The sequence below is a fragment of the Lottia gigantea genome, assembly GCF_000327385.1.
Source record: "Lottia gigantea unplaced genomic scaffold LOTGIsca_66, whole genome shotgun sequence".
In the NCBI taxonomy this organism is placed as follows: domain Eukaryota; kingdom Metazoa; phylum Mollusca; class Gastropoda; family Lottiidae; genus Lottia; species Lottia gigantea.
The window spans coordinates 893,875-965,963 of record NW_008710245.1 but is presented as its reverse complement, the minus strand read 5'-3'; the positions used below and the strand labels follow the sequence as shown (position 1 = coordinate 965,963).

Sequence of the window (72,089 nt, the reverse complement as noted above, 5' to 3'; positions counted from 1 at the left end):
AGTAATACACAGAATACAAAACCAAATATCCAATGATGTATTTCAATCATACTGCCTAGATATATTCCATCCTTTGAAACTTTATTCAGTGCAAAATATGACCACCCATTCATCGTCAGAATTTTCAGTCAACATCAGAAGAAGAGGACAGATGTTAATCAAGAACTATGAAAATTTGTTCTTCCTTTCAGAGCTGATTGATGAAAAACAGAAGAAAATGGAGTCAGAAATTGAAGAGATGATGACCAGAGAAAGTCAACGTGAAGAGCGAATCAGATCTCGTATAGCAGAGAGAGCTAGACATGCTAGTGGTGATATGGAAGATCATGATGATGAAGATGATGATGACCATGAGGATGACCAGGAGACTGACCAACAGGCTATAGATAAACATAAAGCGTCTATGAGGGAGGACAAGGAAAATGAGGTGGTGGTAAAGAGTGAACCAATGTCTGATTTTAATGTTTCAGGTATCAAACAGGAAAAGGATGCAGACGGTGAAGGGGAGGGGGATGACAGTGACGTAGAAATGGGGGAGGAGGAAGATGCTGACGGACAAGCTATTGTAAAGGATGAAAGCAGCAAGCGTCCTAAGAATGAGGAGGGTGACAAGGACAAGGGTAAGGATGGGGGTCTTCATGAAAATCAAGATGCTGAAATGCAAGACGGGGGTATGGTCAATACTGTAGGTGGGGCAGCCAAAGAAGCACAAGACAAGGACAGCAGTAAACATTCAAGACGTAAATCTGATTCCAAAAGGACTGATAAACATAGAGACTCAAGAGAAGAGGAGGGTAGGGAAAGACATAGGACTAAGTCAGGGCAAAATGAAACTAGTTCACGCTCAGAACGCGAAAAACGCAGAAGCTCAGACCACCATGAACGGGAGAAAAGACGCTCAAGAAGTAGGGATCGTAAAGATAGACACAAACACTCCAGACATCATAAGGATGAGAAACGTAAACGCACACGTCATGATACTGATGACGAGGACAACATGGATACTTCAACATCTGCTAAACAAAAAAGAGACAATCAAGATGAACGCATACCACAACCCGAATCTGAAAGCACAGTTCAAACTGAAAGCACATCAGCTTCTTTGCCTAAAGACGCTAAACCATCAGAAAAACTGTCCAAGGAAGAATTCTTTGAAGCCATGGTGTCTGAAGACTTATCTAAATCTGATCCATCTCGGGGAAGTCACACTGATAGGGAAAGCCATGCTGATCAGGAAAGCCAAGCTGAACGGGAAAGCCACGCTGAGCGAGAAAGAAAAATTGTCATGGCTGAAGATGGAGAAGACAATATGGAGGATGAACCAGCTGATGAATGATAATAAACATTGTCTTATTTCTGTTCAATAATTGTGAATTGTGTTTATAGCCTAGATTATATTACTTTATTCATTCTTTCTCAGGTTCAGATATATTTGCGACTAGTGTCTGACTGTGTTTGATTCCATTTCCAGAAAACAAATACATGCAGCAGTAGAGGTAAAGGGTTTTAATAAAAATGAACATGATTTGAAATACTTTGGTTACACAACGCAATTGTACTCTTAACAAATTCTTGGTATTTGATGTTTACATATTATTCTATTAAACACCTGATTTCACTTGGTGAATGAGTTATTCAGCATCAATCTGGAAAATATATACTCAAATTGATTTTAGAATTCATCCATTTTCCTAGAAAAATAACGTTACACTTTGAGCTTTCAACCATAAATTATTCTTAGCTTAATCTCTAAGTTTAATGTTAAATAGACTTTAACGGGATTTGTTCTAAAATATCTGTTTTCTTGAGAAAGAATGAATTAATCCAAATTTCATACTAATATTTCATTTTTTTTAGATTTTTTCAGGCCAGGTAAGTATTCTCTGTCATTTTCTTTAGATTAGACTTAATGAAATATAGGTGTTTGTTAGGCACAAATGGAAATAATCATTTAGGCTGGGCTATGAAAAGATCACATGGCTTTTTATGTTGATTTACTTTTATTTCATCATTTTCCAGTGATTTTACTCAATTAATAATTGGAATAATGCAATATCATGATTTATCAGCTTGAACTGTTAACAGTATATATTTATGTTTGCATGTCAGTCAGAAAGTAAATAAAAATTAAAGAAATTCTTACTTTACCAGAATAGTCTGACAAGGCAGTTAGTGCACGCACAGCCAATATTTAAGACATAAACAAGAGCAGTCTGTTTTGTGTTGAGGAAGAAAAAATAGTTGAAATTATGTAGTCCAGATTTATGCTACCCAAAAACAAGGTGAATTGTTCGTGCTTATGGACCTTTTTCGTTTTGATTGTGTCCTGATATGCACAAATATCTATCCTAAACTCAGAAACTCGGAAAATGAACTAGGTAATATGATTTGCTTCCAAAGTGTAGATTGTTTTGCCAAATTTATCATTGAACATGCAAATTGTCGTAGATGATGGTAAATGGTAAACTAAGTGTTGATAATTTAAACTTTTGATGGCTATGTTTTTTTGAAAAACTGGATAAAAAAGTGCACTATTAGTAAATAATATTTGCTCTTCCAGTTTTTAAGGGATCTCATTTGGCGTGAAACAAAATGAAGATTTGTTTGTGCATTAAAGAAATTCATAATTTTTGCATAATTTATACTTTGTTAAATGTAATTAAGATATTTGTTTGTCATCAAGTCAAATCGATTTTTATTTACCATCAAAATTAAAACATTATTAAATATATAACTTGGTGTTTTTTGGGATGTATTGAAATAACACAATATAGGTAAGGTATACTTTCCAACACATTGTTATTACAACTGGGGCACCTCTTGCAACCTTTCACAGATTGTAATTCTATGGGTTGACCTTAAGACTCCTGAGACTGGGTGTAAAAATAGGGGGCAGATTGACTCATGGGGGGACAACTGTCGAGGTCCGATTTAGACCGTCTGAGCTTAAAATGGTTCTCACAAGAAATTTTTCCCAAAATTGATCTTTACCTGTACCCCCACTGGTGTCGCTAGGCTACTCATATAAACATGACTATTAAATAAGGAATATTTATTGGTAAGACCAAAGCATATCAAAATAAGTAACATTGTCAGCATTATAAAATATACAATGATACAAGTAATTCATTGTTGGGAATAACTTTATCACAAGATCTGCTCTATGGTTAATAATGACCTCTCATTCAAGGACTGACCAATAAAGTTATTGACAAAAAAACTTTCAAATTTTTCGGTTTTGATTTAATTCAATTCTATTTTTTGCAAAACTCAGCTAAATATGTACATCAATATACTGGGGGGGGGTTGGTATAATAAGCTTAAGCATTGTAGGTGCACAAGCCATTATACTCAATTGCTGAACTACTTTGAACTAGGATGTATGTAACATATATTTATAATATCAGAATGTAGAATCAAGGGTTTGATGTAGAGGCTTGTGCACCTTTGACACATCAAGAGGAGTAAGAGGAATGCCAAGCTTCATTCTTTATCTATTGGTAGATGACACGTTAATGTTTGCTGTTAGCTAATGCTGATATCGCAAACTCACTAGTTGATAGTAGTTGGTTCAAATTGGATGATTCTGTTGCTGTTGGTTTGGTAGCTGATTTACTGGTTCCGGCATTTTGGGACCTCATATTCCAATACAAGACCTAATCCAATGTGTACACTATAGTATAATGTTTTGAAAAGATTTTCATTAAAAATTTTGGATATTACTCCAATCTTTTATGAAAAAAAGGATTGAAGCTTGGTTATGGAAATTATGGAATGGGCTAAATGAAACAGATGGAATGCTAAATACATTCTATCTTTACAATAAATTTTGGCAGAATTTGCCAGATGTTCGATTTATATTCGAGGGTATATATAAGGGTAGCTGAAAAAAAGATTAATCAACTGGTAAATGTAGATGAACATATCCTTTTGAGACTTCATAATTAATTTGAATAGATATAACCTATAAGTGAAATGAAGGTATAAAGATATGAAATGGCATATCAAGGACATACACAAATACCAGAGAGTGGTTCATTTTGATTATTCAATACATTGTCTTTGATTATCCAAAAAATAAAACCTATTACATACTTCTTACTATTGTTTCTAAATAAATTTTATTTCGCTCACACCATAGTCGTCACCAGTTGCAAATAAGAACAGCGTTTGAAAGTTTCAAACACTTTTATGCAACTGAGTTGTTATCGGAACACACTTACATTATTCGCAACTGGTAATCAATATGGTGTGAGAGGACCTTTACTTTGATGTGAATATCAAAAGCAGCTTCTAAATCATGATGGTCTTATAACTTTTGTGTTGACAAAATTGAAAACATCAACACATATGCAAATTTTCAGAAAAAAATTTAGGTCATTTCTGCATGGAATTTTCTATTTTCTATTTTCAACAGAAATATGTTTATTTCAAAAGTAACATTTACCCTTTCAACCCTAGCAACCAGTTTACCGGCCACACACTAATGCAATATATACCTGAGCAGCCGGTAGTGATGTCATACAACATTAGCATCATACGCTTTTACTTTTATTACTTGGAGTTCAGGGTATATGACGTTATATTTCATTTACGCTCTGGGTTCAAAGAGTAATGTATGTTTCCGTCAATACAAAGTATAATTAAAAATGTGATAAAATTCGATGTAGGCAAAAATGTAAAATAAGAGTACCGGTTCAGTATCAATAAATCGGTGGAAATTCATTTGCAAAAAAAATTTCAGTTAGCTTTTTTAATTAGTCCAACAACTTTTCCACACAATCCAGCAGTAATTCCACCAGTTGGAATCACATATTCACTGTCATTACGCTCAGGACCTATCTCTCGAAGGTTGGCATTACTGTCTAATAAGTCATTTAGAAACCAATATCCTGTATATTTACTTTTTCCTTGATGTCCATAAACTAATATACTTCTTGTAGCTTTAATAAGCTCCTCCTCACAAACTTTAATATTGTCTATATCTGTACAGTGATAGAGATTTCGATGTGTTGTGTCAGCAGTAAAATTTGATTTTAAGGTTTTTAAATGTGTCATATCCATCATCAAGAAGAAGCCTGGAACACACAAAAAAGTTATTTAATTTTATAGGTCAATTTTAAGGATAATCATCTCCACAATGTCAAGATATTATGAACTTGGTCTTATATCTTGACCTTTCTTGTATCATGGATTGCAACTATTTGATTGGATTGTATTGTATACCGGCAAATAATAGCCCTTGTTTAAAGACTTTCTATCTGAATTCTGATTGGCTGTATTCTGTAACTTACAATCCAATCAAATCTGTGATGCAAGAAAGGTGGCAGTCAAGGTATAAGACACAGTTTGTAATACATTGACATTGTGGAGATTTGGATAAACTCAAGATCCTTTGCATGAATGATTTTGAGACAAAACAAGCTCTTAAAATTGGTCATTCATCAGAAAAGCAAACTCCTAATCAAAGCATGTAAATGATGTCAGAAAAAAAAGGCCCTAAAATCTATTTGACAATGTTCAGACAAATTTTGCTACAAAAGATATCTGCATCATCGAATTTCTCTATATCACGTGATCAAGATGATGTACAAAATATTTTTATAGCAATGAAATGACATCCCACAAATGTCCTACAAAGGAACTTGTTATGTAGAAGTGAGGAAGTAACAAACTAAATACTACCTGAAATTAAGGCCCAATGTGCTTTATGTCCTTTCTTTTTACATGGACCATGATTTCTATCAGCATCATATCTATACACAGGTTAAGAAAAAACAATAGAAGTCAACTAAGAATATTAATAGAAGTCTTGTTGATATGAGTTTTTACATCTTAAAAAAGTTAAAATAGCTTAGAAAAGGCAACATACATCATGTTATAAGCACCAAAATCAAATGAAAACTGCAGCCTTTCCCGCAATAATTCAACACAATGATGTTTGCATGTTTTATCATGTCAAGGGCAATAATCCCAAAACTGTTTTATCAAATTATAACTGACCATTGTATAAAATATAGACTCTATAAACAAACAGCACTTTATGTACATTTTCTTGCAAGTCTTTTTCACATTAGATGACAATCTATTAAATTATAGTACAATTAATATTTTATATTCTTTTCAAATTATTATTTTCATATCATATAATAATCTGTCACACAATTCATATTTTCAATAGTTGATGTGCTTTTAAAAGGATACGGAACCAATAAGACTGAACCTCTCAATAATTGTTGTAATATACCTTTCTTTCCATTGACCATTTCCACTACCTCGGAATGACAGTTTAACACTTGATGTGCCAATCTGGATATATATTCAGCTGTAATGAAAGTTAAGGCACAATTTGAACAAAATATTTGAAGGAAACAGCCCAAGTTAAGGATAAGCAGTCAGCAAGAGTTCTTTCAGATACACATACAGCAATTTGAGGATATCTGCTGAACACATTGATACAATTTATCTTTAATTCAACTCTTGTTCAGTGAATTTGCTTATTTCGCTCATTATAAGCATGTTCTCATTGATGTCCAACACAGCTGGTTTGTCGGTCATGTCCAGAGAATACAGACAAATCAACAGCCCTGTGCTCATACCCTTAAGTAATGATTGAGAAAGTTAACCCTATTTCCAGATAAAATCCTGATGATGATTTTGTATCTGAAACATGTGTGGGCAACATATGATGGTATCTTATCAAATCAACAGTATGCAAGAAATTCTGTGAGGGTCATAAGTTCTTTGGGAAAATTTGACATTTTAATATTTTTGAATTGTTTTTGACCTACCAGAGAAAATTTCTCCTTGTTTGGTAAAATTCTTCATTTTTGCTGTAATAAATATTTTCTCAGCACTGACTTCAGGCTTGTTCATTAATTGGGCAGCCATTGCTAAAGCTACCATACCACACCTAGACAATACAATTACCAAAGTTGGATCAACTTTTGTGAAAGAAATGAAAAATTAAGTCAAAGTTGTTCTCCACTGTTTGATGGAGTTAAAACAATATGACAATTCTACTAGTAATGATACAGAATAACTACTTTATAGGCAAGTTTGACTGTCGTCTGCTAAGTCAAAAGGTGTTGTATGTTTGATTCCCCTTGAACTTCTTTTCAATCTCTTGAGGCAACAGCTAAGACATCTCTATCAACCAACTAAGTTATATTTAATAAAATGTAAAATTAACTTACTGTGGACCTTTCTGTATAATAGGTTTAACTGTTTGACCAAAAGATAAATAACAATTTTCTTCTCTTCCTCTACCTCGTCTAAAATACATAGAAAAAATGTTGTCAGTAGGGACACAGACTGTAATGAGATCAGTTGTCTGAAGATCGCATAGCCTAAAATTCTGAGCAACAACATGATTCATGTCGGTTTTAATATTTCTAACAACACTTTTGGAGATACTGCAGTCTACAACAGATGTCTGCAGTTAAATGCATTTTCATCTGAAAGATGGATAGCCCCTGCTCAAAACCATAATGACATGACCAGAGAGTCTCTTGTTCTAATCTTCTTTTAGGAACTTTGTTATTGTTGTTGATGTCAAGTTGACAAGTTTATAAGCTAATATATTTGTACTCAATAGACACCTCAGAAATCAAGAGCCTATACAAAGGTATAGTCTAAATAGAAGTAGACCAGAATACTAAGCATCACCATGGTTACATAATGGTTCTGGAATCATGATTTCCTTTTTAAGACCTACCTGTCTAAGAATTCTTTAAAGAATTTGTAGCCTTCTTGTCCTAGTTCGATAGGTGTTTCAAGATGAAAATTATCTAACCCAGCTTCTATCAGATCCTCTATAATATATTCTGTAGTTTGTTGTAGTTTTGGTGGGGGAGGGGGTGGGGCTGGTGGGAGTAACATGGCTGACATATTCATCTTGAACCCTATCTTAGAAATCTGAAATAGAAAATACAGATTTGTTAATCCATAAAATAACTTTATGTTATTTTGATATTTTATGAGGATAACAACTTAAGTTCACAATTAAGGATCAATTCTACCAGCTGGTCGTTGGCCAAACTCTTGGCATTGATCTTTCCGGATTATTCGTAGCCATTTACAGCTGGGCCAACTGGAATAATGAGTCTTCAGAAGTAATAGAAAAGTATAATATCGCATAATACCTTCAACATACCACAAACTATGAATTTTACTTGCTATTTCTATTTATATCTATCTATCTATCTATACATGTGTTATAACTTTTTAAACGCAGATATGTGGACACACATGATGGATTTGAAAGCTCAAATTTCGATGGTGAGCTGTGGACACTGATTGCTTAGTACAAAATTCCTGTTTCTGAGACTAAGGTCTGATCTGGTCGAATGGATCCCTTTAAAATTTAAACTACCTGTGTTCATTTATGCTTATCACACATACCCCATAGTCAATGATAAAATATATTACATTACATCTAGAGATATGATAAGGAGAAGTAAGGAAAGGTAATCTAATCATAACATAATTAGTTCTAGTGATAAAATACATCTGGTTTATTAATATCAAACAACATTAAACATTACAAACTGTTAAATACATGGTTTATATCAAATACACCTTGAACATTATTCATAATAAATACAGCAGACCTTGTTCAGATATACAGTTGGCTAATTTCAGAAATGTTAGAAAATCTGATTTTAGAAACAATATCATCATTTTGGATAATTGGGAAGTTAAAAGCTTGTATTTCATTGTAATATCACACATAATAATTTAAGAGTGAAAACATGAAAATTTTGCTAAAGGTATTAATCAATCCTTTTTTTTTGACTGGTAACCATCAGAGGGGCATACCTAGAAAATGCCTGAGGTAGTGGCAAAAATTAGAGGCATCTCTCTGAGATGAGGCATGTCTGAGGCTCTTTGAAGCCAACAAATTTCAGATGGCCTGAGAAGAATTTTGGGCATGTAAAGGGCTAAATTTTCACTTCAAAATGCGACATTTCAGAGGCATGAGGCAGAGGCCATGGCCCAATGGCCCACCCTGTAAATACACCTTTACATACACAGTCAAAGACTTATTCCTGAATTGAAGAAGATTTTCATAATGGATAGTTAATGAGCAACAGACACTGGGAGATGCATCATTAATATAACAATAAAACTTTTCTATACTGTTTTCTGCACCCAAAACATAAAATCTTTCTAATAATTGAAAATAAATGAAAAAAAAAAAGCAATGTTATAAGAATTAGAAATGATGGAATCAACAGAGAGAATTCTCATCAATGGCTTAATTAACAAGGAAAACTAAGGTATGCCATTACTATGGTAAAAACTGTTGATAGAAATACCTTACATCTGGCAGATTTCTTCACTCTTGGTTTAGTGTTATATGCCTAGTATTACTCAGTTAATGATATTCCCTGTGAGATAATTTTCAAATGAATAACCTTCAAATAACTATTACGCAATATTTGTGATGAAAATTTGAAAGGTTTCCTGTTGAAATTTCATGCTATTATTCACTCGGAATATCAAAAAATATATAAAATTTCTCATTTTTCTCACAGAATTTTATTTTAGCACCAATCATAGAAATCTTTCAATTCAATTTCTTTATATATTGACTAATATTTAGATGAAAAATATAAAGAATTTGTGATGACTAAAACCACAAAACTTTAGTAATGACTAAAAATCACAAAGATTTTGTGATGACTAAAAATCATAAAGATTTTGTAATGACAAATCCATAAAACGTTTGCGATGACTAAAACCACAAAATTCACCTATCACTGTTGTATGCACATTATGAAACAACAGCAGTGTGCAATGAGAAAAACTTTGACAGAACAGCGAAACCAACAACACTTAATTTCCAACTGCCTAAGGATCTTTCACCTGCACGGCTAGTAGAAAATGGGGCCTAGTTAATTGTCCCAAACCTTGGACCTTTAAGTAAATGAGCAATCATCTTATTTACTGAGCCACCATGACCTCCTGATAAAATTTGAGCATAAATAAAACCTAACGATGAAAAGTCATAAACCACAAAGCTTTCAATGCTTACATAGGTATCTTTCAGTATAAGCTTTGCACATATTAGTAATGATTAAGTTGGTAAAAGAAAAAAAATGTGTTATACCAGTACTTATTGTTATGATTAGATAATAATGAATACCAGAACTCTGTATACTACTTGTCAATAGATAAATAATGGACATGGCCCAAGAAAACTTGATGAAAAAAACATCATTTAATAACCATACAGTCAATGTCAAAAGGTTAATTTCTTTGATGATAAAAGTAACAAAATAACATTTATTCTGAAGTGATAGTATTACCAGGCAAGATAGGAGTAGGTCCAGCTTTCAGGAATTTTAATGGAATTCTCAGGTAATGGATCTTTGTTTTTGTTAGATAAAGAAATTTATTAATGTGGTGATATTATTGTTCATATCAATGAACTTCTGATGTAAGTGACAATAAGTTCAAAGTAACTCTGTTAGTAGAACTATGAAAAATAAGTTCAAAACATTTCTGATGTAAGCATCAGCATGAACATTAAGTACAAGGTAACTGAGTTTAAAGCAGCCCAGTAGTAAGCAACAGCATGGAAAATCTGTTCAAAGAGCCACTTAAGTGAAAATCTGAAAGCAACATCATGAAAAATAAGTATGGAGCAACTCAGATTTAAAGCAATTCTGATGATTGAAACAACATGAACAAGATGTTCAAACCAACTATGATATAAGCACCACAATGAACAATAAGTTTAAAACAACTCTGATATGAGGAAACAACATGAACAAGATGTTCCAAACAACTCTGATATAAGCAGTAACATGAACAAGAAGTTCTGAACAACTCTGATATAATCAACAACATGAACAAGAAGTTATAAACAACTCTGATATAATCAACAACATGAACAAGAAGTTCTAAACAACTCTGATATAATCAACAACATGAACACAAAGTTCTAAACATCTCTGATTTAATCAACAACATGAACAAGAAGTTCTGAACAACTCTGTTCTAATCAATAACACGAACAAGAAGTTCTAAACAACTCTGATATAGTCAACAACATGAACAAGAAGTTCTAAACAACTCTGATATAATCAACAACATGAACAAGAAGTTCTAAACAACTCTGATATAAGCAATAACACAAACAAGAAGTTCTGAACAACTCTGATATAAGCAATAACACGAACAAGAAGTTCTGAACAACTCTGATATAATCAACAACATGAACAAGAAGTTCTAAACAACTCTGATATAATCAACAACATGAACAAGAAGTTCTAAACAACTCTGATATAATCAACAACATGAACAAGAAGTTCTAAACAACTCTGATATAATCAACAACATGAACAAGAAGTTCTAAACAACTCTGATATAAGCAATAACACGAACAAGAAGTTCTGAACAACTCTGATATAAGCAATAACACGAACAAGAAGTTCTGAACAACTCTGATATAAGCAATAACACGAACAAAAAGTTCTGAACAACTCTGATATAAGCAATAACACGAACAAGAAGTTCTGAACAACTCTGATATAAACAATAACACGAACAAGAAGTTCTGAACAACTCTGATATAATCAACAACATGAACAAGAAGTTCTAAACAACTCTGATATAAGCAATAACATGAACAAGAAGTTCTAAACAACTCTGATATAAGCAATAACACGAACAAGAAGTTCTGAACAACTCTGATATAAGGAGACTACATGAACAAGAAGTTCTAAACAACTCTGATATAATCAACAACATGAACAAGAAGTTCTAAACAACTCTGATATAAGGAGACAACACACACATTACATTCAAAGCATTGTAATTTTATGTGAACATAAAGATAATCAAAACATCACTATGAACAATTTGAACTGTAAACAACAATGTGAACAAGGTGACAGTTCCCAGGAATTTTTGGAAAAAAATTGTGCAAGAATTTAAGATTATTCTGGTAAATAAGATATTATTTATAGAAAATAAGACAATAAATTCCAGATGAAACATTGATCTTAGTGAATTCTCTCTAGAACATCATATCTTTCAAATACTGACAGATCAAACAGAAGTTTAACACATGTTATTGTTTGTTACTATCTTTTATATCATCAATATGTCAAATTACTATTCCACCCCAAAATAATACTATATACATGTATCTGAATAGCACATATTGGGTAGGTGATTTTATCCAGAGACTGTGATATGCATACAAATAGTGTTAACCCAGTAAGTCCAAACCACAAACTCCAACTAAAATCCAACAATTTTCAATATTGAAACATGAAAATTCATGATAATGCTCTAAACCAATGTAAAATTTCAAAATCACATTTTAAACTATAGTAAAAGGAAGTTGATAAGGCTGATCAAATAGTAATTGCAACTTTTTCCCGAATAAAAAAGTTTCCAACTTCCTGAGTCTGTCGCAACATTCTTCGATTTTGACTATTGAGCTATAGATAAAAGTATTCTTACCTACGTTACTAAATGTCTTGTTCCTAGCTCGTCAGAGATTGTCTGAAGGACTCAGAAATACACAAGTATACATCTGTTAATCTCCCATCTTGGAGGTAGAAATGGCTAACGTCTTGTCATGTCATCTTTTACTTTATGCTTTATTGATAAAAACTGTACATAAAGATTGTGAGATAGAGTCTGATATATCTTCATTCTGAGAATTGATCTTTGTAACACATTCTTACATTTTAGAATGGTATGCCAGTTAGTTGCTGTGTGCAATTAAGGAAACTTAGACAAGATAGCAGCATTGGAGCACTCTTTGATGATTTCAATGTCAATGGATCCTAAACAGTCTGTAGAAGAAGGCACTGTGGTGTATTGTCCCATTGGAATGACAAGAAGCTTTTCTATGTCAACGTACAGCAAAACCGTCCTGCATCATTTACAAATCCAGAGGAATTCCCAAAGTCAAATGGTGCACTGCACCTGGAAAGGACAGCTAAACAATGTTGTAGGTAGTGATGCAAGATAAAACAGAAAAAGAAGGTACCAACATCAAGATAGCTAGATAACTATATTTGGTAATGGGAGTCCAAGTACGCATGCAGTCACATTGTCCACAAGCCCTGTTAAGTCCACCTGGAAAACACAGCTAAACAATGTTGTAGGTAGAGATGCAAGATAAAACAGTAAAAGATGGTACCAACATCAAGATAGCCAGATAACTATATTTTGTAATGGGATATAGTAATGAGAAAACAATAGTTCACATATTTGACTAATGAGTCTGTTCAGTTTCTTCACCTTGGCAAGACCTGTATAATGGTTATGAGGTTTAGAGTTATATGACAGTGATATCTACATATCAACAACATGTACTGGTCATATATCATTCTTCCTAGTATTATTCATAATAAGCAAAAACATTGGGCTGTTTGCCAGAAACTCTTTGGAAATTACAAGAATTTAAAAAATTTGATTGTTTTTTTAAATGACTAATCATGAATTCATCAGTATTGAAAGACATATACAAAGTAAACAATATTAGTTATGTTGAATTTCAAAAAAGGGTTCTAAGTGGACAGTTGCACGGTGGCATCAAGAGTTGAGGAAGAGTGTGTAACTTGCTCTACCTCGCTAGCAACACCCTACAGTGCTTGATTTACTGAATCTCAAATTCAATAAAGTCTTTGGACTTAAAGCAATAGGTTGAAGAATGACCACAAGGACAATATTGTCCACCAGGAGAGCCTTTGGTGTATTGCTGATACACTATTATAAATAATACCAAAATTAGACATGTGGGCTTCCCATGTGGGCTGCAGAGTTGACAAACCAAACCTTAAGCTATCTTTAATTCAAGAAATTGTATTGGTTTAAATACTAACTGCACCACATAGACAGATTGTTATTATGGTGTAAAGGACACCAAGGCCTGAACCTATTTAAGTTTCCTAAATATTCAAACTTTAAATTTTCTTATAGTCAAGCAATGATTTTTGTCTAAAACAAGAAGAGGTCCTGTCAAATCTTAAAACAAATTTGCATCAGCTTTAAACCTTTGAAACAACATAACACCTTTCTAAAGACATTGAAATAATATCTACCCATTTTTTCATACATTCATATACCATATATATGGGTTTCTGAATAAAATTTACTTACTTATATACTGAACAATTCTAAGCTTTAGATCCTATTATTGACTGTTTCTCATCAAAATCAGCTTCGACTAAATTTGAAACCTCATATACAAATAAAAATATATTACCACTATCTAAAAACATTGTTATCAATTGATTGCTAATCTTCAAAGATTCCACTAACATTTCCTAAATAACTTAATTAATTCAATTACAAGACGTAACTTTCTAAAATAAATTCTTATCACAATAACAAAATATTCCAACAAAATCATTAGCTTCATTACTTTTAGTTAAAATTTGACTCTTTGTTGATCTGTTTATGTTGAGAACTTGGAAAGGAAAGCTTGATGTAATGGTGGAAAATCAAAATCAAATTGTATTTGCACATTACAAAGTGAAGGTAAGCTTTTAGTTTGTAAATGCAACCTAGATAACACTAGCCATCTCTTATAGTTTGTAAATGCAACCTAGATAACACTAGCCATCTCTAATAGTTTGTAAATGCAACCTAGATAACACTATGCCATCGCTTTTAGTTTGTAAATGCAACCTAGATAACACTAGCCATCTCTTATAGTTTGTAAATGCAACCTAGATAACACTAGCCATCTCTAATAGTTTGTAAATGCAACCTAGATAACACTAGCCATCTCTAATAGTTTGTAAATGCAACCTAGATAACACTATGCCATCGCTTTTAGTTTGTAAATGCAACCTAGATAACACTAGCCATCTCTTATAGTTTGTAAATGCAACCTAGATAACACTAGCCATCTCTAATAGTTTGTAAATGCAACCTAGATAACACTAGCCATCTCTAATAGTTTGTAAATGCAACCTAGATAACACTATGCCATCTCTAATAGTTTGTAAATGAAACCTAGATAACACTATGCCATCTCTAATAGTTTGTAAATTCAACCTAGATAACACTATGCCATCTCTAATAGTTTGTAAATGCAACCTAGATAACACTAGCCATCTCTTTTAGTTTGTAAATTCAACCTAGATAACACTATGCCATCGCTTGTAGTTTGTAAATGCAACCAAGATAACACTATGCCATCGCTTATAGTTTGTAAAATGCAACCTAGATAACACTATGCCATCGCTTATAGTTTGTAAATGCAACCTAGATAACACTATGCCATCGCTTATAGTTTGTAAATGCAACCTAGACAACACTAGCCATCTCTTATAGTTTGTTAACTTGTCATCTACCTACCTACCTTATAGTTTGTAAATGCACCAAGACAACACTCATAAACAAATTCAGACAAAGATCCAATCAATGCATCAACATAAGACATCAATCAAATGAAAACTTGTAAATGCACCCAGATAACAATATATTTCTTTGGATAATTTGTATATGCATTCAGATACCACCGTTATCATTTGAATATTGTAAATGCATGCAGACAATAAATTTCTTTGGATAATTTGAAAGCACACTCAGTAAACTGTGTTTGTTATTCAAAAATTTGTAGATGCACCCAGATAATAATATTTTCTTTAAAAACCCAGATAACACTGTTATATGTGAAAAATTTGTAAATGCACTCAGATAACACAGTGTTAAGTAGTTGAAAATTAAGTCGATAAAATTAAAAGTCACCTTGATACTGTGAGTAATATACCACACCTATATTATTGTCTGTTCTTGTATTTTACCTGTACTAAACATACGGTGCTAAACATTCTAAATGTTAGAACCAGATTAACTCATCTCAATTATATAATACTTAAGAATTACAGGAATTAAAAACTTAAGGAATTTGAAAGAATTGCTGCAGAATGATACATATTGGTATTAGAAATTACTATTGAAAAATACAAGTACCAGTATTCTACGTTTGCAAACACTAAAGGATACTGATATTGGAAACAGTATCTCTCCCATATCCTAAATGAAAAGCTTAAATTTCCTGACATTAAAGCAATGTTTTACACTCTGACTGTATATAATTTATTGAAGATCTCAATGTTTTTTCCCAAAGTTGTGGAACTATTTATAATCTGACAGCTGTGGTACATGTATTTACAATAACATGTCATATTGTTACACCTGATGATCCTCTTCTTTTAATACACTGTACATCTTCTATTTGATGCAAATGTACAGCGCCCTACAAGGGATTAAGGGGCAGAAATTTTTTTAACCGATTCTGTTGTAAAAGCAATTCAGATGAGTCTTCTGCACTCTTTCTCATGAGCAACCATTCAGCTTTTAGTTCTTGAGGGGTTACATAAACAAAATTATTATACTAGGAAAACACTTAATGGGTCCAAATAGGTTTACTAGTTATTGCTAATAAGTATTTTTAATATCTAATCTGAAATGTTTTTTGTATATGTTTTATATTTTAAAATCTATTCATTCATCCAAAACTGTATCGCGTATCTACAGAGCAAAACAAAATCAGTATTTTTCAAGCAGATTTCAGGCAAGCTGCTAATGCGTTGCCTAGAACTGACTTTGTTGGATTTCACGTCCATCACTTGACTCACTGTTTACATGAATAACCCTGACATTTCTAACAGCTAAAACCAAACTAAATTGACCTATTCTAGCACTCACCGAATTCTACCAATGATTGCATGGGAAATAACGAAACCTGAGCCCTTATCAACAACATTTCTAACTAAAAATTCATAGATATTCACGTGGGCCAGCCACACTCCAAAATAAACAGTTACAACCCTGTGAGATTCCAGCAAAAACCAAATATTATCCGTAGCTCAACCATCTGGTATTATTTACTGAACTGGTATAAAATATAATTTGTTATAAAGGAAATCATGTAAATTGTAAACATAAACAGTACAACAGAGAACACTTATCATTGAAGAATATACCTGCATATGTTTATGTAAAGATTTCTTCACAAGAGTGTGCTATATTTTTCAAGTGCTATGTGATACAAAATCATCGTGTATGCAATGTCATTTTCAGCAATCTTTAGTCCCTTTCACACCAGGCCACAATAAAGGGTTCCATTCTCGGTCCGGACCAGGCAATGATAAAATGTACCCATTTACATTATAGGAAACTCAAGTGATCTGAGAACGATTCTTCAGCTATAGAGTAAATGAGACACATTCTCTGCAGGGTTATCCGTGGAACTCTTCTTGAAGAAGTTGATTTAATCCTTGTAGTCACACTGATGTAATCAAAGACATCTGGATGTAATCAACAATTGCAATGTATAATAACGAAATTCTGCAGGAAAAGGTATAGATCGCTTATGAGGCATGCACAGTAAAGCGATCTCGGAACAGAACATTACACCAATTTATATAATCCCTTTCTGAGAGCTGTTCTGGGATCACCTCTGTGAGGGTGGCTAGAATTGGAACGGTTCAGAGAACGCTTGCCTAGCCTGTTTACATTACACAATATTCATCTGTTCCATTCTGAGAACTGTTCTGAGAACAGATAAATTTTGACTTGTTCAAGGTCATATTTGTACACATTGATCAACACAAGAAGAACCCATACGACATATTTTCACGTATCTTAATAACTAAGCAAATGACATTATTAAACTCAAACAATAAAAGCTTTTGAGCCACATTTTATACAGACACATATACATGCAATTATACAATCATTGTAATGTAAACATAACCTTTCATAAAAAAAAGAAATGTCATAAAATCTAGAACTAGAACCTTTCAGATCAAAAAGGCAACATACCTTTATTGAAGTTAATCTTCAAACAAATGATACAAGTAAAACCTTGTGTAATCTTCAAATAGTTTCACCTCCCAACATGTGTACAAGGCTAGTAAGAAATCAGTTATATCAGTAAGCCACACTGTATCAAACCAATATATCACACCTTGATAACACTATACTAGATATCCAGTGCCAATCAGGTACTGGCAACACTGCATGAAACTCTTTGACTGATAACTGAGTGGTCAGATTCTGGCACCTGTCAATCAAACTTATATCACACAATCAATGATCTTTTTTAAGAGTTCATTTAGTCAAGACGGTAATAAATGGAATCAATGTTATGGATAACAATTACTGAACACAATGTTATGGATTACATTAACAACTTACTTATGGATAACAATTCCTTATGAAAGAGGTAACAATTTCTTACAATAGACATAACAATTCCTTACAATAGACATTAAAAGCAATTGGAATACAATTTCTAATACTAACAAATGGATAACAATTCTTAAACTTGTGATTTGATAACAATTCCTTCAAATAGCAACTTGATAACAATTCATAACACTTGCAAATGGATAACATACAACCAGATAACAATTGCTTAACTTACAACTCAAATCCTTTCAATAACAAATAGATAACAATTCTATGAATTATAACTGGAGAAAAATAATTACAACTTACAATATTCAATTATCAATTTCCAATATTTATCCAATAGTATGATTTGCTACTTTTCTTGCAACAATTTATCTTTACAGGCATCAATTGACACCTTGGGATGGCTTCAACTTGATGAAAAAAATAATATCACTTTAACCTGTCCTCAGCTTTTAACTCAACATCTCACAACTATTAAAGAGGGTTGTATTATGTTGAATTAACACTTTGAACTTGGGAATGTCAGAAATGCAATGGTACCAAATGTTCCTGAAGCTGTAAATGGGAAGCATGAAATTTCAGACAACTGAATCATAAATCTTTCACCACATGATCTTGTAAACTAATGCTGGACACAAAATTGGCACCTGTTTTATTGGTGTTTACCTCATACGCCCTAAGATACACTACTCATTGAGTGAGTTCCAAACCAGCGTTGGCGTTTCCTGGCAGTTTCTAAAAGATACCATTTGTCTTAATGTTATCTAACCTCATTATATAAAATAATTCACATACTTGGCTTAATGACTCACAATAAAGATTACAACATTGTTTATCAACAAGGTTAAATTTTTAACAACTGAATAGTTTTAATTTACCTCTATCTAAAATAGTTTTAATTTATCTAAAATAGTTTTCATTTATCTAAAATAGTTTTATCTAAAATAGTTTTAATTCATTCATCTAAAATAGTTTTATTTCATTCATCTAAAATAGTTATTAAACAATAACTGAAATACACCAACCAAAATAAAAGCCATATTAAAAGAATCACATAAACCTGTTAAATATTTTTTACCATATTATTTAAAAGGCCATGATGGACCATTTCGTAGGTTAATTATATGTAAATAACCTTCAGAAGTACCAGAACAGTACAAAAATCATATGATCCCTTCAAAAACATCAATCTAGGCATTTAGACATATTACTTCTATTTTTTTTTCGTTATATTATTCTCTGCCTGAAAACTTGGGTATCCAAAAATTATAATAGGAAATACTTTGCTTTGATTATCCAGTCCTTAACCTAGCTTAACTATTCCTGTTTCTGAGGCCATAATTGACCTCTGAAAATGGTGAACCAGTCTTTAACTGCCCCTTTAATAATAACAAGAGATCTAAAAATCTTACCTCTAACTTGTTAGAATCTCAAGACAAGTCTTTCAAAATGTATGATGATTCTGCTGTATAAATTCTTTCTCATCATTCAGACTGCTGTATTCTGACTTTTATCATCTATAAATAATACAAATAGATATCATTGTAACAAATTATGTTAATAGAAGACAACTATTTAGCTAATTATAAGAAGAATTATTATTTATTGCTATATTTTTTGTGTGATGTTTACTGTGATGCTATACAATGTGGTGTGGTGGTATTTTGTTTACCGTGATGCTATACAATGTGGTATGATAGTATGATCCACCCCTAAATATGCCACTAAGAATCTCCACTCGTATCTTACTGACATGCTTTGAAAGAAGGATTGTATCAACTGACAGATCAGAAAAAGAAATATAATATGTTATAGTTTTAATGCCTACACAAAATAGAGAATAGCTAATAATGTGCACCTTTGATAACACACCCTTAGCAACAAACCCAATTCAAATTGTTTATAATAGACTACTTAATCCAGAAAAAATTACACTGGTTTTAAATTATAAGAAATCAATTCAAGATGGATTTCCCTCAAATTTGTTTGCTGCTTTCTTTCGGAGTGAATATGGTTGTTTGCTGTGTTGCCAACAGTTTGTGACTTTTTCTGTCTTAACAAACTTGGTTACCAGACATTCCCATGTTACAAGAAATGATTGATTCAAGTCAACATGCAGGTGTACTAATTTAAAGTCATCAGTATTGCATGCCTCATGATTTTTGGGAGAAATTGGGATATAAAAAAGGAGATTGGCAATGAAGGTCATCTTTGGTAATGGAGGCGGTCGCTTAATTATGTTAAAAAGGTGGTCATGTGAGCAGAATTCACTATACTTTCATTAAACAACAGTATGCAGCTATTCATGGAGGTATCTAAGAACTTCAAACAAGAAGGATTCAATGCTGCTATGCCACATAAACACTAGCATGTCTCATCCAATCATACAATCAATTGCATTGTCCAGTGTTTACCTTGATCATTGTGATAGCCTTAGGCCACCTAATATCATGTATATGTATGGTCACTTGTACTATAGCATATCCATGCAAATTCTACATACAACCAAATGTTTTACAACCAAATGATCAGTGATCACACAATAATCAGATCCTATTTCACAACCAAATGATCACACAATAATCAGATCCTATTTCACATCCAAATAATCAAACAATAATAAAATTCAGCTTCACAACCAAATGATCAAACAATAATGAGATTCTGCTTCACAACCAAATGATCAAACAATAATGAGATTCTGCTTCACAACCAAATGATCAAACAATAATGAGATTCTGCTTCACAACCAAATGATCAAACAATAATGAGATTCTGCTTTACAACCAAATGATCAAACAATAATGAGATTCTGCTTCACAACCAAATGATCAAACAATAATGAGATTCTGCTTTACAACCAAATGATCAAACAATAATGAGATTCTGATGTGAAAAGGCTTCAGTAACACACCCTTAGAACTAACACTATTGAAATTGTTTTTAATACACAATAATTAGATTATTTTACGTGATTATGTAATGATTTAAGATAGATTGTCCATGAATTGTTTAATTCAATAACACTTCCTTGGAGACCAACACAATTTTAATGGCTTTGTCAATAAAAGACTGTATAACTAGGCTAAGTTTATATGACTATATGACTGGATTAAAGATTAAAGATGGATTTCCATGAAATTGAATTTTGAGGGCTAATCCATTACTAACTCGTTATAAGTCAATGATCGAATGATTGGTGACTTAATAAAGATTATCAAATTGAAAATTTCAATGGTTATATTTCCAAAATAGGGAAAATGACAATGTTTTTTTATTATCTAAATACATAGTGTTTTTTTAATCACATTATTTCTAACTTACAAATATGTCTTTTAAACATGATTTGGCTAATATCTAATGTGGCTAGATTATCACAATCTATTTTAGTTGGTGAGTAAACAAAGAATCTATTTTTAACTTTTTCACTCCCCCCTGATTTTCCATGCTTCTCAACATCCCAACACAATCTTCAAACTAAAGACTTTATTCATTAGAAACATTAATTAATCAAACAATTAGTATGATTTTACCAAGAAAAATAATATACTCATCTTTAATAAGCTATACCAATAAATTCATCCTAAAACAACCATAATTGAGTGATTTCAAATTTAAGTGCAACATATTAAGTATACTATAATGCATATATAGCAGATAAAAGTGACCCATGAATCAAATATCCATATATATCAGGTTTGCAACGATTCACCAATGCATCGATGAACCGTGATTCTTTCCTTATCTATGCATAGCATTGGATAAAAATAATCTTGATGTATCGGCACGACTAATTCTTAGCCTCCTTTAATAACAAATAACAGAGAATCCTTGTGTGTATAACAAATTGTGTCATGTTTTCATTTTCCAAGTATGATTTTCACTTCAAAATTAGAAAAAATTATTTCTGTCTTTAAAAATTGAGATTTTTTTCACAATTCCTTATTCTAAATTTTCTCAAGTGCTTAATAGTGACAAACTTGTTAGTAATTTTACAAATTTCTATTATTTTTTCTCTTGCAGTCCTATTATATATATATTACAAACCGATATCAAATTTGTGGAAGCACCCCTTTAACTAATTGTCATTTAAACAAAAAGATATAAATAGAATTCCTATAAATATATCTATTAAGAGAAATGACTTTCAGAATGAAAATAGTAATTACTAGGAATAGATGACATTCAACTATAACAATGACAATAACTTGACAATGTTACGTTATCATGTTATATATATAGCTTATATTGTTTATTTTATAAGTTATGTAAAATATGATAACATCTATATAGTTTGTGCAACTAAATACATGTTATAATACGAGAGTTGGAAAAAAGGTAAGTTTAAGTTACTTCTTTTTCTTCTTAGATACTTTAGAAACACCTGATGCCACTCTGTTAGTTGGTTTGTCAATGAGGTTTCAAAAGTTATGTAACAATTGATATCAACTATACAAGAATGTACAACTAAATACATAATACAAGTTGCAATATAGTTGGCAAAAAGTAAGTTTAAAAATTCTATGTCATCTAATATCTCAAATATATCCCTTATTGCACACTGCCCACTCTTTATAAGTCAAGTTTCAGAAAAAAATAGAATTTCATTTTCATGGTTTTTAGTTTAAAAATACGGAGCCAAAATAATTTTCTTAATTATATACAGAAAATTACATAACTTTTACATTACCTGTTGTAAATATATACTTGTAATTTATTCACTCAACTGAGGCTTACATACTGTACTCACAATTAGAGTTAACATACTTTAAAACTAGAGAAAAAACTTTTACCATCATGATTGAATAGACAGTGGAAAAAAAAATGTACCTCTTTAATCAAATAAAGGAGAGAGCATCTTTAACCAGTGACATTTTTTATGCTACATGGATGAAGTATTTTATATGGGTCATCATGTTTTGTCAATAGTAAATTGTGTTGTTCCAGAGTTTAGTTAAAGGATACTAAACAGTATTTGGTGATTCACAATACGGTGTTTAAACAACCAGGGAGTACACATTCCACAGGTTTTGTGCAGTTATTGGACCTGGTTTAGACCATAATATCACATATATTGTACACTAGTAATTATGGATATATAATTTTCGATAAGATAAAGCACCTTTACTGAGTAAGTTGCTTTAATGTATTTTATATACAGTAATAATTTTATGCATATCTTATTTCGTATTCATGAGGTTGACAACACAGGTGTTAGGTGTTGCTTTAGGGTTTAAGTTTAAATTTTAGGGAGTGACTGTTATTTGGAGGTCTATTATGTAAGATAACGTTTATCGGAAAGTTAAAAGATTACAAAATGTATGTAGTATTCTCTTCAATTTAATTTTTCCTTTTATTTCATTTCATTTTTATACGCCCACATCTCTCTATGTGGACGTATATTGTCGGCACCCCTGTCCCTAGATTTTTTGATGGAATCAAATGAAATTTGTTATGTGTATACATATTCATAAAACGAAGATCAAGTTCGAATTTGAGCTATTTTCGACCGTTAGAAGATAATCTTGAATATGCTATTACTCTTCAACCGATTTTGAAGATACTTAAAATGGATGTTATTGGACCTAAATCGAAAGGTTTGAGAAAGTTTAGTTTACTTCTGATTAAATTCAAGGCTTTTTCAATATTTAGGCCTCTTACGTCAGTTTGAGGAGTTATCACTTTAACCTCTATACAGTAAGTGCTTCTATCAACATCAATTGCTCGTAAACACTCCGTCCGTCCGTCCGTCAGTCAACATTTGCTTGTAAACGCTCTAAAAACTAGATTTTTTGATGGAATCAAATGAAATTCGGTATGTGTATACATATTCATATAACGCAGATCAAGATTGAATTTGAGCTATTTTCGACTGTTTAAAGAAGAGTTATTGCCCTTGCCCCAAAAACTTGAATATGCTATTACTCTTAGTTTTCAACCGATTTTAATGAAACTTGAAAATGAATGTTTCGTTTTTACCATCCGCATGCCGTGGAGGGCGTATATGGCTGTGGTCCACTATCTTTGTTCAACTCTATCCCAACTGCCTACTTTTTTGTACAAGGTTCAGTCAGTAAAGATGGACAGCACCATTAAATTTTAAATTTTGGTCACTCTTTTTTTCAGTTCTTAATATCGTGAACATCCACAGTCTATAGCACATTTCATTTCTCAAAATCATGTACATTGATCCCAGCTAAAAGATCAATATCAAAAGAGATACATACTGTTCTTGATTTGGGGCAATGAGGAAAATCAGCTAAATGTTTAAAGGGGCATTCCGCTTTTCATGTAGATCAAAATTTTTACTATACACCTATATCTAGAGGAATGTGTCCAGTAACATATCTGAAGTTTTAGCTAAAAAAATCAAACCGTTAATTTTTGCAACGGCAAAATTTTTAATAAGATTACGTTGGTAAAATGCTTTTTGGAAACTATTGGAAAACTAATGTACAGATTTAAGTAAAATAGATAATTTTAATCAAACCTTTGAAAACAAATCCAGTTTGATCAAGAAGATACTTAGATATAAATAGCATACTTTAGAAATATTTTTAAGTCTAATTTACGACGAATATGAATTTTTTTATTGAACAAAAAGTGGAATGTCCCTTTAAGATTATCAGACTGATATTTCAGTTCAGCTTGGTTCTGCAAAGAAGTTGATCATTGTTATCTGAAAGGCATTGTTTTAGAGCTAAATATAATAATTATTGACTATGGTGTCTGAATATCTAGTTGCTGCATTTGCAGTTATAGGAATGGAGGTTTTCTTGTGTATTAGGGACACTATAATCAATCAAACTGCACCTACTAAAACTAAGGGTTTTATGATGTCACTATCGCAAATAGTTTTAATTAGAATTGCAAGAACCACAGATGTCTCGTTGAAAATTGCAATGGTGCAAAATGATGCATTCAGTGTCTTCAATAGAACTCATTACAATCCCTTTACCATAGGTTATTTGATATAAACAGTGTATAGCAATATCAACATTTCAGGGAAGTTTCTCCGAATCTATATAATATTGATTTTCTAAGAACAATTATAGTGTATAACTTCTGTAATTTAAGTGCCAAACTTCAATTTAACTTCCTACTGAACACATGTTAATGAAAGGAATAAAATTTGACTCATTTTCATCGAAAACGATGACTTATTTTGAGTCTATACAGCTAGCTAGATCGTGAGCTAGAAAATTAATAGACCAATCAGATGATCTGAACCTCTCATTATCTAAGTTATTCCTCAAAACGTTTCTGGCACTAGCAACAAAATTTCCTGTGCAAACAATCTGAACTGCAAAAAACAACCAAAATCCAAAACAACAGTTTCGCAATACATTCAAACTAATGAACTTCTCATATGAGGAAGTATATCAATCATAAATGAATGAAGTATTTCATAATGGAAAGTGATATCAGGTGTCTAAAAAATAAGCATACCCTGTAATTACAGAAAACATGTATGCACAATACATATGGATATTGTTATAATACTTAGTAAGCATGTGATGTATATGATATATAAAGCTGAAAGTAATAATATGATAATTTATCACGTTTATATCCTGTACAAACAACAAAAACATACCAGAAAGTATTGTATCCTGTTCCACCCTGTCAAATACTAAAGTCCAAACAACTCATTACACATTTGTAATATTTACTATTATAATAAACTTGTAACAGTACATAAATTTAGATGTATAAAATCATTTTATAATCGGTAGTGATTTTATCAATATAATTATAATTAAATTACTATTTCGTTTCGTCCATAGTAATCTAAAAAGATATATATCAATACTGTGTATCGTTGACGTTCATTTCAACCAATCATGGCGTGACAAGCAGAATTGTGGGATATTGAAACCCAAAGTAGAGGGATGGGAACAATCAGTTGTGAGTCTGCAGATACTCGTTTGAAAAAGTGCTTCTGAGAATGGCTGCCTGATTGGTTGCTATAAATAGCTCATAGCATCACCCTTACAGGATATTTGTATATGATTACTGTAGAGTAAAAAAAAAATCATGAAACGAAGTTGTGATTTAATTTAAATTAGATTGTGATTTTATTAGGTTTTCTACCATTGTTACATTTAATTGAAAAGTTCATATAACATTAGATGGAAAAAGTTCATTTAACATATAATTGAAAAAAATCATTTAATATCTAACTGAAAAAGTTCATTTAACATTTAATTGAAAAAGTTCATTTAACATTTAATTGAAAAAGTTCATTTAACATTTAATTGAAAAAGTTCATTTAACATTTAATTGAAAAAGTTCATTTAACATTGAAAAAGTTCATTTAACATAAACATGTAATTGAAAAAGTTCATTTAACATTTCATTGAAAAAGTTTATTTAACAATTCATTGAAAAAGTTCATTTAACATTTCATTGAAAAAGTTCATTTAACAATCAATTGAAAAAGTTTATTTAACAATTCATTGAAAAAGTTCATTTAACATTTATTTGAAAAAGTTCATTTGACATTTAATTGAAAAAGATCATTTAACAATTAATTGAAAAAGTTCATTTAACATTTAATTGACTTCTGTTTAGAATAAAAAATCCTTTACAGATATTTTAAAATTTGATTCCAAAATAGTTCTATAGGCATGCGAGTAAAGTTATGCCTAGTTCACACCAACGGCGAATGCTGCGCTTTAAATCGGCGAGCAAAGCGCCATCATTTTTTGTTTACTTTTCCAAAAATATCACGATCTCCTAAGTAATGTTACGCTCTGATAAGCTCTGATACGAATTGGTTACGCATTGGGGACGAATTATTTCCCGATTTGATCAGGCCTTGTCACGCTTTAAATCACGCTTGGATAAGCTTTATTAAGCTTTGATGCGTTATGACGCTTTAAATCACGCTCTGATACGATTATCAAGCTCTGTTGTGCATTGTTAAGCTCTGTTACGCAATGGAAATTTTCGAAATGGCCGATTTCATGCCGCTTTTGATCAAGTGGTAACAGGCCGTGAAGACTGGGGTCCCCGCTTTGAATAAAGCTCTGTTAAGCTTTCCTACGCTTTGAGTCAAGCTTTGCTGAACTTTGTTACGCTTTGTTAAGCTTTGATACGTTCTCGGTGCTTTAATCAATTCGTGACAGAGCGCCCAAAATTTTTAAACAGTTCAAAATTTTTTGGCGCTCTTGCCAAATATCCAGCTTTGCTCAAAGCTTTCCAACGATCTATTACGACCCTGGCGCTTTAGTCGAGCTTTGTTACGCTTTGGTACCGCTTTGTACGCCGCTTTAAAGCGCGATCAAAGCGCCGTTGGTGTGAACTGAGCATTAGCCAACTCACTGACCAGCAGAAATAAATTTAGGACTAAGATATTCTTCAGAATGAAGACTCAACTTGTTTCTAATTGACAAGAGCTCATCTCATTTTGCTGTTAAAGAAAATCTTGGGGGTAAACTTTGAAATATTCTGCATCTATGAAATTGTAACAACCAACAAAATGAACTCCAATTCATTCGAATCGAATCTGATTCAAAGCAAAGAGTAACTTTTCTGGTTATGACTACCAATGACATGATATTAAATAATGCAAAATTGATGCCACTTACCACCAAAACATTATCAAACAATATGATACCTCATATAATTGTCAATTGGACCTAGTGCCTACGTTACATATAGTGAAATGGGGTAATGGGATCAAATCTAACACTTTATCTTCAAAGTTTCACTCTCTATTAATTTACAGTGAAAAAAATGTTGATTTCATTCCTTCCCTACTTTTTATAGAATGAAAGGTATCGTCAAATATCGATACATGACTTCACAATACAATATTCATATTGTGGCATGTTGTGGCATGTTGTTTCATGATACATCGATTCACCGATATATCGTGTCAGCACTTATTGGACCAATAGCTTTCTCTCTGACTACAGACAAACCAGATGTTGGATTGCTATTCTGAAAAGTGATCAAATTCAGATAGAAGAATTTGACCTCATACTAAAAGATATCAGATAAACTTCATTTATTAACATAGTTTTGGAATTTTAGTTTCTTGAGCAAATTTTCCTTATTTTAAACCATAAAAATTTATAAACTAGTAAGGTAAATGACCTGATAGTGATAAAGTTATCACAAAATCACAGTCAGTTAAAACTACCCCTTATCTAAAAACAATACAGGGACAAAGTTCACAAATATATTAGTTCAGCCAGTATTTTTTTCCTGTTTCACATAACAATTGATAACCTTAAATGTTTGAGTTGATAGGGATACATATTCATACATACAGGCACTCAACTGTGTCCCAAAACAGGTACTGTCATCACCATGCAGTGTGCAATGAAGAAAATTTTCCTTATTTCTTAATCTCTAAGGATCTTAAACATGAAGCTGGTAGCACACAAAGATATGTTCCATATGAAAAACTTGATACCTTTTCTTTTTGCGTCCTACTTCTAAGTTTGTGACTGAGCTAATGAAGATTTATAACAGCGCAATGCAGTTTGCAATGAGGAAAATTGTATTATTTCCAACTTCCAATTGTCAAATGGTCTTGAACAGGAATAGCTGGTAGCATAAAAGTCCTTGATTTATTGTCCCATTTCCCATTTGAATTGCTAAGCATATTTTTATTGTCAGTCTCTCACTTGCAAAAGAATTCAAGATTGAAAATCCAAACTAGTATCATCACAACTTATACTTAGATTTAACCTTGACCATCAAATTAAAGATTTGGCTGACACAGAAAAACTGTAAAAAATATGGTAGAAAGCTCTGATTGGCTGTATTATCTGGCGTACAATCAAATCAAATTCCTGCATATATAAACTTAGAAGAATAGACGCTATTGTAGTCAAGATATAAGTCTGAATAGCTTGACATTGTGAAAATGCATCACAACCTATGCCGAGATTTAACCTTGGCTTTCATGTTAGCAAGCATGACATTGAGTCATATTCCCTCACCAAGCATAAGACAATTTTGTCAGTGTCTTTGTGTAATAAAGACATATAAAGAATAAATGATGTTATCAGTAAGTACAACAAGTGTGAATATAAAGGCAAAGCAAGCATTATAAACAAATCATTATCAGATCAAACAATATCAAATGACCTATATATACAATGATATTGTGGACACATTGACTTATTGATAGCAGGACACTTGTTTTAGATTATAATACAGTCAAATGATTGAACATATATCCTGTTAGAACTAAATGAAGAGGGCTTGACTTCCTCATTGTGTCAAATAACTCAATTTTAACTATCAAAGTTTGGTCATTAGTCTAGTTAATGGTGATTTAACTGGAGCAAGGATAATTTGGGAATCATAATTTCTGTTTAAGAATATTTTTTTTTAATTTATCGAATAATGTTAATGTGATGTGTCACTAAGGTATGTGGTGAATTGTTTTGTTTTGTTTTGAGTACAATTCATATGTGGCTTTTTGTCTGTAGACAATCTTTCCAAATTTCAAGGTTTCTGCATGGCCAAGATTCCTCAGTGATGACATATTCTCTGGAGCAATGATAATTTTTTGAATTATAATTTTTGTTCAGGAATATTTTTTTTTTATCGAATTATGGTGATGTGATGTGTTACTAAGGTATTTGGTGATTTGTATTGATTTATTTCAAACAACAATTCTTTGCCGCTTTTGGTTTACACTTTTTACTTCAAGGTTTCTGGATTGGAATTTTTGGTTGTAACATTGTTGTTAAGTAATGTTACGAAAGCACAGGCACAGAAATGCAGGATTAACCGGTGAATCAGTTATCTCTTGCAAGGATAATTTTAGAAAATTATTTGACATAATTGAAAAATGTCTCTTCTGCTAAAGAATAATTGTCTCTAAGGTCATTACTAATGCTTTGAATGACAAGGCATATTCACTGTGTTTATCAACTTTTTATGGTTTTATTCACTTTTGGCACTAATTTGATTTCCTGCAAGATGTATATTATGGTTTCCAAAAAAATGTGACAATATTATAAGGTAGATGTTGCATTCAAACCAAATCGTTTATTTGATGGTTATGTTTTTCTGGAACTACACAGAACCACAGACACTGGACAGAATATTGCAAATAAGAGCTACAAGGATAGGCAAGGAAACCTTTTTCAAACCCTTTAAATCATAAGTAGCCAGGATATAAACCTATACATGTATAGTGTTAAACAACCTCACATCTAATAAACTATGTACAATAGTTGACATATAAATACAATAGAGGTCTACTTTGCTAGTTGACTCACTATGAATAGTCAAATTTTAATAGTAATTCATATTCTGTCAGTATAGTATGTCAGTGTATAGCTCACTACTGTCACATTCTTTATTTTGGCCACCATTTTGTTATCACCTTTCAAGAATTAGGATGCTATAACAATATAGACAACATCAAAATATATGTAATGTGAAATATAACTTTTCTTCATTTGAAGATAAAACTTTATTTGTAAGTTATATTTTATAATAAATTTCATTATCTTTATATTTGTTCATAAATAATTCTTCATCATAAATATTCAACTTTGGGGAATAAACTATATTGATCTGCACAGTTTATAGCCTTAATATTGCCATAAATTTCACTTTTGAAATACTGGTATAACTTAACTTTATGTGAAGATATAACTTTATTTGTAAGTTATATTTTTAATATATTTCATTATCTTTATATTTGCTCATAAAATTCATTTCATTATTGTATTGGCTAGTAAATAACTCCTAATCATAAATATCCAATTTTTTTAGGTAGTTTGTTCTGAACATATTGTCCTAAATCTGTGTAAATATCAACTTTTTTTTTAGTTAAAACTTATATTTATGAGGATATCAATCATTTTTTATGTTATATTGTCATCAATTTCATTATCAAATACTTAGTTTGCTTTTCAGCATCTTTATATTGTTTCCTTCTTTATCTTAAAAAATTTTCTGTTTTCTACCAAATGCCAAAAATATCTTGTAGCTTTTGCATCAACTCTTCTGTTTATGAGGATACAAGTTATATTTTGATAAATTTGACCATCTTTATGTTTCTTATCAACAAATCTAAATCCTTCTACTTACTGACATAAACCTACTACTACTTATGTTTATATTTCTTATAAGACAAGAAACATATAACTTTAACAATACACAGATATAAGTTTATATAAGTTATATTAGGTCAATGATCAATTTTATCATCTTCATATTATATTGAAATAATTCTACATACATATTCAACTTTTGTATAAATCTAAAATACCGGTACCATTTAACATTCTAATGAAAACAAATTATTTGAGTTTCTTTATACAGAATTGCCTGTATTTACTAGCGTACAATCAATTCAAATCACTGTATTTACAAAAATCAATATACAAAAATATTGTCTTATGATGTCAAGTTATTAGACAGAGTTCATAATACCTTGACATTGTGAATATAGACTAGATTTGCTTGACTCAACCATTGTTGAATACTTTTATTCATATGTCAAATATATCATATTTCTATCTTGCAGTTTGATGAGAGATTAAGGTTAACAAGAATAAGCAGAAGCAGACAAAATGACATCAAGTAACGCAGCTGGTAGGCCTCCTATACAGAAAAAATTAGTAATAGTTGGAGATGGTGCCTGCGGTAAAACATGTCTACTTATAGTATTTAGTAAAAATGAATTCCCTGAAGTCCATGTACCAACAGTATTTGAAAATTATGTAGCTGATATTTATGTAGATAATCAACATGTAAGTAGAGCAATATCAAATAGAGATATCATTCTCAGAATATTCCAAAATTTAAGCAGCTTGTACTTTAGAATGGAAGTGATACAATATTTTTGCTTTTTGGCTGATAAAAACTCAATTAGGGCTGTTTAAAGAAATCTTATGAATTCGATCGGAATCCTACGACTAGTTTACTGATTATTCAAAACGATATCAGGAATGATCATAACTTTTTGCACCATTCCTATTACACATACAACATAGCTTTGGTCCCTATTAATCAAGAATATGTCACTATCGCAATTACTTTTTTTGTGATAATGATGTCAAAAACCGGTTAGGTTTTATTTTCAATGATACCATACCAGAGCACCAATGGTCTCCCCTGAGTTGTAACTTAGACTACCGGTGACTACATGATCGATCTTGATTGGAGTATTTTGTCGTTGACTAAAGTCTTGTCAAGAGTTTCACCGACACACGAGGAGACAAAAAACTTGATTTCTACCATGTCGGTAGCCAACTGCAGAGCATTCACTTGAAGGGAAAATGAATCTGATTGGATAATAACGGTCTATCTTGCAGACGATAAAACTATCAGAAACAATATTCAAACTTGTTTGATCTTATAGATCCTGTCGACCATCTTGTCGTGGAAGTATACATGGCCACACACAAGATTTTACTAAAATCTTTGACCAATACTGTTTGTATTCCCTGCACCTTTAAATGTTGCCTTTGAGTTCTGAAAAGAGCAAGTGAAGGTATCATGCATGAGCAAGACATTCCTCAACAATGTCTACCATATGTAGATACAATACTTTCACACAGAGAGCTACAATACTTAAACATTGTCGTACACCTTATTTCTTTTTTTTTAGGTTGAATTAGCATTATGGGATACAGCCGGTCAAGAAGAATATGACAGACTACGACCTTTATCTTACTCCAATAATAACGTTATACTATTGTGTTTTAGTATTGATAATCCAGACAGTTTCCAAAATGTTTCTGAAAAATGGAAGCCTGAAGTTGCTCATTACATGCCCCGTGTGCCTATAATACTTGTTGCCACCAAAAAAGATTTACGCGAAGATCGTAGTGTTATTAGAAGTTTAGCACAAACAGATCAAAAGCCAATCAGCCAACAAGATGGCTTAGCGATGAAGGATAAAATTAGTGCTTATGCTTACTTAGAGTGTTCCTCAAAAACAAGAGATGGCGTGAAAGAAGTATTTGAAACAGCAACCAGAGCAGCACTTCAAACAAAAAGACAAAAAAAAAAACCCATATGTGTTGTTTTGTAAAAATGTGCACCAGTAACTTTATGACATTGTTTATTTTAATGTATTCTATTTAAGAGATGAAACTTTCAGAATAGAATTCCGTTTTCAAGGTGCTTTGTTTTTTTATTTATATGTAAATTCAGTCGACATTTTACTTTTATATTTTGTCATCATCATTCTTTTCTGTCATGGAGGCTAAATGGACAAGTTCATAAAAGTTTTCATTCTTTTCAGTAGAAAACATTCTAAATCTAAAGGACTTTAAAGGTTAGCGCACACGAGAGCTTCCAGCTGAATAATTTCATTCGTGTCTCCCAGCTCAGCTCACAGCTTTCGTCGGTTTCCCCCGCACACGCTAAGCTTAGAGCTTTCGTAAACGGGTCGTCGAGTCATAGACGTCTAAAAATAACTAGATCACGTGACATTCTCACGTGACTTAAACAAAATGTCAGACGTCGAAAACCCTTCGAATGATTCAGAATATGAAAAAATTTTACTTCTTGTTTTGTTGTTGCGTCGTCGCCGACGAAGGATACTTGCAAGCTCTCGTAAGCTATGGATACGCCAATGGATTCGCCGATGGATTCAAAGACGCCAAGATCAACTTGTCTTCGATTATTGCCTAGATACAAACTCGCATTCACCAATGGGCACAACCATTTTTGTTTGATCACGTGCTAGCGCATGCGCCCCAGTTCAAAGTTGAAAGCTAAGAGCTTTCGAGTGCGCACACGGTAAGGTATTTTTCATTTCGAGGAAAAAATTATCAAACACGACAGATAATTTCCTTAACGCTTCGAATGAAAAAAACCTTACGTAAACTCTGAGAGGCAGGAATGAAATTTTGCTCAGCTGGGAGCTCTCGTGTGCGCTAGCCTTTAAGGTGTGTTTAATGCTGACAATAAAATGTATGTAATTATTGTTGTACATATATAATTTGGATATCTTCAAATGGTTAACTTAAAAACAAATGAATTTTATTTATAAAATGTAATTTATTTCACCATCTTTTATGACAATTTAAGAATAATCACTCATAAAAAATTATGTTTTTTTGGAGTTTCAGTATTTTCAATTGGTCATTTGTCTACCTACAATGTCCATTAAGGGTGAGCATTTCATGAAAAGCAAATTGAAATGTTCAACTGAAAACAATTTTAACATAGTATAAATTCATTATGCATCATTTTAACCATTCAACCAAAACTGATTTAATAAGAATAATTGCATGTTTTTTTACCATTCTATACTTTGAAAATAAATTTTATCAAAATCTCAATGCATTCTTGTAGTATAAATATATATAGATACCAGTGAGAAATAGGAACTTGTACGCTACTCACATAGCCTAATTATAACATTTGATGCCCCCATGGTAGCTATTTCAAAACTATTCAAACAAATATTACTGGGGAATACTAAAAACTATCTGACCACATTGTATAAGCTTACAGAATCACATTTCTACACAGGAGCCGCAGTGGCTAGCGCTTGCTAACCCGAAGGACTAGGATTCAGTCCCAGCATGGGTTGAGATAATACCTTTGGATTTTTCAACCTGGTTTCCCCTCTGTCAGTGATGCATAAAGAGCCGCTTACATGAAAAAAGTGTCTAATCGCTCGATTAGGACAATAAACCAAGACCCTACTTACATTGCTGTCCTTGCAATACTATCCTTATTGTACACTATAGCATTGCTCTTCTTCTCATCAGCCCATCACTGGCAATAGGTTCAGAAAAATTTATATCTATTGCCCATTTGGTCAAAATTGTGATGCAGTTGCAGAGTATGCTAAGTTAACACGTTAACAACCTAGCTATGCCCATTCCACAACTGTCCTAATAATTTTCACATCCCATGAATGAAGCCCTGAGGTGATGTATTAGTAGGATTATTCATACTGAATTTTATTCCATTGTTGTCTGAAGCAATAAAAATACAGAGTTGCTTCCCTTCAATCCGAAATTATATATGGCTTGGGACTAATTTATATACATTTAATCATTTAATGGGCACTACATATGATAAGGAAATTTAAATTCCTACCTTTCATTTCATTCTCGAAAGTCAGTAGCTCTAAATCTTCTGGTTAAATCTACATCCTTATTCTTCAAACTTACAGTCACATATTCTCTGACATAGTATTCTGTTCCATTCGAGCTAGCTAACAGATAGTCAGCATATTAACGAGTTATAAACCAGACAATGACAACTCTTGTCAAAGCCATTATGCTCAAGAAATCGGTGTATCGGGCATAATATTACAAATACAAGAAGCAAAAAAAATTATAAACAATAGACTTATTTATTGAAGACCATCACAAATATTTCAAAAATGATATATTTTCATTAATTTCAGTTATAATTAATGAGGTTGTGTGTTCTTGGAAAGTGTTGGCTACTTTGTGATAAATTCTGACGACCCTTGAAGCTCTCCTTTAATGAAAACACTTCCGGTACTATGGTAAACAAACCAAGAGGGTGCGTTGTAATTTATGATTTTCGCATATTTCCCCAGTTTTCTCTAAGAAGGCAGAAGGTTAAGCCCTGCATCATTTGAATATTCCAAGTATAGGTTTCATTTATTAAATGAATTGCACTCAATCATCAAGGCCTCAGTCAGATGGAAAAAAGTGGCATAATAATATTCAATTATGTATCTAAATAGAAATATTGTCAAGAGGCGTTTTTGTGGGCCGATTCGATTAGCTATTTTGTGCATTTGTGAGCCCGAAAATGTAGGCTAATCGGTACATTTGTGAGAAAGTTTACCTAACCTGATTAAGCTAATCGTCCGAGAAGGTGGTTAGGCGATTTTTTTTAAAGATGGCGGCATGTGGAAGTTCGTCAATGATAATAATAATAATAAAAATAGATAACTTTCCTTTGTTGTCAGCAGAGTCAGCCATATTGCCCAATCGGCGAAATCAAATTTCGCATTTCCACTGCTAATCTAATCAAAATTGCACCAAAACGTACTAGCAAATCGAAACCAAATCAATTCGGCCGTCAAAAACGCCTAAGACATAGGGTGAAAGTTTAGGCTTGTCATAGTTATATGGGCCCATCACTTTTTTTTATCTATAAGGCCCATAGGTCATCTTAAAAAGTATAATAGGCCCTATATTAGGCATATAATGGTAAGTAGAGAGATATTTCAGTTTTAGTTTTTTTTTATATAGGTGGGAAATATGTTCATTACAACAGAAAGGTTGAGTCATGGTTTAATTTGGAAAAGGATGTTTTAAACTCAAAAAGGCAGCTAAAATGTCGGATACAGATGTCTCAAACACAACAATGTCTTATGAAATTGGCATTGAAAAAAAGATTCAAAATTTTGTAGAGACTAAAACTGGTGAAATTGTGAATACAGACTTCTCTGATAACAATACCATAAAAATTGTTCCAAAGGCAAAGCATGGTTCTGTGGCATTAGGAATTCTGTGGATGAAAGTCTTACAGTACCCCAAAAATTTTCCTGTCTCAAAATATCAATATAAAAGATTTGGGGGTGCCAACAGTACTTATAACATTAAACTGAAACTTCCCGAAGTTGCAATAGAAGTGAACCTTAAGATAGGCTCAGTGCAGATAAAAGGAAGTTTTGTTATTGAATGGTTTACAAGATACTTTCAAGAAATTTTGGATATTTATGATGGAGTTATTTCCCACCCTAAACAACAGTCTCAGATCTATTCTGAAGATGATATGAAAAAAATTAAAGATGATATTCAGAGGAGGAAAGATGCAGGTAAATATAACAAAAAAAACACATAAGCAGCTGAAGTGCATGACAGATGGGTAAATCAGCAATATACAGAAACAGAAAGCTTATTGCAAACCATTGTGTTTGATATCTTTTCTCATAAATCTAGTCGTACCAGTTTTAAATGTGTAGGATTATCTGTGAAAGATCAATGTCAAGAGGTTTTGCCATGTACGAGCTCGTTATCAAGAGATGTTAATTCTCAATTATTACTTACCCTATTGGATAATGCATGATAAAGGTTATATATTTGCTTGTGAGATGTTGATAAGGTCTTGGAAAGGTAGTGGTCCAAACTTCCATGTTACATTTCTGTAGAATCGCATGAGGTTCTGACTCTGGTTCTGGCATTAGCTAAAATTAAGATTTGTCATCTTGTAAAGCACATTATTAGACTACTATAAATCCCCTAAATTTGCTATATTCTTATTCTTCTTTTCAGGTTATGACTGGCCAGATGTTGCTTTAAAAGATGATGTTATTGTCAATGATGTACAAGACAGCATTGGGGTACAAACCAAGATAAATAATGTGGATGTTGACACTCCTGTCTCTGGTATAAAAGACTCACAACTGGTAATTTTTTCCAAATTAAACATTTTACCTCAATTATAATACATTCAATTCTATTGTGATATATCGTGCTTATCAGGGATTATGAGCCCATGCACTACAAGTCTGGAATGTTTAAGTTGCCGTCATAGAGAGACCACATGAAATAATGGAACACAATTTTCAACTGATAATGACAATAAAAATTGTTGAAATGTTGTGCGCAATAAAACTCAGGAGTAGTATATACCATATAATTGTGTTATTTGATTTGATAAGTTACATTATATATAATGTAAGTAATTAATTTCTGATTTTTCAGATGTCTCATGAAGAGATTGATAAAGAAACTGCCAGTTTAACACCAGGCTCAATCATTGAAGGCCCAAAACTCTACAAAATCTGGAGATCTTTACTGCATGTATGGTGTTCTAATGAACATTCCACCATATATATAGCAACACCAAGAATAGATGCTACTAGACTTATTGAAATCTGCTACTTTTGTCTCAATCACCGGCATACAATGAAAATAGGCGCCATCTGCATTCCTATGCGATTTGATGGAATATCATTAGCAGAAATTAAAAGTGCAGCTTTGAAAAAATTCACTCCCCAAGAGCAGACTTATATTGAATACAGAATTTTTACGCAATTTCTTTATCCTTTGCAAAATTTTGAAGCCAAGTTTTTAGCATCTTTAAATGATGATGGCATTGTGGATATTTTGGTAACAAGTGGAGATTTCAATAAGAGTGGTTTCAGCTCTCATAATAAAAATATGGTGGTGTTTAATTCTGTACGAGAGGAAGAATTCAAAACTAAATATTTGAATCCCATTATGGATTATTAAAGCAGAGTTATCCTTAGTATTAACATGTTTCTTTAAAGGGACAGTTGCACCATTTGCATTTGCAGGGTTGATTTGATTCTTGAATTCAACTCTTCAGAAGTACTAGAAATATTAGAAAATCGCATAATTCCTTCAAAAATACTTCAAACAAGGAATTATACTGACTATTTGTATATATGTCTTTGAAATATATCACAGAGTATCTTATAATTACGAGTCCTCATTTTAACTTTCAAACGCAGATAAGAAGGCTCAAATTTCGACGGTGAGCTGTAAACACTATTACTGATTGGCTTAGTGCAAAAATTCCTGTTTCTGAGACTAAAGTATGATTGGTCGAATGAAATGGTGCCTCCGTCCCTTTAATGTTATACATAAGGAGTGTAGGAGTTGTCAGAATTAGATCTTTGCTATCATTTATCATGACCCAAATATTCTACTTATCTATAGTACTAAATGCACACATGAAACAACATGTGAAATCTTGATAATCAAGTCAATAGTAGACCCTACAGATACACAATAATAATGATCATTTGATTTATATGGCACTATTAAGATTAGTTATATTATATATTCATGTAGGACTATAGTCATTTATTATCTTATTTATTTTAAAAAAATGATCCAAATGAAGTCCCTGCCTATGAATTTTAATCATTTTTTTTTTTTTGATTATTCATGTCTTGAAGACCAAATATTGTTTTATATACAGTTTATATTACTATACAGTACCGTACCGTACAGTTTTGAATATTATGCATTTACTGTTTGTTTTGTTTGATGATTTGCTGTGATGATAAAGCATTTATATGATACTTTAAAGTCTTTTTATTTTGTATTTTGTGATCTAACAGGAACTGTAGGACTCTTTGGGCCTACTTACTGCTGTTCAACTGTGATAATTATTGAAATCTTGTGAATGCCATAAATCACTTGATTAATCACTTGATAAACAATATTACCAAGAAATCTATGACAATATCTTGCACCAAAATAATCTAAAGAAATCGGAATTCAAGATATAACATGCATCATGCATATGAATACTCTTTCTTATGAATTGTCTATTTTATATTCCCAAGTAGGAACCTCAAACTTTATTGAAAAATGATAAGGGTCATTCTGGTTCCCTTCAAGTAGGCCTAGAATAGAATAGAATAGAATAGAATAGAATAGAATACAATACAATACAATACAATATAATACAATACAATACAATACAATACAATACAATACAATACAATACAATACAATACAATACAATACAATACAATACTCCAAAATCAAAATCAAAATCATATCAAATCAAATCAAATCAGATCAAATCAAATCTTTATGTCACTTTTTTACAAAGTTCACAATTTTCAATAAAGCCTTGGTACTAAAAGTTATGGGATCTAAATCTGAGAGGTTTGCAAACACAAGAAAAAAAGTTCGTCTGCAAAATAGACCCTGATTTGGAATTGTATGGCGGTGGGCGGGGCGAGTGTTCATATTGAAAGAAAGTTGCTATCATCAGCAAATTTGTTTCACAATAAGATAATATTTAATCAACCTAATTTACTGTTGCGAAATTATTATCAAGAAGTGGACTTAGGAAGAGGAGTGCTTCAGATTAAAGAAAACTATTTCTTATCGCGGATGATGATATGCAAATGAGATAAATATCAAGTTAACAGGTGGGCGTAATCATCTCGTGATTCTGTCTTGAGGTAGCTTACAAGGAGATTGGCAGACCTGGCCAGTTTTCTTTATAAATCCGTATATTTTTGACTATTGACTATTCTCTTGCCGTAAATAAGCAGATAAACAATCGAAATGGCTCAAGCTCCAGTTGTCAGTCCAGTAAGTAAGCGGTTTTGTATTTTATATTGTCCCCACGAATCCGTATAACGCAATTAACGGATGTTAACTTTATGCACTCTACTTTCATTTTCATTTGTATTTCACTGAAATACATGTTTTCTTTGAATTGGTAATGTTTGAACTTGTCTGATGCCGGCTTCTTTCATTAAAAATATTTGATATACATTATTTGAGCCTAACATATTGTATGTATAACAGGTCGATATAAAAACATAGGACTACAAAATAAGACATTGTTGCACAATATTACATACAGTCTTACACCCCTTTTACACTAGGCCCAGATAAAGTGGGCCAGGCCCCAATTTTACTAGTGTAAAACGAATGCGTGCCTGGCTGGCTCCGTTTAAAAATTCTTCTGTGCATGTGCAGGGTTTACAACTTCCGTATCGGCAGCCATTATAAATCTACAAATAAATAAAAAAAATAAACACTTAAGTCATTTTGACCTCAAAGGTAAAATACATATCTTCTGTTTTTATGAATGAAAATATATAATCACCATATAAAGCTAAAATCCTATATTTGATATTTAGTGTGTAAATTTATACACTTAGGATCTGATATAATACTGTCACCATTAAACCATCTACAAACCTTCGATGGTGACCTTGGGCAGTTTGTTTATTTTAAGTATCGGGTAGGTTAGGAAAAATAGGTGCTCAAATTAATGAAAACTATGGAATAAAAACCTAATATGAAAGTTTTAACTAGAGTTAATATTGTCAAATTGTTATAAGGCCGTATATCAAAACCAGTTTAAGCTGCTTTCTTAACAATAGGTACGTGCCTTTTTACTCACGCCTTTCAAAACAAATTCAGGTTAATCAAATAGTTAGATACAAAGATTTTCTATATAATTTACAATGTTCTGTATTTTATTCTTTATTTTGTTTTACTTCTAGCCCATTCCATACATTGGATCACTACATTTATTTGATCACCAAAAAATTATAGTCCAAGGCAAAGCTCATCATCACCATCAAAGGTATGTATTTTGAAATTGAAAACATCAAGCAGTACTGGTATAGGATTATTGGAAGAAAAGTACAAAATCTCGTTTAAAGAGATTGTAAAGAGATTCTCTGAACATTTGATGTTTATCAGGGACACTAATAGCATTGCACCTTTCCAATTTTCAATCAGAGGTTCCTGCAATTCCACCACAACTAAGCATTTTATTATTTCAGTGTCGCAAAGGGCCTTATATGATGTACGCAAATTTTGCAATTGTTACCTCATCCAATGCTTAGTTTTGGTAGAATTGCAGGAACCACAGACGTCTGATTGGAATTGTGCAAATCGATGCTGTCAGTGTCACAAAATGCCAGAGCTGGAGAGGGCAGAAATTTGATTGGTTAAAGCAGGGTTAGGTCAAAATGTTTTTTTGATGAATGTTTAAGAGGCCAGTCTTTAGACCCTAACTGAAGTGGTTACATTAAAAATAACATCGAATAAAAAAACATAACAAAAATTTAGTCTAATTGTAATTTTACTATCTTTGAAAATATTTGGATTTGTATTTTAGTCAGACTGGAGAACAAAGAACATATTTATTACATAAAAATTTATTCTTTTTTTCAGATTCTCGATCAATTTCACTTCACACCCTGACACAGATTTAAAGGACACAGCTCTGCATTTTAATCCCCGATTCGATGAGGGTTGTATAGTCAGAAATTCTAAACAACATGGAGGTTGGGGAAGTGAAGAGAGACATGCAGGTCTTCCACTTCAAAAGGGCACTCCTTTTGAAATTGTCTTTGATGTTCATCCTCACAACTACAAGGTAAAGTTTCTATCTTGTCTGTTACGGACCACTCTCATTTGGTTAACCCTCGCCAATGTTGCTTCGTTTCCATGAGTTGAGACTTGGCAATGAAAGACTGACATATTGTCATGTAAATTGGCAAGAGCAGATAACTCTATCTGAAAATTGATTTTGATTGACTAGAATAGCATAGAGCAGTTAAATTGCTGTGTAATTAAAAATTCGCAAGACAAAATAGTTTTAACAATACTTCATGAATAATTATTAGATGTTTTATTATATATGGTATATATAAATTATGCTATTATGGTATAAATATATAAATTATGCAGAAACCACTTAATAAATTAAGATTCACAAACTGGATGACATACTTTGTTATTGTAGCTGTAATAGGCTACTACCGAGAGACCTTGCATCATTTGAACGGAGACAGCTGGAACTATTTATTTTTGATATGGCATATCTGTTCTCCAGTGTGTATGTGACACAGCCCCGTCGTAAGGGTGGGGGCTGGGCAGAGATTGATTAATTTACAGTTTCTTTGTACAAAATCAAAAATATATAGATTTTGATACCTTTTTGGCAACTTTGCAAAATTGTCAGAAATAAGCTCTCTAGGCATTTAATTTTCAGATTTTCTGAATACAATATCTGAACCCCAGCACCAATTCATTCCTGGAGACAGGGCTGATGTGACAAGACAACCTCACGTAGAATTTCAAGAATCACAGATGTTGGACTTAAATTGGAAACAAACGGATGCTATCAGCGTCCCCTATACACATAAAAACCTTTTTACAATTATATTATCATTACAAAACTTCATTTGCTCATTTCAGATACATATTAATGGACGCCATTTCTGTGACTTCCATCATCGACTACCTAAACAATCTGTTAATTATTTAGTTATTTATGGTGATGTGGAAATCAGCTTTATTAAGTTTGAAGGTCAAAAAGTAAGTGGATTTATAATATCTTTATCATCTTGATCTATCAAAGGTTTATGAGCCTATTTGACATTTAACCCTTGATCCAGCAAGTCACTCAGCCCCTGCACTAAATTTTGTTAGTTATTAGTAGGGCAATTCTTGACCAAGTAGATTTTATTCCAAAAAACATTTGACAATAGCTCTGTCATACTCTGTATATAATATGATGACTTATTTAAGGGATTTTGCATCCAATGTATGAATTTTCCATTTGAAGTCATTTATTCCTGTAATTTCTGATTATGACATCACTTTGGCAAATATCACTTGAGCCCACTGACCACTAATGGGGTCCCAATATAGGTTACATAAATGCTCTTTTGATCTGTTTATAACCAATTGAATTATTATGTAGGATAGATTATAAGGGAGATTTGCTGGTTGTTGGATTTTATGGTGAATAGCCATGCTATTTCAAGATGCCATTTTCCTATGTTTTTCTGCTCAACTATAATATGCTACTTCTGCTTAAAAAATATTTCCTTTTATGATTCTGAGAATTTCTTTTTGAATTTGTAATTTACTTCTTCTATTTTGTATTTTGAAATGTGAATATGATAATATAATGAGTATAAATTTGATAAAAATAGAAATATGTGCTTAAAGAGTAAACTAGTCACATCCAATATTTAAACACACATCCAAAGCTTCTTATTCATGATAGCACTATCCCGTGCCACTCCTTTCCAGCAATCTAGTTACAAAAGACCAGGTGGTAGACCAGCTCCTCCACCATACTCTCAGGGCTTCCACCAGCCACCACCACCTGGAATGCATTCATCTCCTTTTCCCATGGGGATGCATCCACCACCTGCTGGCTTCAATCCAGGGGTAAGTTTATATTGGTATGATAATCAATCAGGGTTGATTTTTCAAATCTGATTAGCAATTTATCACACCAAATCTTAGTTTTGGCTGATGAAGTTTGATTTTGATACACATTTCTTAAAACTTTTTTAATTATATAAAAAGCTTGTATTAAAAGTAAAAATATAAAATTTAATTTGATTGTGATAAATTTTCATTTTGGCTAATCATTGGAAATATTGGAACGCAAAAAGGGTAATTTTGAATCGCAAACTGCGAGAGGATACTGCTGAAATTGAATCCTGATGTAAATAGGTAAGAAAAGCTTCCCTCTCATGCTTATCCTGATGCTTTTACTTGACAGAGTTGTGGCTTTTATTGCTTTCATATATATTCAATGTATAATTTGGTTGAAGTAAATGGACAGTGATAGTACTGTATGCTCTACTCCAGGAGAAATACCACTCATGTGACACCAAACCTACATTACAGGCTGCATTCTAATATTTTATTTTACTATTTGAACAGTAAATTTGAAATTTCAAGGCAATTGATAATGGTAACAAAACTTATGATTGAAAAATCTTAGTTGCTCGTCTTCATTGCAATTTGATGTGCTGGATGATTCTTCATATCTCCAATATATATGTACGATTCAACGTAGGTGATGATATTAATAATTGTAATTTTTTCAGGGTTATGCTCCAGCACCATCTTATCCTGGATCACAACCACTTTTCAATCCTGTAAGTTTATATTTTTGAATTGATTATTATTTAGTGTAGTTCAGGTCATTTAATATTCTTTTGGAGAAATCTGGGATGTAATAAGCAAAAAGGAAGGAAAAACGATGGCTAATTGTCACCACAAGCCATGGTATAAATTCTATATTATATACAAATCTGAACAAATTCTAGCTTATGTACAAATCTGAAAATGTGTCAAGTTCTAGGTCATGGACAATGTACAAATCTGAACAAAATGTTACAAATTCTAAATTATGTACAATTTACAAATCTGAACAAAATCTAGGTTACGTACAAATCTGAAGATGTGACAAATTCTACGTTATGTACAATGTATAAATCTGAAAAAATTGTAGCTTATGTACAAATCGGAAAATGTAAGAAATTCAAGGTTATGTACAATGTACAAATCTGAACATAACCTAGGTTATGTACAAATCAAAAAATTCTATGCTATATGCCAATCATAATTGTCAAGATACAAATTCAATTAATTACTTAATTGATCTCAGCCTACTTCTGAATTCTTTAATTTTGAAAGTCTACAGGCAATATGAAGATAACCAGTAGCCATACAAGTGTTCACACATCTGGTACATCATGTGAATCTCACTCTCATAGTTCAGCTATTGGAGCCTTACATTTACCATCCCGGCTAGCTTCAGCTGTTGTAAGAGATGTCAAAACAATATTTGGGGGTATTGGTTCAGGATTAACTCTGTCATCCAGAAGTAGTAGCTTCAGTAAAACTCTTGGTCCACAGGTTCAAATATATTCATTTACCCCTTCTTTGTCCACTTGAAATTTTAACACACAGAATGCCTGTAAATGCTGTAAATAAAAGCTTTAAGTGTCCTCAATACTAAATAAACTCAGATGAATCCTTTTTATTCACTTTCTCTTAAATAGGCATTCTTTAGAAAATGTAGGAGACATATTGGTATACAATTAAGCTTTTATTTTACTCAAATCCGTACGTTAGTTTCCTTGCAGCTTGCAAAAAGCATAACGAACTTTAAAAGGTTTTAAAACATTTTGGCGTTAAAAATAACGGCTGCATTTTTTTAGTTTAAACTTTCAGATATGTTATGGGATACCTTTCCATAGATTTTGGTTTATAGGTTTTCACAAATTTGAGCAAAAAATTTTTTTCGACCTACAAAAAAATGTCCCTTTGAGCATCTTAAGATGAAGCGAAGCTGACGTGAGAATTAATGGTGAAAAATTTCAGATTGCATCCTTCTGCCAGGATTTCACAATCCCACTATGTCAATATATCAACCTTCCAACCTCCAAACCTCTCATCTGATAAAGCTTATTCCCAGCATCACTTCTCATACAAGTAATATGACATTTAGTTCTTCTGTAATCAATGACTTAATGTTTCAGCAATTACAAAAATAAAATCACTTGCACAATTTCTGAACACAGGTTCATATTTCGCAAAACTCACATACTCACTTTGAGTTTTAGTTATATAATAGATTTATTGCAAATATTATGCCATGTATATGCAGCTCAGTAAAAACCTAATTTAATGTATATTAGATGTGTGAACACTTGTAAGAGCTTGTAAAGGTGTGAAATTGACTAGGTATCTAGTGGTGTAGGGTGCAGTATTAATAATAAGTAGAAATAGTAGAAACCTATACATAAGGTACTAATTTTGCCAGGAGTTCAATGCGATTTGTTCCTACCTCTTTCAGGCTGTACCATTAACAACAGGTATTCCTGGACAATTATCTCCTGGTAGAATGATCCATGTTAGTGGTGTACCATATTCTAATCCCTCTAGGTAAGTCAGCAGTGTCCTCACTCATAGTTTGTGGATCATGAGACGTGGCATTGATTTTTTCCTGATTTGAGCATTGAAATCATGGTAAAGTGTGATTGTATTACAAAATAGTAGTCAGATCATGGATGACAAGTGTATAAACCCACAGAAAATAAAACAGTTTTTTAATCTGATTGTTCCCCTAAGAGATCTCCTCATAATCATTTTTGTAGAACTGTTTGTCCACTCAACAACCCATCCAACAAAACATCCAGGGGGTGCTAGTTCTGCATGTTAAGGATTCATGGAATCAACTGGAAGTTGAATAAAGTATGAAACTGAGTTCAGAATGCCTCCAACTTGTACCGAAAAAAAGTAGACAGAAAACAATAGTTGTGTTCAATAGTTGGAATAGAAGGCTTAATTTTGAATGTAGACATATCCAGTTTTCTTCTTTTCGATTGAGGCCAGAATTGGGCTTGGAGGAGATCTATTGTTTTGTGACATTGTTATATGCAATCTATCCAATAATGAATCAGTCTGTTTATTTCAGAATGACCTTTAATCTGATGTGTGGTTCTGACAAAGCTCTGCATTTTGATGTTAGATTTAATTATGGAGACTCCCGTAATGTGTGTGTTCGAACCCATTGTCAAAATGGTAATTATGGCCCAGAAGAGCGACAGCACTCTTTTTTCCCTTTCATGCCCAATGCTAGTTTTGATCTGCTGATTTTGGTGGAACCATCTTGCTACAAGGTCAGTAAAAGAGGGTTGTTTGATATAAGGACTCTCAACTGAAAGAGATAAAGTGGTGTAATTATTGGATTTGAGAAAAATATGGTATAACTTCTTTAATATAGTGGTCCAACTATTTTACTTTATTTTTTTTTCTAATTTGAGCTATTGATAGCACTATTTAGAATTATAATCTGACACATAGTTCCTCTGAAATTCAAGAAAAAATTTAATATTAACTGCATGGTTATAACTGTCTAAAAATAATAGTTTAAATTTTCGCAGTTTTCTATTATGTCAGGGAATCTGATGTCAGACTTTAATTCTGCAAAGTGATACAGATAGCTGAAATTGACAATGATTTCCCTCTAGAGTCTTAATAATAACACTGAATTTTATTTTCCTATGTCTATTTTCTATTTCAGATTGCTGTTAATAATCAACACTTCATTGAATTTCACCACAGAATTCCTTATCAGAATGTTACAACATTGAATATTGAGGGAGATGTTCGTCTGACACAAGTTAGATTTCAGTAAATATGTCAAAAGTAAAGGGCATTCAACCTTCAAGCATTGTTTCAACAGCTTGTAACACTTTTCGATATGTCAACCTTATTGTCAAAAATAAAATTATATATCTTTAAGATTGTGCAAATATTGATGTAAGAGTTTTGTTTATATATATTATGCTTAACTTCAGATTAAAAATCGACCAACAATTTGACAAAAATATATTGAATTAGTTTTTCAATGGTTTTCAAAACACCATGTACACCAAAAAATTAATTTCGAACTCTTTTAAATGATGATGCTTATTCTAGAAGTGTGATTGGTCGATGATTTAAATTCCATATAATAACCAATCAAATTTCGAGGATTCATTTTGATAAAACTCTAGTTTATTTATTAGGGGTGCACCCTGATAATCAAAGTATGTAATCAAAATACATGTATATAATTATATTTTTATGAGTGAAATAAGTTTGATTGCAGTTGTTAATAACTGCTTAATATGTCTTATAGACCTTGATTCTTGAAATCTTAACTTATATGATATCTAGATTTTAGGGAATAATATAACATTATTGGTGATGCCAAAATCATTTTAAGTCAAGGTTTTGTGAATAAGACCCAAATTTGTAGCTGGACATAATTGTTATTATTATTATAGATATTGTTGGTTAAAGAATATTTGTTATAAGTATATAAAAGCAAAAAATTCTCACTGTAAAAATAGTATTCAATACATTGTAGAGCAATATAGAAATACCACTGTTAAAATAGTGCTAATTACAACAATTGTAGAGTCCTATAGAAATACAACTGTTAAAATAGTACTCAATACATCAATTGTAGAGCGAAATACCATTGTTAAAATAGGACTCAATACAACAATTGTACAGCAATAGAGAAATATATTTTTTTAGGAAAGTATCTATTATTTGTTCAGTAAGCAGTATGATCAAAATGTACTATTATTGTGAAAATTTACATGTTAGTAACTATTAATAATGAATTTATTAACATTTTTTTTTCTAAATGTTGTCTTCCTCAATTCATAAAAATCTATATTGTGAACATTTTCATATTGAACGCAGGACTTGTTATATATTTTAATGGCAAAATTTTTGGTAAGAAATTACTCTCCCTATAGCAACCTCATTTTGGATAATTTGATGGTCAATGCTGTGATAAAATGCTGCATGGGCTTGAAAAACTCGCCAAAAAAATATAACTTACTTTGTTTAATTATCTGTTTTCTTTTAATTAGTTGTTGGATATGTAAATTTTATAATTCGAATATAGTGCTAGTTTTTCTGCTTAAAGTTATTTACTAATAATATTTACTTACATTAAGAAAAAGTATTTTTTTGTTAGATATAAACATAATCATTAGAATGGTATTTCTCCTTATTTTCAAATCAAAATTTTCTCAATATGTTCCTTAAGATGTGAACTCCCTCTTCCATTTGATATGATATAATGTGAAAAAGTCAGAAAGCTGTGAACACCATCGAGCACTACCTTATACATTTGGGGGAAGATCTGGTGTGATCGTCTCAGGGTCAGGTACCGAAAAAATGATCGACTTATTTTTTATCGACCCAGTCTTCTTTATTTTTTTACCCGATTGATATCAGCAAGCCATTGATTTGCAAGTTGAAAATAGACATTGGTGATCTCAGAAGAGTTAGTTAGGTAATTAGGCCCTACAACAACAGTAGATACTTGAGGTGCAGAATAAACAGCAATTTCTAACATGGACTTTTTACCATAATCTACACCCAATTTTCCATGAGCAGCAACAAGTATCTAGATCCGACCACCCATAAAAGACAGAAAAATAAAAATCCACGAATGGACATCGTTATAGCTGCATCTTCTTTATCGGTGATGAGCTGTAAGAGATGATGGTTAAAAAAGTTAATCAACAACTCTTGGTTTCAGATCAACAAAAAACAGCTTTTGAAACGTGCTTACCAGCTCATGTTTCACTAAAGAATGTGTGTAAGGAATCTCCATCTATCCCAATACATTTGTCATGGGGCATCTGACCATAAGCTTGAATTCCGTCTTCCAAGCACTACAACCCCCATCAGACCACCGTGAACCATCAAAACTGTGACTGAGAATGCGACACCTTTCAAAGACCAGGAGCATTATCTGGAGATGTCAAACCTTGTCATCAAATTGATCAATTGTTTAACTTTTTCATGAAACGAAATGAAAATGATAACCTCGTTCATTCATTCAGTAAGTCATTCATTCAATTATCCATTCACTGTTTGCTTATTTCACAAATATTAAAAAAATCAGATGTTTTAGACACCCGTCAATCAAGATTTGATGTGTATTATTCAACTGTAATCTTGTACCTTTGTACGTGTTAAATGTCGTGATAAAGGAGTTAGTTTTTAATGGCAGCGTGACCAGGGTCTATCCAAGAGGACAAACTTCTCGGGTGATTTTCTAAAGTGAATGTGTAAAAACGTAAACCCATAATTAATCTCATATCAAATGACAGGGACTTCAATCTCAATCGGAGTATAAATTTCAAATTTTACAGTGAAATCATTTTCCTCAACCGGCTCGCTTCCTGTATCAAATACACACCGATTAAAGTTAATACTCAATAGGGAAATTTGAGAAATATACCGGATTTTGATACGATGAGTTCTTAATTAGACTTAATTGCATGGTTGATATGAGCTCACTTCGCTGCTTCAATTATCACATGTCTAATTGTTACATCGTCTACTACAAAATATATTTGTCTAGAAAAACATCATCGAGTACTATCTTCTCTTAAGGTTACCTCACACCATAGCGATTACCATTTGCGTATAGTTGCGAATAATGAAAGTGGAAATGAGCACCGAACGCCACTCACAACTTAGCTGCATGCAGTGGTGTTGCCAGCCTCCCGAGACTTGAGGTACAAATACGTGACAACCGTCCATGATGAGATTCAAAATGTGCCTGCTTTGTGGATTGCTTGGTCAAAAGCCTCCAACCGAGCATCTATCATCGACAATGGAAATATTGCCTTGACAAAGGGACATTTCACTCCATTAGTCCAAAAAGCTTAACTTTTCGTGTAAATTCACTTGAATCAACCTACAATTAACTTTTCTAAAATCCCGAAGCGTGTGACGGAGAAACAATTTGGTTAAAAAATGGCAAATGATGAATTAAAACCTCGAGTCAAGCAAACCACACTTAATATGCAGGAAACGACAATTTTAAGAAATATCACCCATTCGCTAGTAAAATTATTTTCAATAGAAATAAATATAGCTTCATGCATCAAATCATGACTAAAAGACAGCCAACACAGTAGGTTAACCCGTAAAATAATTCTTATAGAATTACAATAAGTAGATTTATTGTGGTCTGAAAGACAATGCTAAAATTCGACGAAAATAACCGTTATTAATTGCAGTTGTCTCCCTTTAAGTGTTGTGCGTTCCCTCTTTTCTCTTAATAGATGTACGCTGCTTCTGAGATTTGCCAATGGGCCAACGAAAAGTAACGGAGTAATATTTTTAATATTTGTATCATTTCTGAAAGTCTTGACCTGAAAGGTTATAGGGCATGCGTAATAGTTAAAGCGGCAATAGGTAATGGAAAAGGGAACGTGGAATATTGGGTGAAACACTATTTGTCATGACAAATCATAATTTTTAGATGAAGTTTTCTACGTGTAGTGTGGCAACAGAAAAAAGCAGCTTCTATAAGGTTACCGTTCCATGTTCATTTCCGCTTTAATATGGCTTATCGTCTTCCATTCGGCAGTTTCCGTAAAGCTGAATATATTGCAAAGTGTTAGCAGAACTTTCAAGGTAGGCCGTTTGACCAGCTAGCTCCATGTATATTATTCTTAAGTGACGATTGACGATAACTAATTACTGGTTCATATAGTAACTCGACTTAGCAAAGGAAAGATATCGTTGATGAATTACCAATAATTACATAGGGGCCATAGTTCATAAATAATTCATTTTGATACTCCCTATTTTTTATTATTTCAAAGTTCAACACGGGTATCATTATCGCCTCCGTTCATCTCCTTATACAGTATCAAAGATTGTAGGCTGTAGTCCTGTGTGGAAAAATAACAAGGTCTTTTAGTAAATAAATCAAATTTCAGAAGCGCATCACCTTTTTAAAAAATTGATTGCTTATGCAATACATTTTTATTAGTAAAATTATGGTGGACAATTGACCTTTCAGAATTCATGGAATAAGAACCAAACCTCAGAGCTACTTGTCTATGAATTAATCCTGGACGTAGCTCCTTTAAGCCTAAGATATAAATTCTCCAAGTTGTAACATGAGAAGCTATTCCAACCGAGAATATCATTAAACTGTCAACAATTATACGGGTATCCTGACCGCCCTATTTTATGCACGGAGTCACTGAAGGTACTCATTACCTTACCCACGTCATGCAAATTGAAACAGACACGACGCTAAAATCAATAGGCTAAGGGACATGACGTCGCCTTGTGAAAACCCCTTTTGCCTTTTGGTGATAAATTGGTAAATTACAGCGCTCAAGGTAAAAGTCACCGATCTTTTGTGTGATAATTATTATTTCTAACTGACAAATTATGGATGAGATGGTAATTCTTGATAGGGGGTAACATGAAAAAGAAAAAATGAAGATATCCCTAAAGATGATATGAATAATTTATGATTTTTCAACAAATACGTTTATTTAGCCCACTTTTCTTGTAAGAAATATTTTTATAGAAATTTTGAAACTCACTTTCGTCCATAGATAATATGACATTTTGTCAGAATGATATTTCCATGTTTGCATGTTTATCTAGGCAACATAATTCTGCAATTCGCAATATGACATGCAAGACAGGGAACGAGTAATATCAACCTCAGAACACATAACCACAACAACAATGCTTGCATAGCAGCCAGTGGGCGTATATTTAAAACAGTTATTTGTCAGCCCTTTATTTATTATTGCTCATATACTGTATTGACTGCTTTACGAAGTGTAGTTCAAAATTATTTAGTAGATTTTCAAACACATTGGAGTAAGTACAACTAATAGTTACATGTAGCTCGTAGACAATTTTTAACCCCAACTAATATCGAAGGATTCAACCCAGATTTAAAGGCTCAACACTAAAGATTAAAATATATAAAAGTGTTATTTTGTCAAGATTTCTCAACACAGCTGCTTTGAAGTCTAATTGTGCAGAATGATGGAATTTAAATTTGATTAAAACAGACAACCTGGGTTGCTCATTGTGAAACTTTGCTCTCTACTCCGTCAGCTGGTTTCAAATGGTAAATTCTTTACTGTCAGATTTAGTTCAAGACCACCCCAGATATTCATCTCGGCGATAAAATCAAACTAACTTTCCGACAGTCAGTAATTCTAAAACGCAGCACGTCACTTCATAATGTTACATATAATTAGACCTTCTCGTCTTAAACAATTTCTTAAAGAATATATCATTAGAGGGCTTGTACAGAATAAGTTTCAAAAATAAAATATAGAACTGCGTCTTTGACGAATGCGCCATTTTGGAGGGGGGGGGGGGGGGGGTGATTGGAGTCTTTAATACATGTAAATAATCTTCAGAAGTATTAAAAAAGTACAAAGATTGCATAATTCATTCAAACTGTTTAGGAATTTATTTTCCTATTTTTATAAATGTCTTTTCTGTATATATGACAGTGTCTCACTGACTTGTCTAAACGCGGATGATCCTGAACACACATGGATTTGAAGGCTCAAATTTTGGCGATGGGCTGTGCACACTAGTACTGATTGGCTTAACTAAAAGAATTCCCGTTTCTGAGACTGAAGTATGATTGGTCAAAAAAAGAATGGCGCACCATCCCGATGGTTGACGTTTTGGCTCTTTTGTATTGCTTTCATTTTGTGAATGGCAAATTCTGCTCGACCGTCTCGAGATGATAAAAAACAATAACATTTAGATGAAGAGATCTTAAAAGCAAAAACACAGAAGACGTCTTATAATTTTGCAATTTCTTTATGATAATTTTCTGCTCTATGAAAAACTTATTAAATTGCTTCAATATCTAACATTGAAGTTGAAAAAAAATATAACTGTGATTTTTGGAAGTTATTTGCAGACTCAACATATTTGGACTCTCTATGATTGCTTTGAAATAGAAACCACTTTTAAAATTATACACCTGAGTGGGGTTAGCTAATATCATACGTCACTTAAATTACCTTCAAAAAAGGGTGTCGTCAAAGGGAGATAAGAGAAAATATAACTCATGCATGCATTATAACAATTGGCAACCCAACATCAAAGAAAAGTAAATATAACAGTTTTATCTCTGTTATTATGATAAATAAATTAAAAGTAAGTTTCATCATTTGATAAGAATCTTGTTATCACCTTCGACGTCAAAACGTATTTTACTACAATAAATTGAAAATGAATTCAGTCGTGTGGCTGAAGCTCGAGTAATTATTTTAAGCCCGTAACATTAGAACGTACTTCACAGCAACAGGGCAACTGATGGAAAACGCTGATGGAATTAAATTCAGCGACCAAGATAAGATTTTTCAGGATGTCGTCAATCTCTTGCAGTTTTAGATCACAAATTTGATACAAATTTCAACGTATATGGCGGACAAAATATTACGAAATGTGAAATTCTGGAAATCGGACATAATGCTTCCGACGGACAAGACTAACCCGAATCCATCCCAGCATAGGTCCCCCTGTCAGTGAAGCAGAAAGGAGGGGCTGACATGGAAAATGCATCTAGACGTTCGGGTGGGAAAATAAACTGAGTCTGTGCTCGTTAAAGATTCCTCGACAATTATTGGAAATCAAAAAAGAGTAGGCTTATGCCGCTGTCCTGACAAAATCTCACCCATGGCACACTCCATGGTCTTCATTAGCCTAATTATGAGCAGAAGAGTAGGACATAAAACTCCATTTTATATTCGGACCATTGTGAGGTATTCTTCCATACCCATTATTAAATATTAACTTTTTATTGCTTTTATTAATCGGCTCAAAATTTAAAAAAAATATATATAATAAATTGTTATTTCAGTATCTGACTTGCAATCAAATTGTCTATGACCGTCAAAAATTGCCCAATACCACTAGCATAATAATTACGATTAATGATATTAAGGTGATGTAATTTCCGTAAATCAAATGCATTCCATTGAAATAATTGAATAGTAGATTTACAATACACAAAATCTTATTATTTATTTATACCGTGTCAGTGAAATAAATCGTAAATATGTCAAATTATTCAGAGAAATTTCCTTAAAAGTTGACACCCTGATTTATTTGCTTATAAATAAAATATTTCCCTTGAAATTATCATTGAAATAGATATAATAACTCACATTATGTTCTATTGTAAAGAACTATACAGGGGGTAGATTAAATGTTTCAAACCCTACTGAGCTTTAAGTAATCTGATCTGTCATTTGAAACATAATTAGAAATTCGTTTATGCTGATTGCATGAGATAAGAAATTTCACGTAGGTTGTATTATTGTTTGTGACTAAGGAAAATGATGTATTGCATACGGCGTGCTGTTTATAGATCCTTAAAGACAGTTGGGAGAGTTTCAATCTAAAAGACTCAGCAGTGTCTACTCACTAACAGTAATGTAGGTTGTAACAACCAACGCATCTCGCTCGACATTACCAATAACGTTCAGTATTTTATTATATAGCTTTGTTGAATAAAATATCACGACCAGTAGGCCAGTCATCATAGCCTTTTTTGTAAATATAAGTAATCAAACTGAAAAAAGGTAATGCATAACCCAATGCCTGCTTAAGCAAGATTATGAATCCAAGACATGTATTCTACGTCAACCTAGAATTGAGACTACCAGGAATCTCTACCATCAACCTATTGGGACTACCAGGAAACTCTACCATCAACCTATTGGGACTACCAGGAAACTCTACCATCAACCTATTGGGACTACCAGGAAACTCTACCATCAACCTATTGGGACTACCAGCAATCTCTACCTACCATCAACCTATTGGTTATCAAGATGTGGCGAGCTGAAATGCCACCCCCCTTACATTTACAGAATATTCCCTAAAATCTTGTTTTGATCTAAGCTAAGAATAAAGCCACTGTTTCAAAAGTTATGTATATGAATTAAAGGGCGCTAATAAACCAATTATAAACCTTGATATTCTAAACACCAACTCATCTAAGGTATCGATTAAACATACACGTATACAGTGACATTAACACGTGTACAGTCTGTTGGAGATTATACTTTAAATATATCCCACGTAGTTGTTACAAAACTGATCTGACAAACATTTCCCAATTTCTTTTATCCAAAATACTCGAATGGATATAAAATATCACAAAGAATTTCTAACGGGGTTGATACGATTCTTAACCAAGTCAAAGTTACATGTGTTTTTAAACAGCTTCTGGAAGTCATTAGACAGAAAAAAAAAGTCAAATGAAATCGGTTTGTAACAATCGAGTGATGTAGATGTCAACACGGTTAACCTCGGATAACATTACCACTTCTGGCGAACACCTGATATCCGTTTTCATGGTCAGGTTAGAATGTTTTTTTTTTTCATTTACTTAGATACTGTCAGTGCAAATGACCCATTCCTCCCCTTCATTCCATAACCGCTAATTTACCCAACTTAAAGTGACAATGTGTTCTAATTTACATAGTATATATCAAAATATTTATAGCATAGTCGCATTGAAGGAAATAAGGAAATCAGACTGACTTTGGTAAAATTATTATCTAGGACTGATCTCTCTACTATATTCAAAAATCTCTTCACCAACTGTAGCACAGATAAAAGCATGAACTCTATATAAGGTTTTTTTTCTCGTTTCCAGATCAGAAAAGCAGAAAATTTTGACATTAATCATTTCGAAAACCAAATCAATTATGGAATTATGGTTAAAGCGAAAACAATAAGATTATCGTATTTAATGGATTAGCGTTAACGTTACAGCATCCGAATCGGATCCTTCCTTCGGCACGGAAAGGTGAACCCTGTGCTTGAACAAAATGAACAATATTAGCCTACCTATGTGAACTTGCAGAGAGCGGTAGTGATTTGAATAACCATGTAGCAGAGTGAGCATACCCTCTACACAGTATTGATGGCAAAAATTTTCAAATTCAATAAAGAGCTAACAGTAAATTTTAACATCTCGCAATCTGCAAGCAGACAGCTCTTTGATTACGTGCACGTGGCGTCGTAAAGAGTTTCTGGTTTCGCCGATCTAATCTCTCAAGATTTGGGGCTTTACAAAATGAAGAAATATATTTTGATCTATGTCTCCTTCTCTCTCAAATTCTATCATTATTTCATTTGAATGAAGCAGGTCAAGACATCGCCGTGAAGGAGGAAAAAATAAAAAAAAGCTGTGTTCCTTTTTGTTATTTTTGAAACTAAATATGCTTCATCTTTTTCTTCCCAAAGTTAAGTAATATCCTTTAATTGCCTACAGCTCAAATATAAATTCTTCGTCTTATTCACATAAATACGACAGTCGATATGTTTACAAATGAATGATTTTTTTTTCATTTTATCTCATGTAACTTTTTACACTACGTCTAGCCACCTATATAGACCCATCTGATTCCATCCACTAGCTCCCCTATGGAACAAGAGGAATCGTTCCGACTACTTGGCGAGTTGCTTAATACTACATAATTTGAATGTAGGGCCTGTGGAAAATTTCAACGTTACAGGATGTGTGTACACTGATCAGTAGTTATTGGGCAATCTCTTGCTAATTCTTGTCCTGCTCAACAAGACCAGTCGTACCCCCCATACGGGTTATTTGAACCATCAGTATATATACGTATGGTTTACGATCTTGTATCCATATGAGATAAGGCGATCATTCGAGCGGTGCAAGGATCGTCCCGTTTCTTAGCCAATCTCGAAGCGGGAACTTGTATCAACTGTCGTGGAATATTTAACGTGCACAGCCTGTCTACCTATCATCACTTGCATCACAACAGGCGATAGATTTTCTGACAGCAGAAAGCGAGGTATGCTGACTGGGAAAGAATATCACTTAAATGTAAGCTAAAACTAATCATTATGTTCAAAAAGAAATTTTTATTTGAATCTATACAGAAATTAATATCAGATACAACTGGTTCAAACAACTTGTATAGTTTAACTAAAAAATCTGTTTTTCAACATCATCAGAACAGCCATTGAAACAATGATAGTTATATTGGATTGTGATACCAATGCAGCTCCATCTTCTGCACTTTCAGCACTTTCAGCACTTTCAGCACTTTCTGGCATTCCACAATAAACCATACTGATCATAGCCATTAAAGCAATCAAAACTTGGGAGAAATGTTCCATCTGTAATAGAAACAACATGGTCTTAAAAATAGTATCACTAGCTGATACCAATGTTTCGACAAAATGTTGTTTTTGATTTCCGGTTGCCGTTTATTTCTCAAGCAACTTTTAAGTTGAATTCTTACCTTTGAAGTTAATTTCTCAAAAATAAATCAGTTGAAAAAGAATTAACTCAGGTTTTAGTTATTGTAGAGAAGTGTAGTGATTTAAACCAATTGAAGTTATGTTAACTTGTTTCAATTCTAGAAGTTTATATACCTGATCATTGTTTTATCATTAGTTTGGATCATTAACGTTCAGATTTTTTTAATGACCATTGAATGAAGCCAGTCTCGATCAATATCTTGTTGTTTATCATCCTGACCAGGGCATGACTGTGGACATGGATTTTATTGCTTTCAGTTTTGTACAAAGTGTGATGTTTGGAAATAACAAATACACAAAAATAATAATAATTCGTACCTAGATTAAGAACCGTAACGCCTAAGGGCACGTGGGGGGGGGGGGGTGGGTTTAGGTGCCTAGGTGGACAGGCGGTGGGGTTTAGAGGGAGGTGGGGGAGGGGTCACATGACAAAAGCGGGTATTCGCTCGGATAGGACACAAAACAGAACACTGTCTGTGATGCAGGCTATGAACGTCATATACCCCTCGAGAGTTGGAAATCAACAAAGGTAGTCGCTGTCTATACAAAAGCCTAATCAGGTAATGTACAGGAAAATTAGAGAAAAAACTCTATTTCATTCCACATTAAGGGGCACAGAGTCAAACGCTTCTGATAACAGAGAAAAAAAACCAAAAATACAAATAAATAAATATATAAACAAACAATATTATGTTGTTTAGTTGCTCAAAGGAGATTTTCTATTTTATGCATCGCAGTAAAGACAATAAAAAATTGTTTATAAAGATCACTGATTTTAATTATGATTTTCAGACAATGCAGGTTGATATGTTGATAAAGTTTGGGTGATGAACTAAATCTACTGATATTGATAATCTCAACTATTTCAGATTTGATCTAATAGATAAAGTTATGATCACTGGTATATAAACTTTGAGAATTGTTTCAGATCACTATACTACATCAATTGGTTTACTTAATTATACTCTTCTAATATTCTCTACTTTACAAACAAGGTAAAACAACTATTTTAATTGATAACTTGACATCCTTTCATTCAAAAAGTTCATCAGGGGAAGAATGAACATACATAATGGTGGATTACTAAACTTCCATCAATTTGTAATTTTTGATTTCCCTGATAGAGCTGGATGAAGTCAAAACGAAACATTGAATATTGACGAATTCATTTCATTTTCATTTTTAAATGTACACTTTACACTCATGTTTTAGTCACATTATATCAAGTATCAAACTATTCATATTATTCTTCATTATATTTTATATTTTTTCGTCACCCTTTGAAATAATTATTGTAGTTTTATATATAGAAAGACCCCGGGGAAAATTGTCGAGTGGATGTCTATTAAAGTCATATGAATATATATTAAAATTTAAGATTGAGGGTTGACTAAAAGGCTCAAAGGCTAACTGTAAATGATCCGTACCAAGTTGATGGATCTAATATATTTCTCTACATCGTCCCCTGTGTATTTACACAATGTCAAGCTATTACGAAATTGTAGCGATTTGATTGAATTGTACGCCAGCGAATACTGCCAATCAGAGCTCTCGACAGAAAGAAATTACAGCTTACGATTTACACACTTTCTGTTGAGGCTGTACAATGTAACCAAATCCTTGCAGTTACAAACTTCCGTGATATTGATATCGGTTTATAACGTTGTTTTTATTTCAAAATACACCACATACCACATTAAAATCATAAAAATTACACACAATATTTATGTAGTGTTATTGGTTCAATCACCAAGAAAGTTTAACTAAAAAATCTGTTTTTCATCATCATCAGTACGCCCATTGAAACAATGATAGTAATATTGGATTGTGATACCAATGAAGCTCCAGCTCGGGCACTTTTTACAATTGATAACAATAAGGCACCATCTCGAGCACTTTCTACAATTTCAGCATTTTTTGTTCTTTTTGCCTTTTCTGAACTTTCTGAACTTTCTGAACTCTCTGAACTGTCAGAACTTACAGGTACAGGTCTACCACAATATACCACACTGATAAAAAGAATTAAAAACAAAACTGGTGTGAAACGTTCCATCTGTAATAAAGAAAACATGGTCTTGAATATATAGTTTTAAAAATCCGTACAAGCAAGACAATTCCTTTAAAGGGACATTCCACTTTTTTTGTCGATCATTTTTCTTTTGCTCAAATTTGTGAAAACTATACATAAAAACTAGAGATTTGTGTCCTTTAACGTATCTGAAAGTTTTATCTAAAAAAATCCAGCCGTTAATTTTTCAACGCCAAAAATATTTAAAAACATTACGTAAGGTTTTTAAGTTCGTTATGCTGTTTGAAAGCGTTAGAAAACTACTGTTGTGCGGATTTGAGTAAAATAAAAGCCTACTTGTAGAGAAATATGTCTCCTACATATTTTAAAGGTTACAACTAAAATATCGAGCCATTATAAAGCCAAACTAGGTCAAACTACTTAATTAACAATTGCAGGTGTATCTTAAATAGGCGAACATCGATATAGGAGAACGGTCCCAGCGCTTTGAAAAGCGCGACTACCTTATTTCCTCACTTACTTGTAAACGAACGTCTGAGCTCTGTTCCATGTATTACAATTTTTGAGTGACTATTTTAAACATTTTGTCTATTGCAAAATTGACTCATGCAAAATTAACGTTTACAGATAAAGCTGAATTCTTACCTTTGAAGATGATTTCTTAATAATAAATCAGTTGAAATAGAATTAACTCTAGTTTGCTTTCTTAATCTTAGAAGTTTATATACCTGATCATTGCTTTATCATTAGACTGGATCATAAACGTTTCGATTTAATTGATGACTTAAGGCCATTGTGTTAATTATTAAAATTCTTTTTATTGAACAGGGCAAGACTCTCGGCATGGGTTTTATTGCTTTCAGTTTCAAAAATAAACTTAAAGCATAAAAAGTTTAATTTAAATCATAAAAAACTATAAATTATTTCGTTTTATTATCAAAAACGGGGACGACGCCACTGCGAAAAAAACTGCTATTGGCTCGGATGGAAAACAAAACAACTTCATTTGCTTCAAGCTGTGCTCTATAAAAAAAAACCTCGAGAATTGGAAATCGAAAAGAGTAGGAGAATGTCTGTCTTGCAAAATAACCCCATTGAGCAGTATTGCTTCTCTTCATAAGCCAAATCAGATAGTCCTACCGTACAGAAAAGTTTCAGCGTTGCACAATACATGACATTACACTCAATGTTCTCCAGTGAACTCGCTGATATAAAATTTGTCGTCAGACGAATACATGTCGAAGTCATCCCTTTCAAGGAGTCCATTATTTATTTCAGTATATTTTATTACTTTTTTTTGACTTGTGCACAAGATTGTTATTGTTATTCAGTAACCTATTATCTTTAAGCTTTTGAGATATTGACTTTGAGCTCCTCTAAAATATGTATTGGGTCTGCGATATCAGTAGTTAACCTACTAACTAACTATGATACCATAACTATCTAACTAAGCTGGTAGAAATGACTCAAAATTAGTAAAAATTACCCACTACAATACTAATCAAATTGTTTGCATACATTATTTCATATACAAATCGTTTATAAATTTCAAATAAAATCCATCCAGTTATCTCCCCTACTATGGCCATTGTAGTTTAACTCTACAAAAATTGAATGCGTGTCGCATTAATTAACATTAATATCGTCATCTCTAAAGAAACACTGGACGCTAAGTTCCAAGGAAACAATTTGAACTCTAATATTGTACACCAATATGAGGTTAACGCGACAGGTCAAAGCATTCCTGTTATAAGTTTACCCTTGTTTACCTTATTGCCCAAATCCATTGTCTAATCAGCGATTCAGTCGCCTCGACATCATGTATGTACTTTGGGATTTACTTTATATTGCATAATCATTTTTTTTAAATAACTTTCACCGTTTTTTGGGGTTTTTTTGTTGTTGTTGAAAAGTTAGTTAAAAGGGTATAGAGATCATCTCGTACTATCCTTATCGGACTTGACATGGTCTTTCAAAATGTATTTGGAAAACTGAAAGAATTAATCCTACTTAAAACTAGACATCCGCTACCCGTCCTATTTATCAAGGTAAACAAACGCCTAAATAGAGCCATCCAGGCCTTTTCTGTTTTGCCAAACAAATAGTTTACATTAGAAGAGCTAAACCAACACCCCAGGACATCATTGCTATACCCCCTACCTGTATACAACCACCAGTCTTAAGTACATCAATATTTCTCCAAGATCATTAACAGTTAGCTAGTCTAGTAAGAGAACAAACAATAATATGAGTACAAATTCAAGTCAATATTGAAAGAAATGTCCAAGTTTTGAAAGTGAAAGAAGAGCTTTAAAGGTGTAGTGTTAATGTTATTTAGATCGGATGATAACATGTTTACCTTCACTAGCTTCTACAAATTGTTACGGAAATTTAATGAGCTTAATATGATGTCATTGTCAATACACGTTCACACCCTTTAACATAAAATAGCCTGACAAATCTGGCCCTACCCGTCCCTCGTAGGTGGTATACGGATGGGATATCGGCAAGTTTAGGGCTTGACATAAAATGTCACATTTTAAGGGAGTTGCTCTGGGTCGCTAGTTTTTGAAACTTTTCACGGTTCAATTTTAATGTTTCCACTTTGTACAGATGCTAAATTTGATTATTAACATGGTGAAAATTCTCCAAAACTAGGGAACCAAAAGTTGGTAAGAGCAACTTTTATTAAAGGTGACATTTTATACTTGGCCCTAAACGTACCGATATCCTATCAAATAATCCGTATTCATGTCTATAAGCACAACATGATAGTCATATATCAAGAACTTAAAAGAAGAATCAAACCCTCCCTTCACCGAAACATAACATAGTGTATTTTTTCGTCGATAATTCACTTAATATACAATTTAGATGGTGTTCAAATCAAATACTGATTATTTCAACAGCAGGTTGAACTCAGGTACAGGTTCGCCATTTTCAAGAGATGATTTGGGTCTTGAATATATGTAAAAAGTTTCAGAAGTACTCGAAATATTAAACAAAAATCGCACAATTCTTCAAAAATACCTTAAACTATTTTCTTTATATGACCTCAAGAAATGACTGGTCGCCATTTTAACTTCCATAGACGGGTAATTGTTGAATGCTCAAATTTTGGCAATGAGCTGAGAACGCTATTACTGATAAGTTTAGCTAAAAAAAATCTCGTTTCTGTGACTAAGGTACGATTGGTCAAACGAATAATGAAACTGTCCCTTTAATATTCAAGAAGTTTTTCGATTCTCTGAACCACGGATTTTAAATACTAATTGAGCTACAAATCATTCGCTGAAATTTTGTCCATCAAAGCCATAATGGAGTTATCATTTTGTGTGAATTAACGGACTTCCATTTCCATATTGTGGAAATTTAATACCAACACATTAGCTTGAATATTGTATGAGCAATAACAATTGTTAACTAAACAAACGTTAAAAATGGCGCCCGCTTTTCGTTTGTCAGACATTACCACTTCCGGTTAGAGAAAACAGTCCCGGAAATGTGCTGCTATTTTTTTCCTATCACGACTTTATGGTTACTTTATGAATGTTTTACGTGCTGATCGATTGAGACCACTTTATCAGCAAATTTCCTTTTGGCGTCAAATATTCCATCTGAAGCCAAGCAGTGTTTTCAGTTTTGTAGACATTTCCTGTTGGTCCATCAATAACATGTCTTGTCGAGGCTGACATCAAGTCACGGGAAAATTGTAGAAAATGTGAATGAGAGATATCGTAGAAAACACAATAGATCAAAAATAACTTTGGCATTATCCTTTGTCTTGAGAGGCAAGGCAGGTTTCGCTCGCCAGGTACAAAATGTTCGTTCATGTTTACATAATACTTACAAAAATAAAAGGTGACTGGTTTATGTAATGCCAATGTTCTGACAATATTTAAATAAGTGTTTATTTAATGTGTCAAAATAAAAAAATGGCCGCTTCCATCCATTCGGTGCGGGACTACGAGAAATATTTTACCCATTGTTTATATGATAATCATATGAATACATATTAACATTTGTAAGGTTTATATATAAGTATTGTTTAGGTTGGACGAGAATCTCAAGATGTTCGAAAGAGCGGATATAGAAACATAACAAATTATCACTAAAATAAGAAACACTTTCAATGAAAACAACTTCAAATGTCAACTGAAATCAGCGATTTAAAGAAGGTAGTTGAACTTGCACGCAAACCTATGTCTCCATTAGCCCAATCAGTTGCAGAAAAGTAGGACATGCGATGCGGACAACGACGACGGACAATTCTTGGGAAAGATCGCCATTATTTAAATGTTGGATATGACAGCAGATTGTTAGGGCTGATGGAGCTGCTTGTAATAGTCGTAATTCTGGCGTCATACCGTGTACGCACCAGTCACATTTCAGTTGGATCTTTAACAAGGCCGAAGATCATCTTTGCTGTTATTGTTTCTATTAATACAACATGTGGAAACTAAATGTACTCTCTTTTGACACATTTCTGAAATTCCAAACGAAGAGAATACTTCCACCACTGGAAGTTAATGCAACTTCCGATGACATGTGCATCAAAGAATAAATACTACCGCTGATTAAAAATATTTTTCTTGCAGTAGACAATTTTCCTGACAACCATCACAAATTTATTTACTTTTCTAATGTCTTCTTAATTATTGGATAAAAATACGTTCGAGAGCAGTGGTGGCTCGAAACCGGATAGAGCATCGGGCAACCACCGCCAACAATCATTGAATGTGACAATACACAAATTTTACTTTACTGCCAAGGTACTTGAGTCTTATTCTGTCAGGAGCAATAGGTCTTTATCAATGGCGACTTTTGGAATAAACCGGGTTATGGCCCTTGATCTAGTATATTCTTAGATCTGCTTTTAGTATGGGCGTCGCTTTGTAACAGACAACCTCTTTGTTGTAGAAGCCGTGGTAAGTGGTAATTCAGACGGTACACCAACACATGCTGGATCTGATATGCACAAGTCCAGTCGTATAAATAATATCTGCGAATTTACTTACAGTCTATTGCCACGGCCATTGCCTGTACTTTTGTTTTCAAGAAGTGGTCCTGTGTCGGCTTTCAACTCAGTCAACTAATATTAACATAACTTGTCAAGATTGGTCGAACAGTGGTATTTTTGGGAGGAAAGTAAATACCATTTGATACATGGCACACTTTGAAAATGAACAGTTAATTCCCGTTGCCTTACCCGTCTTCATTAGCCCACATGGTGCAGAAAAGTAGGACGTAAAACTCCATTCATTTCATTTCATTTCCCGTTGCCTTACAGTTGAACTGATTTCAGAAACAAATGGACATTGTTATCGAAACTGTGGCTGGAAAGGTTAAGGTCAACATTTTGTCAGAAGACAATTCTACTTTATGCTTTCCACAACGTTAAAATAAACAGTATCTATTTTAAGATATCTGAAAATCAAGATGTCGGCTACGGCATGCAAATGACGCTTGTCTTCTTTAATCAACAGAACGTCAATCATTTATTATCAAATATAGTCGGCTGAAATCGACACTTTAATTTGATTGGCTACCAGCAAAATGTCCTTTGCTGGTTTTTATCACAGAAGAATCATTTAGCAAACGTAAGGCGCCACCTATTAAACTTCAGCTATTGTTACAACGACTCAATCGGACTGTCAGGCGCATGCGTCAATAGAAGCGATGATCCGACCATTTTAGGCTATAAAGTTACAGTAATCAGGAAAATTTCGTAAAGCAACACGATTACGCGATAAAGATATTGGATGAAATAGGGGAGATTAAGATCTACTTAACTAAGTTAGAATTACTACCCGAAAAACAACACATGTCTCACGTCCGTAACAAATAATCTTCGTGGTTTCATCATATCTAAGTTGGGCTCGATTTCCTCAAATCACCGAGACCACTTAAGGAGATCTTTCAAATCTTTTGGAAAAGGAAATATTAGTTTCCTGCAAGTAACTACTTCACTACGATAGAATTTCATCTTTCAATTTCCAAAATTAATGAAAGTATTAAGGGTTTCGTATAAATCTTGGAAATTAATAGCGAAACTTTAATAAAAACCATGATAGGGTTATCCGGAATCTTGTTACCAACAAAATCTCATCTCGTTCTTTCCGTTGATAAACGATAGTTCTGCTGTAATTTCCAATATGGCGTGTGTTATTGATGGTATTACGCATGTAATTCAACACTTCTTTACAACAAATTCTCGATATAATCCGTTGATTATGTATTTTAAAACCCTTTGTTGCTATTAATCCTTTGTAATTGTTTTATTATGAGAAAAAAATTAATCTTTGATAGCATGTCGTCTCTGTTTTCAACAATGAATCACATACTCGTATCAGACAATAATTGAAGATATCATCTTTTCAAATCAACAGATTGGGAATTTTTTTTGCGAGTGTTGAATATCAAGCACAAAAAGGGCGGTCGCACTGATTCAAACTTTGGGCATAAGGGTCCCAGTGTCGTTTGTTTTCTTGCAATTTATGTGAGCATGCCCGTTGCAATATTATCATGGTTAAAATTGGAAAATATACAATTTCCAGATTCAACGACCACAAGGGTTGTTCAAGGCTTTAGATTCAAAAGATGGTCACTAAAGCTGAATTTTCTCTTAGTACATCGAGTTGTAATATAGAGGGTGTCAAAATCGCAGTGGCTGGAAGCTTGGTTGGGACGTAGCTGATACTGCTGTCCTGGCGTTGCACGTCTTCATTAATTCAGTCGAACGTAAAGCCTTATTTGCTTTCAGATATTGCTGAATGAAGGTTGTCTCTTTGTGATTTCAAAAATTGATATAATGTTCAGTTTATAATTTATTGGCAAGGCAACTTATCTAAATTCGTCAATATTGTATGATTTTACCAGGAAGTTTCCTAAATATTTCGCAAGTCAGCCATTCATCAAATATCACACTTCCGTGTCGCCTACGCACGATAGAACTTGTTGTGTTCTTAGAGACCCATCAATAATTAATATTCATTTAATCTAGCACTCGTATTTCTTTCCAGACCTGTCACTCAATATGATTGATGGAAATAAACCCACGACAATCAAATCAGACGTTATCAGCCCTTATATGTATTTTCTGAAATCTTTTTAAGCCAGGCCATTTCTTCATGTAGTTGATAATCGGTGAGATATCGCGAGAGCTAGCAATACACGTGACATGACGTGAATAGGATCTTAAATTTGCAAGATTCTACAACGATAAGGTGCCATTACAGTCTCGTAAACTGCGATAAAATATCTTCTAATCTGCCAAGCGGAACTAGCTTATTAAATCTAGTCGTCTTTATGTTGACCTACGACCTTAATGTATAGGTGGCGCTATTAATCAATCCCATAATTATAGCATTCAACAACCTCCAAATAATTGCTGCAAAAAAATACAGATCATCCAATATGGCCGCCAGAAATTGAAACGAATTATTTATTTGTATCCTGATAAAGATAATTAACCTAATGGCAATGAAGTTGTAGAAACATGCAACTAAACACGTCCAATTCACACAAGATCCTGGTTTATTGCTACCTAATATAATGTCTTGAGAGTCAAAGATGCATTTCAATTGGCCTCTTTATCACCGTCTACTTCGTTCTCAAATTTAAACACAGCATAGTTAATAGGTTCGCATTTCATAGGTTTTTGAACCCGAAGTATTTATTATTACATTGATCCCTAAAATGCATTTGTTACACAATATATATTATACTCGCCTTGCGTCATTCAAGGCGTTTTCGAAGTCTTTGAACGACCATCTTGAATGTAGACTATTCTGGATGTGACAAACAAGTATTTTTTAACAAATTCAGACACTATATAGATATATAGAGAGTATTCCTGATATCATATCGATGTAGCTAAAGGGACATTACCCTATATGTAGACTCTCGGAAAGCATGTTGAGTTTATCAAGCCAATTTAAAAAGGCATCAATTCACAACGGGAGGTATTTTTGGTAACTACTTTGTAATTGCATGTCAGGTGCGAAAATTCAAATACAATATTTTTTTTACGATGTTCATTGTTTCAAGGTTTAGTTACAGGGATTTACAACTGCGTTGAGTAAATTCCAACAATTTCAGTGAAAAGACACTCAATATCGGGAATTTGGTTTGTATCATTCATCAATGCTATGCAATATAACATCACGAGAACATGAGATATTTATTTATAAGGTTTATAAAATAAAAGCTATAAAATAACTACCACCCAGAATTGAAGATAAGAAATTTAAATCAGGAAGCTTTTTGAAGAGGCGTTAAACAGCATCAAAACATTAGCTCTTAGAGCAATCACGCCGTTTTGAATGAGAAACTCGGGTTCTAGCATACGACTAACATTTCTCTAAGCAATGAACCCTTGACAATCAAGAACGTGAAAACGACTGAACACGGCATTAGCTACATTTATCAGTAAGGGAGGGGTTTGTATTTCCGATTCATTGATTGCAGCAGGAGAAGTCATTAAAACGTTGATGTTGAGCAAGAAGACATAAAGTCATTTAGTGCGATGTACTTCTGTTTTGCTGATTCTGATAACGCTCTCAGCAGATCTTCCATGTTCCGGGTGACTTGATAGAGCAGTTACTGTTCTAAATTGAGGGTGTGTAAAGTAGGAGGTCTAAGTGTAATATTAGTATTACTGATAGCGCCATCTTTAATAGTCATCATGGTGTGATTTGTAATAACATCAGGTACCGATGATTGACACGTTGGAGCTAAAATGGATTATTTGAAGATTACGTTCTTGAAGTGCACATCTTTTTAAAATGTTATTTAAGTGCAAAATACTTACATACAGCCGACAAGAACTTCAAGTCTTTCTTATGGCAGAAGGAACTTCGTGAAACAAAAACCTTTGATGACTTTAAAGTCTGCTGATAATGAATTAAGACAAAGACGCACCGAAACATTTCCATAATGCAACGACTTCATTCAAGTCTAACACAATACAAAATATGGAAAAGATACATTGATAATGGAGTAATTCGAGTCAAAATCGAGAAATGTGTCATATATAAGAGCGACATGCGCTTAATTAATTTTTCAAGTGATATCTTCAAGAAATTGCAAAGGTAAAACTTGAGACAAGACAGCAAGAACATAAATATTCGATTCTAGTCTCATAATCAAACAAAAAATTGCGTCACTCTATTTTTCTCATATTTTATAAATAAATACACAAAGAAATAATACAAATAAATATAATTTTGACACGATATTGAAATATTTAATGTGAAAAGCAGATTGATGTTCATATATAATGGAGAATTAATTCAGATGGCTGACAGTTTGGCACTTTATTATTTGTCTGAGATATGGAATGGTAATATCATTAAAGCTATCCTATTGCTACTGGAAGAGATATCATCTGGTCGTAAATAACTTCAATAATCACAAACTATATATATAATATATATGTATTGTAAATAGCAATACGTTATTTCTGATAAGTTATTTCTGATAAGTTACTTGGATTTACTTTCCTGTATTTGAAGATGCTATATAATAAATTGAAAATGCATAGGTCACACGAAATAAGATTTGCAAGTTGATCACGTCAAAATACGACTGCTCTTGCATGCGGTTGATGAAACGAGAAAGTTTCTTGTTTGATGTTACCTTCGGTTGTAAGTGATATACATGCGTATGTATACACATGCCAAATTTTATCAACATCGGTTAAAACTCTAGATTCCAAACCGTTGGTCAACGGTTTATTGAACAGATCATGTGATTGGTTTAATATTTAAATGACATACAACACGTGTAACATAACAATTTTGTCAGATCGTGGATGGAAAGAAGAGTCCATCACACTAAAAACAAACAGGTAGATCTGTATTTCAATCAGATTGGGTTAAATTTAATTCAAAGTATACAATAAAAAGCACAATTTTTGAATACACAAACTTTTGTTCACCATGTTTAAACAAACCAGCTAGGCGCTGTGTTATTTTATGTTATCTCTGTAAGGATTGAGTATCTTTATACAGCGGTGTCTATTACTATCTGTGTTTTTCTTTTTCAAGCATCTTGCTAATTTGTTAAGATCAAACCTCTACTTGAATAAACACAAAATAACACGACAGGTGATTGCTTGTATTACAATCATAAAGTATATATTGTTGATGTTGGAAATCAAGACGGCCATTTTGTTTAGCTCCGCAGAAACTTACAGACGAGTCTATGATTGGTTAAACAAACCTTTCTATGTCATGGCAGACCTAAAGTGACCTCTTAACCCAAAAGGAAGATCATCTTCCCGCCTCAGTCATCGTGTATTCAAAATGGTGGCTTTGAATAAACATAAGATATATGTGATCTGTGTATTTGGTCGCCTATCTATAGTCGATGCTCATTATCAAATGTATTAGATTTTATAGATTAAACATCACACTAGTTTTCTGATTATGTTTCACTGTAATTTACAAATTTAAAAACTTGAAAACGATTATGCACGTCGTGGTAAATTCCAAAACTTACATACAAAACCACCTCACACTGATCCCTGAAATAAGTATGTGTTTTTCATGATGATCTGCGTATACACAGTAAGTTAATATCATTAATGTCATTCATATTCATCTGAAATGTGATTTTGTTATCATTTCAATCTGTGCATATTCATAAGTACTATGCGAAGTGCCCCCTTGATCCAGGTTTAGTTGGACATTGCACAGTATCGTATCGCAAAGAGAGTATGGTTTTGGTGTAGGTAGGTATAATAGGTAGATGACAAGTTAACGTTTGCTTCCAGCAGATGCTGATATCGCAAGCTAAGCAGTTGTTGGTAGTCGTAGTAAGTTGGATTGAGATTTTGGTGAAATGTCTGGCCAAGTTACATAAATAAGCTACAACGGTAAGTGGAAGCAGAAGCAGAAGCAGATGAAACTGTGCTGAAAGGAAAAGGGAGGGTGGACCAAGTCGACGTATCATTTAAAACAGACACATATAGTGTCGCGAAGGGAAATATGGGATTAATTGAACGTTGACCACAGTGACCACTCAATCCTAATCAGTTTAAATACCGAACAATCTCTTGTCCTTAATATGGTGATTTCTAAAGACCTACTAACATTGAAATGCTTTCTCATATTGTGAACAGCAGTCACTAATGGATTAAATTACTACGTGTCCCTTCAACATTGACATCTGACGCTTGGTTCGTTAAGAAAACAAAACAAGGTAACTCGATATCCTCTTTTGGTTAATTTTCTTCCCTGCCTTTACCATGCTTAATCTCGTTTGGCTGACGGTTGTTCGAGTCAATCGTACTTAAACGACCAAAGCTTCCCTGCCTACCACTTAAAAACTAACAGACTTGAACAACAAGCCACGACGTCTTTCCAACAGTCTTCAATATATTTTCCTCAATTCAAACTGACAAGAAAATTTACCCAAAGGATTCGGTGTGCGTCTTCAAGAAAAAAAATTACCAGGAAATATCATGTCTCTCGATCTCAATTTTCTGTGGAACAATGGCACATCGCTTCAAGGAACATTGCGTAAGCTAATAAAACTGTTTTCTCTGTAACTTAGCGACCGAATGTTATAATTTGTGGCTGTCAGTTTTGATAATTCGGAGATTTATGAGTGTTTTCTTATCAAATTACGAGACGAGAAGATTGGGCGAATAAAAGAGATGTCTAGTATATAATAATGTCTACAAGATATTTCTATTGTGTTATATAGACCCACTAGATCCTCTTTATAATAATGAATCATAATGACATATTTTATTGCTTTTTTTTAAACCTAAATGAACACTGACTGTGGCGTAATTCTCAGCTGGTTCGTTTAAAAGTTAAATAGATATAATTCCATAATGTTTACATGCAGTGAAATATATTAATTTTTTGTGAACACTGGATTATCTGCAAATAGATCGCTCTATTATGTGGACCTCATTTAGAGGACGTGAGTTGCTTCCCTTGACTTGATTCAATAGAGGTGTA

General features: G+C 32.8%; 6 protein-coding genes across 6 annotated transcripts in view; 4 read left to right on the top strand and 2 right to left on the bottom strand.

Moving 5' to 3' along the window:
* The window catches only part of LOTGIDRAFT_235540 (hypothetical protein), a gene marked incomplete at its 5' end in the record, with an annotated part of 5,499 nt that extends 3,503 nt beyond the window's left edge, over nucleotides 1-1,996 (top strand). The window contains one exon of the mRNA XM_009064889.1: nucleotides 192-1,996. Coding sequence (XP_009063137.1) covers nucleotides 192-1,336 — 1,145 coding nt within the window. The 3' untranslated portion in view covers nucleotides 1,337-1,996. The remainder of the gene's footprint in view (nucleotides 1-191) is intronic.
* Nucleotides 1,997-4,702: 2,706 nt separating this feature from the next.
* On the bottom strand, nucleotides 4,703-7,896 carry LOTGIDRAFT_235539 (hypothetical protein; the record flags this gene model as incomplete). Its single annotated transcript, XM_009064888.1, has 6 exons — nucleotides 4,703-5,078; nucleotides 5,686-5,756; nucleotides 6,205-6,325; nucleotides 6,792-6,913; nucleotides 7,197-7,274; nucleotides 7,718-7,896. The coding sequence occupies 6 exons, from the start codon at nucleotides 7,894-7,896 to the stop codon at nucleotides 4,741-4,743; spliced, it is 909 nt and encodes a 302-aa protein (XP_009063136.1). The 3' UTR covers nucleotides 4,703-4,740.
* A 21,497-nt stretch (nucleotides 7,897-29,393) lies between these two features.
* Nucleotides 29,394-33,208, top strand: LOTGIDRAFT_207113 (hypothetical protein; the record flags this gene model as incomplete). The annotated part of the gene is made up of 3 exons (XM_009064887.1): nucleotides 29,394-29,577; nucleotides 31,697-31,922; nucleotides 32,783-33,208. Exons 2-3 carry the CDS (start codon nucleotides 31,743-31,745, stop codon nucleotides 33,206-33,208), a joined length of 606 nt encoding a protein of 201 aa, XP_009063135.1. The 5' UTR covers nucleotides 29,394-29,577; nucleotides 31,697-31,742.
* Nucleotides 33,209-36,456: 3,248 nt separating this feature from the next.
* On the top strand, nucleotides 36,457-38,360 carry LOTGIDRAFT_167406 (hypothetical protein; the record flags this gene model as incomplete). The annotated part of the gene is made up of 3 exons (XM_009064886.1): nucleotides 36,457-36,940; nucleotides 37,398-37,531; nucleotides 37,830-38,360. The coding sequence occupies 3 exons, from the start codon at nucleotides 36,457-36,459 to the stop codon at nucleotides 38,358-38,360; spliced, it is 1,149 nt and encodes a 382-aa protein (XP_009063134.1).
* A 3,451-nt stretch (nucleotides 38,361-41,811) lies between these two features.
* LOTGIDRAFT_129554 (hypothetical protein) lies at nucleotides 41,812-47,598 on the top strand (the record flags this gene model as incomplete). Its single annotated transcript, XM_009064885.1, has 5 exons — nucleotides 41,812-42,018; nucleotides 42,843-42,962; nucleotides 46,225-46,343; nucleotides 46,876-47,080; nucleotides 47,485-47,598. Coding segments are annotated over 5 exons (765 nt in total), but the record flags the coding sequence as incomplete, so codon positions are not given.
* Nucleotides 47,599-57,743: 10,145 nt separating this feature from the next.
* On the bottom strand, nucleotides 57,744-60,664 carry LOTGIDRAFT_167403 (hypothetical protein; the record flags this gene model as incomplete). Its single annotated transcript, XM_009064884.1, has 3 exons — nucleotides 57,744-57,941; nucleotides 59,920-60,138; nucleotides 60,635-60,664. 3 exons carry the CDS (start codon nucleotides 60,662-60,664, stop codon nucleotides 57,744-57,746), a joined length of 447 nt encoding a protein of 148 aa, XP_009063132.1.
* Between the last annotated feature and the right edge of the window lie 11,425 nt (nucleotides 60,665-72,089).